At 55.7% G+C, this 68,130-nt stretch overlaps 7 protein-coding genes and 1 long non-coding RNA gene across 10 annotated transcripts in view; 4 read left to right on the forward strand and 4 right to left on the reverse strand.

Annotated features, from left to right (window-relative positions):
- The first annotated feature begins 9,644 nt into the window (after positions 1 to 9,644).
- Positions 9,645 to 13,723, forward strand: LOC117437595 (maestro heat-like repeat-containing protein family member 7). Its single transcript, XM_034072105.1, has 11 exons — positions 9,645 to 9,732; positions 10,488 to 10,558; positions 10,651 to 10,800; positions 10,937 to 11,088; positions 11,658 to 11,739; positions 12,513 to 12,689; positions 12,784 to 12,939; positions 13,034 to 13,135; positions 13,250 to 13,352; positions 13,439 to 13,498; positions 13,575 to 13,723. The coding sequence occupies exons 1-11, from the start codon at positions 9,720 to 9,722 to the stop codon at positions 13,721 to 13,723; spliced, it is 1,215 nt and encodes a 404-aa protein (XP_033927996.1). The 5' UTR covers positions 9,645 to 9,719.
- Positions 13,724 to 24,090: 10,367 nt separating this feature from the next.
- On the reverse strand, positions 24,091 to 30,726 carry LOC117437596 (uncharacterized). The gene is made up of 19 exons (XM_034072106.1): positions 30,582 to 30,726; positions 30,239 to 30,318; positions 29,863 to 29,988; positions 29,423 to 29,502; positions 29,220 to 29,340; positions 29,034 to 29,123; positions 28,726 to 28,833; positions 28,116 to 28,281; positions 27,480 to 27,550; positions 27,237 to 27,386; positions 26,949 to 27,100; positions 26,279 to 26,360; positions 26,067 to 26,168; positions 25,406 to 25,582; positions 25,156 to 25,311; positions 24,965 to 25,066; positions 24,747 to 24,849; positions 24,601 to 24,660; positions 24,091 to 24,524 (listed from the first exon to the last, which is right to left on the reverse strand). Exons 1-19 carry the CDS (start codon positions 30,697 to 30,699, stop codon positions 24,376 to 24,378), a joined length of 2,193 nt encoding a protein of 730 aa, XP_033927997.1. The 5' UTR covers positions 30,700 to 30,726; the 3' UTR covers positions 24,091 to 24,375.
- Positions 30,727 to 39,887: 9,161 nt separating this feature from the next.
- On the reverse strand, positions 39,888 to 47,287 carry LOC117437597 (zinc finger protein neuro-d4-like). The gene is given in 8 exon segments (XM_034072107.1): positions 39,888 to 39,958; positions 40,042 to 40,123; positions 43,001 to 43,113; positions 45,154 to 45,276; positions 45,531 to 45,581; positions 46,051 to 46,068; positions 46,071 to 46,181; positions 47,143 to 47,287. Coding segments are annotated over 8 exon segments (714 nt in total).
- Positions 47,192 to 52,217, forward strand: SNRPD2 (small nuclear ribonucleoprotein D2 polypeptide). Its single transcript, XM_034072145.1, has 3 exons — positions 47,192 to 47,287; positions 49,231 to 49,410; positions 51,337 to 52,217. Coding segments are annotated over exons 1-3 (357 nt in total). The 5' UTR covers positions 47,192 to 47,285; the 3' UTR covers positions 51,512 to 52,217.
- Positions 52,218 to 53,454: 1,237 nt separating this feature from the next.
- Positions 53,455 to 54,426, forward strand: LOC117437609 (uncharacterized). The gene is made up of 3 exons (XR_004550475.1): positions 53,455 to 53,525; positions 53,600 to 53,675; positions 54,371 to 54,426. It is a non-coding gene; the product is annotated as an uncharacterized lncRNA (long non-coding RNA).
- Positions 54,427 to 55,486: 1,060 nt separating this feature from the next.
- On the forward strand, positions 55,487 to 57,155 carry MEIOSIN (meiosis initiator). Its single transcript, XM_034072195.1, has 3 exons — positions 55,487 to 55,577; positions 56,221 to 56,310; positions 56,915 to 57,155. The coding sequence occupies exons 1-3, from the start codon at positions 55,543 to 55,545 to the stop codon at positions 57,096 to 57,098; spliced, it is 309 nt and encodes a 102-aa protein (XP_033928086.1). The 5' UTR covers positions 55,487 to 55,542; the 3' UTR covers positions 57,099 to 57,155.
- Positions 57,156 to 57,864: 709 nt separating this feature from the next.
- LOC117437651 (cytochrome c oxidase subunit 7A1, mitochondrial-like) lies at positions 57,865 to 59,644 on the reverse strand. Its single transcript, XM_034072189.1, has 4 exons — positions 59,558 to 59,644; positions 58,802 to 58,894; positions 58,181 to 58,265; positions 57,865 to 57,920 (listed from the first exon to the last, which is right to left on the reverse strand). The coding sequence occupies exons 1-4, from the start codon at positions 59,570 to 59,572 to the stop codon at positions 57,865 to 57,867; spliced, it is 249 nt and encodes an 82-aa protein (XP_033928080.1). The 5' UTR covers positions 59,573 to 59,644.
- Positions 59,645 to 61,857: 2,213 nt separating this feature from the next.
- The window catches only part of LOC117437652 (striatin-4), a 12,508-nt gene continuing 6,235 nt past the window's right edge, over positions 61,858 to 68,130 (reverse strand). For all 3 annotated transcript variants that reach the window (XM_034072191.1, XM_034072193.1, XM_034072192.1), the window contains exons 10-17: positions 67,955 to 68,121; positions 67,118 to 67,165; positions 66,604 to 66,725; positions 65,806 to 65,970; positions 64,439 to 64,579; positions 63,452 to 63,550; positions 63,248 to 63,334; positions 61,858 to 62,277 (exon numbers count right to left, since the gene is read on the reverse strand). In XM_034072191.1, the coding sequence (XP_033928082.1) occupies positions 62,108 to 62,277; positions 63,248 to 63,334; positions 63,452 to 63,550; positions 64,439 to 64,579; positions 65,806 to 65,970; positions 66,604 to 66,725; positions 67,118 to 67,165; positions 67,955 to 68,121 (999 nt within the window). In that variant the 3' untranslated portion in view covers positions 61,858 to 62,107. The remainder of the gene's footprint in view (positions 62,278 to 63,247; positions 63,335 to 63,451; positions 63,551 to 64,438; positions 64,580 to 65,805; positions 65,971 to 66,603; positions 66,726 to 67,117; positions 67,166 to 67,954; positions 68,122 to 68,130) is intronic.

Genomic DNA, 68,130 nt, shown 5'->3' on the forward strand with positions numbered 1-68,130 from the left:
AAAAAAAAAAAAATCTCTTTAAATCTTGCTGAAAATATAGCTAAAGCATTGAATGTAACTAACTGCTGTGTTTGTGGGGGAAATAACCGGGGAGAGAGATGGCCTTGGGAGGCAATGGAGAGTAATGTAAGTGACCCTGCAGTCTGGAAAAATCTAAAAGGGAACAAATGGACCAGGCCAACAATGGCAGATTGACTTTACAGAACTGAAAGGAAGGGGGGTATAGGCATTTGTTACTAAATTGAATAATAATCAAATGGTTTGCTGTCTTGGATTTAAAGGACTCTTTCTTTGCTTAATATTGGCCAAAGAAAACCAGAATTTATTGGCTTTTGAATAAGGAAAATCCTGACACAGTAAGAAAAACTCAACTAATTTGGACAGTATTACCTGAAGGGTTTAAAACCAGTCCACCAAGTTTTGATCCACCCACTCAGAGGGACTCTTACAATATGTGAATGACCTATTAATTGCTACAGGAACAAAGGAAGAATATGTCTCGTTAATGGTGGGATTGTTGCATTTTCTGGGACTGAATGATTATCAGGTATCCAGACAAAAGGCCAAACTAATTCAAACCTGAGTTTCCTACCTAGGATATGAAACAACAGGAGAACATAGAAGTTGCAACTGCTAGAAAAGAAGCCATTTATCAAACACCACGACCATCAGCCATCAAGGAGTACGTACCTGGGAATGACTGGATGATGCAGACATGGATACATGATTATGGTGTTCTGGTAAGACCACTATATGAACTGTTAAAAGAAACCTCTCTCTTTGGAATAAACTGATTCTGTAGAGGAGGGCTTTAAAACAGAGCTAATGAGAACTGCAGCTCTGTGACTTCTGGATGTGACTGAATCATTTTGGCTCTATTCCTATGAAGAGGGAATAGCTTTGGTCCTTGCTCAGAAACTAGGACCCTATAAGAAGACAGTGGTGCATTTTTCAAACCAGCTGGATGAAGCAAGCAAAGGATAGCCCAGATGCCTAAGAGCTGTGGCTGCAGTTGTCATGAACATTGAAGAGGCTTGCAAATTTACCTTGGGACAAAAGATTACTGTACTAGTGTCTCATGTTGTATTAGCAGTTCTGGAACAGAAAGAAGCCCACTGCTTATCTCCTTCATGGTTTTGTTTTGGTTTTTGTTTTTACCAAATTTGAAAGAAACCTGGAACATGCTGAACAAGAGCCTGGAACTGTCTAAAGACAAAAGGATAAATATTTGGAATGATTCTAAATATGCATTTGTGGTCCATGGACCCCAAATGGGACCCCATTACCTCAAACTGGACCCCAGCACCCACAACGGGACCCAGGTACCCCAAATGGGACCCCATTACCTCAAACCGGACCCCGGCACCCACAACGGGACCCAGGGACCCCAAATGGGACCCCATTACCTCAAACCGGACCCCAGCAACCACAACGGGACCCAGGGACCCCAAATGGGACCCCATTACCTCAAACCGGACGCCGGCACCCACAATGGAAGCCAGATACCCCAAATGGGACCCCATTACCTCAAACCGGACCCCGGCACCCACAATGGGACCCAGGGACCCCAAACGGGACCCCATTACCTCAAACCGGACCCCGGCACCCACAACGGGACCCAGGGACCCCAAATGGGACCCCATTACCTCAAACCGGACCCTGGCACCCACAATGGGACCCAGGTACCCCAAATGGGAGCCCATTAACTCAAACCGGACCCCAGCACCCACAACGGGACCCAGGTACCCCAAATGGGAGCCCATTACCTCAAACCCGACCCCAGCACCCACAATGGGGGTTCCCCCCACCCAACCGTGCCCAGGGGCGGGGCTTTACCTCAGGTAAAGCCCCGCCCACCCCTGAGGTAAAGCCACGCCCACCCCTGAGGTAAAGCCACGCCCACCCCTGAGGTAAAGCCCCGCCCCTCACCGCTCTCCCCGTGCGCATGCGCAGCATCTGCCCCGCGCGGAAAGCCGCGTGCTGATTGGCTGGGGAGGGAGCGGGGGGCGGGGCTCGGGGGCTCCTGACCCTCGGGGGGCTCTGGGCTGTGGGGCCGGGTCCCATCGGAGCCCTCGGAGCCTTGGGCCTTGTCGGTGGCTCCGGTACAGGGCCTCATAGGGGGGCCCATGGGGACATAGGGGCCCTATAGGGATAGAGGGGGCCCATTGGGACAAAGGGAGCCCATGGGGACATAGGGGTGCCCATGGGGATATAGGGGCTCTATAGGGATAGAGGGGGCCCATTGGGACAAAGGGAGCCCATGGGGACATAGGGGTGCCCATGGGGATATAGGGGGCCCCATGAGGCCAAAGGGGGGCCCATGCGGACTAAAGGGGGCCCATGGGGATATACGGGGTCCCATGGTCACATAGGGGTGCCCATGGGGATATAGGGGGGCCCATGGGGATATACGGGGTCCCATGGTCACATAGGGGTGCCCATGGGGACATAGGGGTGCCCATGGGGATATAGGGCGGCCAATGAGGCCAAAGGGGGGCCCATGGGGACTAAAGGGGGCCCATGGGGATATACGAGGTCCCATGGTCACATAGGGGTGCCCATGGGGATATAGGGGGGCCCATGGGGATATAGTGGTGTCTATGGGGACTAAAGGGGGCCCATGGGGACTAAGGGTGCCCATGGGGATATAGGGGGGCCCATGAGGACAAAGGGGGGTCCATGAGGCCAAAGGGGTCAAATGGGGATATACGGGGTCCCATGGTCACATAGGGGTGCCCATGGGGATATAGGGGGGCCCATGAGGCCAAAGGGGGGCCCATGGGGACTAAAGGGGGCCCATGGGGATATATGGGGTCCCATGGACACATAGGGGTGCCCATGGGGATATAGGGGGGCCCATGTTGATATAGGGGGGCCTATGGGGACATAGTGGTGTCTATGGGGACTAAAGGGGTCCCATGGGGACTAAAGGGGGCCCATGGGGATATAGGGGGGCCCATGAGGACAAAGGGGGGCCCATGGGGACATAGGGGTGCCCATGCGGACATAGGGTTGCCCATGGGTATATAGGGGGCCCATGAGGACAAAGGGGGGCCCATGGGGACATAGGGTTGCCCATGGGGATATAGGGGGGCCTATGGGGACATAGTGGTGTCTATGGGGACTAAAGGGGGCCCATGGAGACTAAAGGGGTCCCATTGGGATATAGGGGAGCCCGTGGTCACAGAGGGGCGCCCATGGGGACATAGGGGGGCCCATGGAGATATAGGGGGCACATGGGGATATAGGGTCCCATGGTCACATAGGGGGGCTCTTGGAGGTATAGGGGGCCCATGGGGATATAAGGGGGTCCATGGGGATATAGGGGGGCCTATGGGGACATAGGGAGGCCCATGGTCACATAGGGGGGCCCACGGGCACACAGGGGTTAGACCCCTGTGTCATTGAGGATGCTCTGCATGGATTGGGAAAGGCCAAGGGCACAGGAAGGGGGGGGGGTTAGTTGATTCCTGGTGAAATCCATTGGGTTTTAGCATTTGGTGCCCTATTTTCCACGGGAAATGGCATGGGTTTTGTTATGAAAGGTGATATCTCATTCCCTGCTCCCCTGTGTTCTGATGCGAGGAGGCAGGAAAGCAGGAATGTCCTCAGTTCTCAGTGATGGGGAGTTTGGTGGCTTTGGAATGGAAAATGATTGGGATGCCTGAAGGGAGCTGGTTTAGTTTCAGGTCCTTAGGACCTTAGGACAAAAGGGGTAAGGAAAACAATGGAAAAGCTGGACTTGGGAATGGGGAATATCCGGGACTCCTGCTGGCCAGGATGGGCACACTTAACACTAACTGGTAAGTAGAAGGATGGGATGTTGCTATGTCCGTAATATTAATGAAGTTGGGGAAAATAAAAGACCCTAAAACCACCATCCCAATCTTGTATCCATGCGGGAAACTCCCTGGAAAACAATGTCGTATTCCCAGTGCCCATATGTGGATGCCATGTATAACAATACAGGGACACACATGAGGAGGAGCTATCCCCCCGTGTCTCCCTTTGCTGCCATGAGGAATACCTGCTGTCACCTTGGAACTGTTGGGAAGGTTGGTCCTGGAGTTTCCTCCGGATCAATTCCAAGGGAACCGGGAACAAGGCTCTCCCTGCTGCATGGATGGACTCCACAGCCCATAAAGTAGGTATGCTTTTATCCAGCACTGAGGTGCATGGGGATAGCTCCAAAGGGTTGGTTTCCCTTTACATTGCTTCTCTGAAGGTATACATATGCATTAGGTTACTCAAGACACCTATACATATTTATTATCTACCCCCACTTCGTGTTATAATGAGCTAGAAGGTCATTCTAGAGTCTTCCTCTTGTGAGTAGGGGTCTCAAGATGAAGTAAATGAGTCCTCCTCTTCTTCAACCTTTCACCTTTTAATCTTCACACATGGCCTTAGGGTTTGGTTGGTGCCCAGTCTGCTTCTTCCCTGCTTAGCAATAGAACCAAACATCTGCTTTTGTCCCTTATCAATAGAACCAAACATCTGCTTTTGTCCCTTATCAATAGAACCAAACATCTGCTTTTGTCCCTTATCAATAGAACCAAACATCTGCTTTTGTCCCTTATCAATAGCACCAAACATCTGCTTTTGTCCCTTATCAATAGAACCAAACATCTGCTTTTGTCCCTTATCAATAGAACCAAGCATCTGCTTTTGTCCCTTATCAATAGAACCAAACACCTGCTTTTGTCCCTTATCAATAGAACCAAGCATCTGCTTTTGTACTTTTTAGCTTACTTTAGGCTGTAGGAAGAGAGCAATCAATGTCTGTGTTGGGAGTGTGTGGACTTCAGTGGCCCCACTAAACCCCATGGTTTCACTGCAGTCTCCTAAAGTAGCCTTAAAGGACAAGGGTTGTGTTGTAAATCTGCAATAACAGGATTTAGTTGTATGTTATATTTCTATTTTTATATATTTAGATAGATATCTATATTTATATATGTTATGTTTATTTAGTTATAATAATATATATTTATATATGTTATATTTATTTAGTTCTATGTAGTTCACATGAATGGGTTCTTCCACCCCATCCTTCTGTTTAGAGCCAGAGCCAGCTTGGGATGCTCCTTGCCTGCCCATCCTGCAGGGAGGTCCCACTCTCCTCAGTCTTTGCTTGGTATCACAATTATTACAGATAGGGCTGGTTTGAGCTCATCTGGGGGATTGCTGGGTCCAGCTGGGCCAAAGGGAAAGAGCACACTGGGAGGAAGACTGCTTCCTTCATCCTCAAGACCTCTGCCCGCACTCACTGCAGAGCAGTGCGCAGGCACCGAGAGGAGATTTAGGGTCATAGTTATCATTATTAGTTATTAATAGTTATAACAATATAATAATATTATAATTGTTATAATTGTTAATAGTTATAATTATTAGTTATAATGGTCCCTGCCTATAAGGAATTATGGTTATGGATGGGACCAATGCAATAGTGAACGTATAGAAACCTATAACAAATCCTAATCACTCACACCACTGGCTATGGTCATGCACCCAGCGCTGGTTGCTTTTGCTTTATTGACTTTGTCCCTCAATAAAACCTTGGTATCCTGTTTAGAGGAGGGAATTCCTATCTCACAGGTCCATGGTGGAAGTGAGTGAAAGCCCTGGCGAGCCTTAAAGCTGGGAATGGGGAGCTTTGGGTGAAACACTGAGGTCTCTGCCCTACTGAATGTTGTGTCAGGTAAAGAAATGAGGGATGGGTCAGTACAGAAATGAGGGATGGGTCAGTAAGGAAATGAGGGATGGATCAGTACAGAAATGAGGGATGGGTCAGTAAGGAAAAGAGGGATGGATCAGTACAGAAATGAGGGATGGGTCAGTAAGGAAATGAGGGATGGATCAGTACAGAAATGAGGGATGGGTCAGTACAGAAATGAGGGATGGGTCAGTACAGAAATGAGGGATGGATCAGTACAGAAATGGTCTCCAACTGGGCATGGAGCCATTGACCACAACTCTGTGTGTGCACCCATACATCCACTTCTTTATCCACCAAGTGCTCCACCTATCAAATTGATGTCTCTCCAGCTTAGAGACAAGGATGTCATGTGGGACAGTGTCAGACACTGCACAAGTCCAGGTAGATGCCATCAGCTGCTCTACCCCTGTCCATCAGTCCCATAGCCCCATCATAGAAGGCCACCAAAGTGGTGGGGCAGGATTTCCCCTTAGTGAAGCCCTGCTGGCTGTCACCAAGCACCTCGTTGTTTTCCATGTGTCCTAACAGAACCTTCCAGGAGAAGCTGCTCCAAGATGTTGCCAGGCACAGAGGTGAGCCTGACTGCTCTGTAATTCCCTGGGTTATCCATTTTCCCCTCTGGAAAATAGGGGTTATATTTCCCTTGTTCCAGTCGTTGGGAACTTCACCTGACTGCCATCATCTTTCAGATATGATGGCCAGTGGCTCAGCAACTTCATTCACCAGCTCCTTCAGGACCTGGGGATGGATTTCATCAGGTCCCATGGACTTGTGCATGTTCAGGTTCTTAAGATGGTCTTGAACCACTTAAATGATCTCAACCATCTAAACCATCTGAACCATGTAACCCTCTAAACTCTATAACCATCTAAACTATATAACCATATAAATCATCTAACCATCTAAACTATATAATCATCTATACCATAGAATCATATAGCCATCTAAACTGTATAATCATCTAAACCATATAACCATATAACCATCTGGTACCCAGAAGCCCACCCTGCCCCAGCCATCGCCATCCATCCCAGTAGCCCTAAGCCACCCTCAAACTACAGGGTACCCCAAAACCCAACCCACCCCAGCCATCTCCATCCCTTCCAACCCCCATGGTACCCCTAAACCACCCCAAAACCCACCTTGTACCCCAAAACCCAACCCACCCCGGGCATCTCCATCCCTCCCATCACTGCTGGTACCCCTAAATGCCCCCAAACCCCATCTTGATGGAGCCCCATACGGGTCCCCACACAGAGCATGTTGGGATGCAGGGATGCAGCTCGTGGCCCTGCAGCTCCAGTCTGGAACCCAGCCAGGTCACCATGGCAACGGGTCAGAACGGGGTCCCTTTGTGACGTCATTTGGGTCCCCCTATTTCAGTGCCTGTGTCAGGGGAGCAGCAGTGGAGCAGGGAAGAGCAGGAGGAAGGAGCTGTTGTGTTGCTTCCGAGCTCAAGCCCTGTTGCGTTTGATCCAAGCTTTCCCCTTGGTTATCCCGATCCCTTTCCGCATCCCGTGGGATGATGGAGACACCCCCAGGACCCCCCCGGCAGGCCTGGGAGAGCGATGAGGAATCCAATGGGAGCACCTCCTCACTGGAGGCCTGTGAGGAGTCCCCAGTTCTGCTATTGAAGCCTCGTGAGTGTTGGGCTGGGAGCAGGACGAGGGGTGATGGGATCAGGCTGGAACAGGGAAGTTCCAATGGGATGGAAGGAAGTTGTTCCCTATGGAAGGGCCGAGGCACTGGCACAGGGGGGATGCTCCATCCACAGCTGGGTTGGACACAGCCTTGGTGACAGCCAATGGATGCTCTCTGGGGCCTTCCCAACCCATTCCATGATTCCATGACCAGCAGCACGTTCCTTGGATGCTGCCCAAACGTCTCCTCTTCCTCCATCAGATGCCAGCTGGTTACCAGTGTACGAACTGGAGCAGGACAAGGTGGACCTCATCGAGGCCTTTGACAACACTGCAGCCGTGGTGAGCAATGCTGATGGGTGCTGGTGGATGCTGATGGATGCTGGTGGGTGCTGGTGGGTGCTGGTGGATGCTGGTGGGTGCTGGTGGATGCTGGTGGGTGCTGGTGGATGCTGGTGGATGCTGGTGGGTGCTGATGGATGCTGGTGGGTGCTGATGGATGCTGGTGGGTGCTGGTGGGTGCTGGTGGATGCTGATGGATGCTGATAGATGCTGATGGATGCTGATGGGTGCTGATGGGTGCTGGTGGGTGCTGGTGGGTGCTGGTGGATACTGATGGATGCTGATGGGTGCTGATGAGTGCTGGTGGGTGCTGCCTCCACCCTTAGCACCCCAGTACCCCTGTCCCCTCTCACCCTCCCTCTTTGTGCCTCCATCCCCACTGCTTTCCAGTCTGAGCAGGAGAAGGTTGAATTCCTTCGGAGCATTTGACTCCTGCTCTACACCGCCAGGCGCCGCGGCTTGAAACAGGGGCTGGATACCTTCTGCAAGAACAACCAGCTCGTGCAGACCATCCAGGTGAAGGGATGCTATGGGGATGCTATGGGGATGCTATGGGGATGCTATGGGGACGCTATGGGGATGCTATGGGGACGCTATGGGGATGCTATGGGGATGCTATGGGGATGCTGTGGGGCAAAGGCCTCCAGCCCCCAAGCCTGCTGGCCCCCCAGATCCCTTATGCCTATTGTGCCCTATAGGCAATACTCCAAGAGCAGCCTGTCACCGAGGTACACACGGATGTGTGGCATCTCGCCATGGAAGCCGTCGTGGAACTGAGGTACCACAAGTGTGCATCCTTCCTGGATGGACCACACTGCTCCCATCCCCAGCATCCAACCGGAGCCTTCTTCCCTTTGCAGCTCAGTGCAGCCAGGGCTTGAGGACCTGGGGACAAGCTTCGCAGAGATCTGTTGTATGAGCATCTTCTTCCTGCCTCCAGAAGAGGAGTTCTCGGAGGTGGAGACCTTCTACTATGAACATGTAAGGTGCTCCAGGAGCCTGCAGCTCCCTTTGGAACACTGGGGCTGTGGGATGCCCGCAGTTGGTACCCGAAGGGCTCTGCTCTTGTCCCTGCAGGCACTGGAAGCCATGGATGGCATGTTCAAGAGCCTGGTCGTCAACTCTGCAGACCCCGAGGCCGGCGAGGAGTTGAAGAGCATCCTGCAGGTCTGCCCTATGTGGGATACTCCTCATCCATAGGGACCGTGCCTTGGTCCTTGCGGCCAGAGCATCACCCGCAGCGAGGGGACCAAACCCTCATCGCCTGCATCCCAGGGATGCTCCAACGGGAGCTGCAATGGGAGCGGGATGGGTCCAGCCCCTGCTGCAGCCCCGGGGCTCACCCGAGGCTTCTCCCCCTTGCCCAGCTCCTGCTGTGCTTCAGCTGCAACCCCAGCAGCACTGTGAGGAACCGGGCCCTGGGCAAGATCAAGGCCCTGAGCCGGGTCCTGCGACTGCGCCACTACACGCTGAAGGTAAGGACGGGGCGGCAGCGACCCCTGCGGGGGGAGAGGGGAACTGCAGCGCGTCCGGTGCTCGGCCTGGTCCTGGTCCTGGTCCTGGTCCTGGTCCTGGTCCTGCTTCTGGTCCTGTTCCTGCTTCTGGTCCTGCTCTTCCTTCTCCTTTCTTCTTTCTTCCTTCATTCTTCACGTTCTTCTGGTCCTTCTCCTTCTTTCTCCTCCTCCTTCATCTTCATCTCCTCCTCCTCCTCTTTCCTTTCTCATTTTCCTTGTTTCTCCTTCACCTTCTCCTTTTCCTCCTTCCCTTCTCCCCTTTCTCTTTTCTCCTTCATCTCCTTCCCCTCCTCTTCCTCCTCCTCCTCCTCCCCTGCTCATGCTTTGCTTTCCTCCCCTTCCGCTCCCCCCCAGAAGCCGTTCCTGGCCCAGGGAAGCCACTTCAGCCGCCTGGACCCGGAGCAGCTCCTGGGCCAGCTCCTGGGCCAGTTCCTCCTGTTCCGCTTCAGCGAGGACGGGACCAGCACCACGGCCCTGGATGTGCTCCGGAACATCTACAAGTACCTGATGCATCACAGAGGTACCACAGGCAGCGAGCACATCCATGCTCCTGTGCCCCATCCATGCTCCTGTGCCACATCCATGCTCCTGTGCCCCATCCGTGCTCCTGTGCCCCATCCATGCTCCTGTGCCCCATCCGTGCTCCTGTGCCACATCTGTGCTCCTGTGCCCCATCCGTGCTCCTGTGCCCCATCCATGCTCCTGTGCCCCATCCATGCTCCTGTGCCACATCCATGCTCCTGTGCCCCATCCGTGCTCCTGTGCCCCATCCGTGCTCCTGTGCCCCATCCATGCTCCTGTGCCCCATTGACTTCACTGTGTCCCATTCATGCTCCTGTATCCCATTGATGCTCCTATATCCCATTGATGCTCCTGTATCCCATTGATACTTCTGTATCCCATTGACTTCACTGTGCCCCATCGATGCTCCTGTATCCCATTGATGCTCCTGTATCCCATTGACTCCCCTGTATCCCACTGATGCTCCTGTGTCTCATTGACTCTCCTGTACCCCATTGACTCTCCTGTATCCCACTGACTGCCCTGTACCCCACTGACTCCCCTGTATCCCACTGATGCTCTTGTTTACCATTGACTCCCCTGTATGCCATTGATTCCCCTGTACCCCATTGATGCTCCTCTATCCCACTGATGCTCCTCTATCCCACTGACTCCCCTGTACCCCACTGACTCCCCTGTATCCCATTGATGCTCCTCTATCCCATTGCTGCTCCTGTATGCCACTGACTCCCCCATATCCCCCTTCCTCTTCAGAACGGCGAAAGCAGAAGCAAGTGGAAGAGCGCAGATTGGAATTAGACGCAAGCCCCCGAGTACTCACTATGGTAACAGAGCTCCCCCATGGCTGGACCCTATGGAGGGCTGCTTCCCCCAGCAGGAACCATGCACCCCATGGCTCCCACCCTTCCTTCCATAGAAGTTTGCAGTGCTCCTGTTCCCACGGGAGCGGATGGAGATGGTCTGCGTGCTCATCGAGGCCATGAAGGACTCGAGCATCTTCGACAGGAGGGTGGCAGAGAACATCCTGGAGCTGGTCCTGCGTGACCCCGACTTCTGGCTGCTGGAGGTGGGTGCCCCATGGCTGCGTTCCCATCCCATCCGCTCCTTCCTCCTCCATCCCAAACCCGAGGGGGGCTCCTGGGTACCCAAAGCAGCAGAGAGGGATGGGGAAGGCGCTCCCAGCCCCATGCTCCTGCTTCCAGATACCCAGCGTGGTGAGGAGCATCCACGAATGCCTGCGGAACAGCAGCATAGAAGAGATGTGGAGGATGGATGAGCTCATCACCCTCATGGCCATCAAGTATCCCAGGGAATTGATAGTCACCATGGTCCTCAACGTGCCCTTGAGAGAGAGGTACCAGCCTGGAGGGCTTGGGCACCTGGGCCCTGCATCCCAATCCATGGCAATGGGGCTGGAATGGGGGGGGATCTTAAGGTGCTTGATGATGCTGAGGATCTGGTCCCTGCATCCCACCCCATGGCACTGGGGTTGGAACTGGATGATCTTAAGGCCCTTTATGATGCTTTGACATCCCTAAGGATTTGGTTCCTCCATCCCACCTCATGGTATTGGGGTTGGAATGGGGGGATTTTAAGGCCCTTTATGATGCTGAGGATCTGGTCCCTCTATCCCACTCCATGGGATTGGAATGGGATGATCTTAAAGCCCTTTATGATGCTGAGGATCTGGTCCCTCTATCCCAATCCATGGGATTGGAATGGGATAATCTTAAAGCCCTTTATGATGCTGAGGATCTGGTCCCTCTATCCCAATCCATGGGATTGGAATGGGATGATCTTAACGCCCTTTCTGCTGCTTTGACATCCCTAAGGATCTCCTCCCTCCATCCCCCCTATGTGGATCCCCCATGGAGCATCCCATGGGATTCCCACCCCACCCTGACTCCTCCATCTCCCTCCCAGCTCCGACCTGGTCATGTGGGACATGGTCCTGAGCATCTCCGAGCCCATAGAAACCCTGCAGGAGCTGCTGGGAATGATCCAGGTACCTGGGACACCTCCATCCTCGCCTTGGTTGTGAGCCCCCCCCCCCCATGGCTCCCTATGGATCCTGCCGGATTGGGGGGGGAGGGGTCCCAGCACCTTTGCCTTAGCCCAGGGCCTCCGATGCTGGGGGGGCCGAGGGCCCCCAGGGGGTGGTGACCGTGGCTACACTGATGGAAAAGCTCTTGAGGGTCTCAAAGGAATGCAGATTGGTGAGGGGGGCACGAATGGGGGCAGGGATGGGGGGCAGGGCCGTGGGGAGGGTATGGGGCAGGGTATGGGTATGGGGCTGGTCATGGGTATGGGGCTGGGTATGGGTATGGGCCAGGGTATGGGTATGGGGCTGGTCATGGGTATGGGGCTGGGTATGGGTATGGGGCAGGGTATGGGGCTGGTCATGGGTATGGGGCTGGTCATGGGTATGGGGCAGGGTATGGGGCTGGTCATGGGTATGAGGCAGGGTATGGGTATGGGGCTGGTCATGGGTATGGGGCTGGTCATGGGTATGGGGCTGGGTATGGGTATGGGTCAGGGTATGGGTATGGGGCTGGTCATGGGCATGGGGCAGGGCATGGCTATGGGGCAGGGCTGTGGTATGGGTATGGGGCAGGGCACAGCCATGGGGCAGGGCATGGGTCATGGGGAGCCCTGTTCTCAATGGGTCATGGGGCACCCTCTTGCCTATGGGGCAGGACCTGGCCATGGGGGCCCCTCTTGGCCACCAGAGCCTTGGGTTCCGACTGCCCCCCAAGTAGCTCCCATCTCTTCCTGCAGGCAAGGAAACTGCAGCAGCTCCTGCCCCACATCCTGGGCAGGCTCTGGGATGTCACAGAGAAGCTCCAGATAAAGGGCCTGCTCATCCTACAGAATGTGATGAAGCACCTCTCGAGGGAGGAGGCCAGCCCCATTGCTGTGGGGCTGGTGCAGGACCTGCGGCCCTTCTTTGATGCAGTAAGGGCTGCATGGGGTCCCCCTACCCCTTGGATGGCTCCGGGGCATCGCATCCCGTTGGGATCCATTTCCATATCCCACCTTTTTCCTGCAGGGATGCGAGCGGCTCCGGGCGCTCTCCATCCGCCTGGTCTGCTTCCTCCTGGAGATGATGCTTGGATGTGACTGGAGGAGGATACGGAGCAAGACTTGGGATCTGCTGCTCCCTGTCTTCTTCCATCTAAATGACAAAAGCCACAGCGTGGTCAAGGTAAGGACCCCCCCCCCCCCCCCCCATCCTGTATCCCACATTCCAGAGGGTGGGATCATTCCCAAGGGGCCATCTCCCATCCCATCTTTTGCAGGCTTCCCGGAAAGCTCTCCTTGCTGTGGCGACGCTCCTGGGATGGGAAGACCTCCAGCACCTATTGGAGACCAAGCAGATGTGGAGGGTTATGGAATGCTTGGTATGGACCCTGCATCCATCCCTATTCCCATTGGAACCTGTTGGACCGCTCTGCCCATCCCATATCGGGATGGGAATGGGGGGGCGTTCCCATAGCATCCCCTTCCCTCTGCAGGTGAAGCGGAGCAGGAAGAGGATGCAGGCATGCCTGCACCACAGCCTGCAGTACCTGCGGGATGCTCAGGTCCCCCTGCGAGAGGCAGCCGTCAGGTTCATTGGTGAGCCCCATCCCGGTCCCCATCCCGCTGCATCCCTGATGGATCCCAGTGGATGCTGATGGATCCCAATGGATCCCTGTGCACAGGATTGGCTGCGCGGCCCCTAAGAGGGGAAAGCTCCGGGACACTGGAGGAGATCTGCAGAGGTGAGGAGGGAGCAGGGGCTTGGGGGGGGGATGCTGGGGGCTATGGGAGGCTCATCCCTGTCTCTTTGGATCACAGCCCTGGAAATGCTGATGGAAGAGGCCGATCCCGAACTCCGTTCCCTGACGGCTCAGACCCTGCTCATCCTCCGGAGCACACCGGAGCAGCAGAACCTGGGATGCAGCCTGTGGGCGCTCTGGTGCTGGGAACGGCGCAGTTTTCCTTAGGGAAGAGAATGGCAGAGACAAACCTGGACCAAGGAGCTCCGGAGCCCGAAGGTTCCCATTCCCTGCTCTCCATCTCCATCAGCATCCAGGCAGCACGGACTCCAAACCTTATCCCGTTATCCCGCAAGGAAGATGCAAGGATTCCTTCTGGGATTCCGTGGATCAGGAAAGGGGATGCTGCTGTGGAAGGAAACGGTGTTCCCAAAGGAATTTGGTCCATTATTTACACACCATGTAACAGGATGGAATAATGAGGATTTACCAGATGTGCTCAGTATACTTGTCCATTACCCACGGTCACACAGAATAGAACAGATATTACAAAGATTTCTGTCATTGCTGTTTCTTGATGTTGTTGAGTTCTGGGGATTTGTGTATTTCTCTGGCAGTCAGTATGGTTCTGTTGATAGCTGTACACAGCTGGGCCTAACCTTTTTCTCCTGGATAGCTCTCTGATAACAGTGGAGGCCATCCCTCACATCAAGGTCTGGCATAGCATGTGTCTCCACCGCTCTACACCTGCTGGGTTGCAGCCAGCAGCGAAGCTCAAGGTTCTTCTTGGTGGCAGACACAGAGGCCAACCCAGTCTTGCCCTTGACTGTGGTAAGCAATCTCAGTTCTTGCACCTTGTTGTCAATGCAGAGTTTCACCTGCTTCACCCAGTAACAAGTCACTACTACAGCAAAGCACACACAGATTTACATTAGCAGAGTAACTATCCCAGAGTGCATCAGCATGTTGAAGATGCTGATGACAGCAAGGGACTAACCAAAGAAACTTCTTACCAGTGGATTTCTCCCACCCTCTTCATTTGTTCCACTACCTGCTTTGTAACAGTACCATTATCTTAAAATCTTTCTAGCTTTTGCCTTAGCATTTTCTAGCAGCTGTTGCAATTTTGCATTCTTTAACACCTCTTTTACAAGTGACAAATCCATACAATACAAGGTACTGGTTCTTGTTAGCAACTGGCTAGTAAATACAGGTGGTTTTATACACAAAGTCACAACCTCTAATAACAGCTACTTTACAAGCACACATATTCAAGCTGTTGCTTTTCAGTTGCCCCCAAGTGATGTTTTACAATCATTCGTTTTTCCTCTGTCTCATTCTGCTTGGGGTATTCACAGTCAGCTCCTGTAGCTGATGCATCAAGTTCTTCTACTCATCTGTCCAGCTCATGGCAAGGCTTGACAAACTTTGCAGGCAGTCGCCAAGGACCTCTAGGTAGGAGGACAGAAATATACCCCTTCCTCTGGGTTATCAGTTGTTGAGAAATAGACAGATTAAAGTGATTCCTTAAAGCAGAAGCATCTGATGCAAACAGAATGTGAACCAGCTGCAGAAACAGACTGCACAGTGTTAACAGTCAAAGGGGTTTGTTCCAGCATTACACTTACAGCTAAAACCACCGGCCTATCGGCAACTGCACTTTGGCATTAACCTTTTCTTGCTCGAAAGGTTAAACTGCTACCTGTTAAAACTGTTACATGAACCTGACAACGAAAAATACACAGAACACTGTCTGCCCTCATCACACACACACACAGACACACACATATATGGGATCCCACAAGCACACTGCACACAACTACAGTATTTGAAACACAAAATCCAGACAATCATTGCTCCAACTACACAGTCCCACATGCAGAGCATGGCACAAGGACCCTGTAAAGACTACCAGGAAACCAGCTCCGAGAAGCATCATCGCAGTGTGGGGTGGCAGGCTCAACCTTAGCGGGCGTCCCCGCAGAGGCTCTGCCTCCCTCACATCGCATGAGGCTTGGGCTTTTATACTGACCAAAATGCACACTCGTTCCGACACAGGTGGCCAGCCTATGTTGGAAGAAGTTGCCAGCAATACCTCTAAAGGTTTCCAAGGGTCGATAGAAACATGGACATACTTATATTGACCAACTTCTAGTACATGAGTATCACAGAGAGACTGTATCAAAGGAGTTGTATATGGGGTCCCAACTCCACGGTCTGACACATTCTGCCCGATACCCCTGATAAGAGCATACAAGAGACTTTCCCACTGCGGGTTTTGAACCAGCATATACACCACAAGGAAACCGTGCAATACATCTGCATCCCCCACCCATCTCACTTCTCCCTTTACAGCTACCCATTTATCATGAGGATATGGGGGATATAAATCAGGCTTCTTTTCCGGATGAATAGGCTCCAGGTCAAGAGCACCATCCAGGTCAGCATCAGCATTATCAGGTGTCTCAGGAGCAGCAACAGCAAACTGATGAACGTGCACAGTTCTCCAAATGACTAACAAACTTTTCACAGCATCATTGCCATTCGTGGCTGCATTCCACAGCTTAACTCCTGCCCCATTCCACAGCTTAACTCCTGCCCCATTCCACAGCTTAACTCCTGCCCCATTCCACAGCTTAACTCCTGCCCCATTCCACAGCTTAACTCCTGCCCCATTCCACAAGGATATCTCAAATCCGGTAGACTCATCAATCTCTGGGTAACGTGTCTTTGACCATTTCAACATTAACTTTAGGTCTGTCTCTTTAAGGGTTGCTCCCTTCACCTTAGGAAGGACTGAAAACATCCATAAATCAGGGGCTTCTTCCTTAGTAATTCTCTCCCAAGTCTCGAGATTAAAGCTTCACCGACTCCCACAATTCTTCCCCTATCTTACGCCATTGATCTTTGGAGAATAACTGTCCCGTATGTTCTAACAACCCCTTCGTGGCACCAAAGTAAAACATCCACAAGTTCCTGTCGGGGTATCGAGTACCTGTTTTCTTCGCTACGCTTCTATCGTAGCCTTTTCTATGGCTGATACAGCGAAACCCATCCCGAACCAGACCGCAGTCTGCCTGACTCACCGCTCAGCCGTGGCCACGTCATTTGAGCTCCTTTCCTGCCTCTATGGGCAGCCGGGATCTCCACCTTCTCTCGTCTCTCTCTCTCCTGGTATCACGTCGGGGTCACCAGAATGCCGCGGGCAGGTGGAGGGGAGAAAACACCAACACGATGTAGGTTCACAAAGCTCCGTTTATTGATTACAAGGCTGCTCTTAATATACTGTCTTACACGTGATCACGCATTACTTGATTGGCTGCTTGGCTTTGCCCACGAGGGATACACGCTCCCCTTTACCTGTCCTGATTGGGTTCACACCTTGGCTTCAGCTTAGCGTTACATCATGCTTCTGGCATCTTGTTATTGCATTCCTGTTTGCTGATCTTGACACTTCTTCTTCTTTTATCCTGGGGTCAGAAGTTCACTTTCTCACAGCTTGCTGTAGGCCTGTTCAAGCGCCCATGCTCGACCCCCAACATCTCCCCCTCTGTTTTCAAATAAAGCATTAGCATCTGCTGCACACGTTGCATAATACATTGTAACAAACAAGGTCCAAAAAACAAACTTAACAACATAATCATTATTGGTCTGCTAAACATCATGATTAAACTCCTTAACCAACTACTTGTTCCTAACGATTTTAACCAAGAGTCTATAGGATTTGTTTCTACAGTAAGTTTTTTCATTGTGAATAGATTCAGAATGATCAGAAAGATTCATACAACACATGCCCAGAAGCATTCTAATGCAAAGGGCATGTGAAGCAGCTGCAGACGTGAACTGTACAGTGTTAACAGTCAAGGAGTTACACTCCCCCTTTCTTTTTGATCAGACAAAAAGCCATTTATTGCAAAGCTTTAACTCCTTATATACTATTGCTTACACACACCTACAGCACTTTGTCATATCATGATTGGATACTTGTCTTGAAGACCCTTAGTGACTAACATATAATTGGTTAAGCACAGGTGTGAGAACTTGACCTCCAACACTTGCCAACAGTCCACAGTTCTCATCACTCAGTGAATTCCAGCTTCTTCTTATCTTGCTTACTTGAGCTTCCTCAGGCCTCCCATGGCCTTGCTGTATCCCTCAGAGTTATTCAGAGCTCATGTACCAAATATCCATTCTCCTGTGGGAACTGTCTCCACATGGGCTTTATGGGGTAATTATGGGGCTCTATGTGGTAATTATTCGGCAATATTGGGACACTATGAGGCAACAATGGGGCTCTATGGGGCATTAATGAAGTTCTATGGGGCGAGAATGGGGCTCTAAGGGGCAATTATGGGGTTCTATGAGGCAACAATTCTGTTCTATCGGGCAGTAATGGGGCACTATGAGGCAACAATGGGCTTTATGGGGTAATAATGGGGCTCTATGAGGCAACTATTGGGCAATAATGGAGCTCTGTGAGGCAACAATGGGGCTTTATGGGGTAATAATGGGGCTGTATGTGGTAATAATTTGGCAATAATGGGGTCTATGAGGCAACAATGGGGCTCTATGGGGTAATAATGGGGCTCTATGTGGTAATAATTGTTCAGTAATGTGGCTCTATGAGGCAACAATGGGGCAACAATGGGGCTCTATGGGGTAATAATGGGGCTCTATGAGTCAAAAGTTGGGCAATACTGGGGCTCTATGTGGTAAGAATTGGGCAATAATGGGGCTCTATGAGGCAAGAATGGGGCAACAATAGGGCTCTATGGGGTAATAATGGGGCTCTATGAGGCAAAAATGGGGCTTTATGGTGTAATACTGGGGCTCTATGTGGTAAGAATTGGGCAATAATAGGGGTCTATGAGGCAACAATGGAGCAACAATGGGGCTTTTATGGGGTAATAATGGGGCTCTATGTGGTAATTATTGGGGAAGAATGGGGCTCTATGAGGCAACACTATGGCAACAATGGGGCTCTATGGGGCAATAATGGGGCTCTATGTGATAATAATTGGGCAATAATGAGGCACTATGAGGCAACAATGGGGCAAGAATGGGGTAATAATGGGGCTCTATGAGGCAACAATGGGGCAACAATGGGGCTCTATGGGGTAATAATGGGGCTCTATGAGGCAACAGTTGGGCAATAATGGAGCTCTGTGAGGCAACAATGGGGCTTTATGGGGTAATTATGGGGCTCTATGTGGTAATAATTGGGCAATAATGGGACACTATGAGGCAACAATGGGGCTCTATGGGGCATTAATGAAGTTCTATGGGGCGAGAATGGGGCTCTAAGGGGTAATAACAGAGCTCTATGAGGCAACAATGGGGCTTTGTGTGGTAATAATGTGGCTCTATGTGGTAATAGTTGGGCAATAATAGAACACTATGAGGCAACAATGAGGCAACAATGGGGCTCTATGGGGTAATAATGGGGCTCTATGAGGTAATAATGGGGTCTATGAGGCAACAATGGGGCTCTATGAGGTAATACTGGGGCTCTATGAGGGAACAATGGGGCTTTTATGGGGTAATAATGGGCCTCTATGTGGTAATAAATGGGCAAAAGTGGGGCTCTATAAGGCAACAATGGGGCAACAACGGGGCTCTATGGGGTAATAATTGGGCTCTATGAGTCAACAGTTGGGCAATAATGGGGCTCTATGAAGCAAAAATGGGGCTTTATGGGGTAATTATGGGGCTCTATGTGGTAATAATTGGGCAATAATGGGGCTCTATGAGGCAACAATGGGGCTTTATGGGGTAATAATGGGGCACCATGAGGTAATAATTGGGCAATTATGAAGCTCTATGAGACAACAATGGGGCAACAATGGGGTCTATGGGGTAATAATCGGGCTCTATGAGGCAACAATGAGGCTTTATGGGGTAATAATGGGGCTCTATGTGGTAATTATTGGGCAAGAATGGGGCTTTATGAGCCAACAATGATGCAACAATAGGGCTCTATGGGGTAAGAATGGGCCTGTATGAGGCAACAATGGGGCTTTATGGGGCAATAATGGGGCTCTATGTGATAATAATTAGGCAATAATGAGGCACTATGAAACAACAATGGGGCAAGAATGGGGTAAAATGGGGCTCTATGAGGGAACAATGTGGCTTTATGGGGTAATAATGGGGCTCCTTGAGGTAATAATTGGGCAATTATGAAGCTCTATGAGACAACAATGGGGCAACAATGGGGTCTATGGAGTAATAATCGGGCTCTATGAGGCAACAATGGGGCTTTATGGGGCAATAATGGGGCTCTATGTGGTAATAATTGGGCAATAATGGAACACCTTGAGGCATCAATGGAGCAACAATGGGGCTTTATGGGGCAATAATGGGGCTCTATGTGGTAATTATTGGGCAAGAATAGGGCTCTATGAGGCAACAATTGGGCAACAATGGGGTCTATGGGGTAATAATGAGGCTCTATGAGGGAACAATGGGCCTTTATGGGGTAATAATGGGGCTCTATGAGGGAACAATGGGCCTTTATGGGGCAATAATGGGGCTCTATGTGGTAATAATTGGGCAATGACGGGGCACTTTGAGGCAACAATGGGGCAACAATGGGGCTCTATGTGGTAAGAATGGGGCTGTATGAGGAAACAATGAGGCTCTATGGGGTAATAATGGGGCTCTATGTTTTAATAATTAAGTAATAATTGGGTTCTATGAGGCAACCAGGGGGCTTTATGTTGTAATAATGGGGCTCTATGTGGTAATAGTTGGGCAATAATGGGGCTCTATGAGGCAACAATGGGGCTCTATGGGGCAATAATGGGGCTCTATGTGGTAATAATTGGGCAATAACGGGGCTCTATGAGGCAAGAATTGGGCCTTATGGCGTAATAATGGGGCTCTATGAGGGAACAATGGGGCTTTATGGGGTAATAATGGGGCTCTATGTGGTAATATTTGGGCAATAATGGGGCTCTATGAGGCAACAATGGGGCTTTATGGGGTAATAATGGGGCTCTATGTGGTAAGAATTGGGCAATAATGGGGCTCTATGATGTAACAATGTGCTCTATGGGGTAATAATGGGGCTCTATGTGGTAATAGTTGGGCAATAATGAGGCTCTTTGAGGCAACAATGGGGCTTTTTGGGGCAATAGTGGGGCTCTATATGGTAATAATTGGGCAATGACGGGGCTCTATGAGGCAACAGTTGGGCAATAATGGGGCTCTATGTGGTAATAATTGGGCAAGAATAGGGGTCTATGAGGCAACAATGTGGCAACAATGGGGCGTTTATGGGGTAATAATGGGGCTCTATGTCGTAATAATTGGGCAAGAATAGGGGTCTATGAGGCAACAATGTGGCAACAATGGGGCGTTTATGGGGTAATAATGGGGCTCTATGTCGTAATAATTGGGCAAGAATAGGGGTCTATGAGGCAACAATGTGGCAACAATGGGGCGTTTATGGGGCAATAATGGGGCTCTATGAGGCAACAATGGGGCTTTTATGGGGTAATAATGGGGCTCTATGAGGCAACAATGGGGCTTTATGGGGTAATAATAGGGCTCTATGTGGTAATCATTGGGCCATAATGAGGCACTATTGTTGGGGGTCGAGCATGGGCGCTTGAACAGGCCTACAGCAAGCTGTGAGAAAGTGAACTTCTGACCCCAGGTTAAAAGAAGAAGAAGTGTCAAGATCAGCAAACAGGAACGCAATAACAAGATGCCAGAAGCATGATGTAACGCTAAGCTGAAGCCAAGGTGTGAACCCAATCAGGACAGGTAAAGGGGAGCGTGTATCCCTCGTGGGCAAAGCGAAGCAGCCAATCAAGTAATGCGTGATCGCCTGTAAGACAGTATATTAAGAGCAGCCTTGTAATCAATAAACGGAGCTTTGTGAACCTACATCGTGTTGGTGTTTTCTCCCCTCCACCTGCCCGCGGCATTCTGGTGACCCCGACGTGATACCAGGAGAGAGAGAGACGAGAGAAGGTGGAGATCCCGGCTGCCCATAGAGGCAGGAAAGGAGCTCAAATGACGTGGCCACGGCTGAGCGGTGAGTCAGGCAGACTGCGGTCTGGTTCGGGATGGGTTTCGCTGTATCAGCGATAGAAAAGGCTACGATAGAAGCGTAGTGAAGAAAACAGGTACTCGATACCCCGACAGGAACTTGTGGATGTTTTACTTTGGTGCCACGAAGGGGTTGTTAGAAAATACGGGACAGTTATTCTCCAAAGATCAATGGCGTAAGATAGGGGAAGAACTGTGGGAGTCGGTGAAGCTTTAATCTCGAGACTTGGGAGAGAATTACTAAGGAAGAAGCCCCTGATTTATGGATGTTTTCAGTCCTTCCTAAGGTGAAGGGAGCAACCCTTAAAGAGACAGACCTAAAGTTAATGTGGAAATGGTCAAAGACACGTTACCCAGAGATTGATGAGTCTACTGGATTTGAGATATCCTTGTGGAATGGGGCAGGAGTTAAGCTGTGGAATGGGGCAGGAGTTAAGCTGTGGAATGGGGCAGGAGTTAAGCTGTGGAATGGGGCAGGAGTTAAGCTGTGGAATGCAGCCACGAAAGGCAATGATGCTGTGAAAAGTTTGTTAGTCATTTGGAGAACTGTGCACGTTCATCAGTTGCTGTTGCTGCTCCTGAGATGCCTGATAATGCTGATGCTGACCTGGATGGTGCTCTTGACCTGGAGCCTATTCATCTGGAAAAGAAGCCTGATTTCTATCCCCCATATCCTCATGATAAATGGGTAGCTGTAAAGGGAGAAGTGAGATGGGTGGGGGATGCAGATGTATTGCACGGTTTCCTTGTGGTGTATATGCTGGTTCAAAACCCGCAGTGGGAAAGTCTCTTGTATGCTCTTATCAGGGGTATCGGGCGGAATGTGTCAGACCGTGGAGTTGGGACCCCATCTACAACTCCTTTGATACAGTCTCTCTGTGATACTCATGTACTAGAAGTTGGTCAATATAAGTATGTCCATGTTTCTATCGACCCTTGGAAACCTTTAGAGGTATTGCTGGCAACTTCTTCCAACATAGGCTGGCCACCTGTGTCGGAACGAGTGTGCATTTTGGTCAGTATAAAAGCCCAAGCCTCATGCGATGTGAGGGAGGCAGAGCCTCTGCGGGGACGCCTGCTAAGGTTGAGCTGCCACCTCGCACTGCGATGATGCTTCTCGGAGCTGGTTTCCTGGTAGTCTTTACAGGGTCCTTGTGCCACGTCCTGTATGTGGGACTGTGTAGTTGGAGCAATGATTGTCTGCATTTTGTGTTTCAAATATTGTAGTTGTGTGCAGTGTGCTTGTGGGATCCCATATATGTGTGTGTGTGTGTCTGTGTGTGTGTGTGATGAGGGCAGACAGTGTTCTGTGTATTTTTTGTTGTCAGGTTCATGTAACAGTTTTATCAGGTAGCAGTTTAACCTTTCGGGCAAGAAAAGGTTAATGCAAAAGTGCAGTTGCCGATAGGCCGGTGGTTTTAGCTGTAAGTGTAATGCTGGAACAAACCCCTTTGACTGTTAACACTGTGCAGTCTGTTTCTGCAGCTGGTTCACATTCTGTTTGCATCAGATGCTTCTGCTTTAAGGAATCACTTTAATCTGTCTATTTCTCAACAACTGATAACCCAGAGGAAGGGGTATATTTCTGTCCTCCTACCTAGAGGTCCTTGGCGACTGCCTGCAAAGTTTGTCAAGCCTTGCCATGAGCTGGACAGATGAGTAGAAGAACTTGATGCATCAGCTACAGGAGCTGACTGTGAATACCCCAAGCAGAATGAGACAGAGGAAAAACGAAGGATTGTAAAACATCACTTGGGGGCAACTGAAAGTAACAGCTTGAATATGTGTGCTTGTAAAGTAGCTGTTATTAGAGGTTGTGATTTTGTGTATAAAACCACCTGTATTTACTAGCCAGTTGCTAAGAAGAAACTATACCTTGTATTGTATGGATTTGTCACTTGTGAAAGAGATGTTAGAGCATGCAGATTTGCAGTAGCTGCTAGAAAATGCTAAGGTTAAAGCTAGAAAGATTCTAATATGATGGTAGTGTTATAAAGCAGGTAATGGAACAAATTAAGAGGGTGGGAGAACTCCACTGTAAGAAATTGCTTTGGTTAGTCCCTTGCTGTCATCAGCATCTTCAACATGCTGCTGCACTCTGGGATAGTTACTCTGCTCATGTAAATCTGTGTGTACTTTGCTGTAGTAGTGACTTGTTACTGGATGAAGCAGGTGAAACTCTGCATTGACAACAAGGTGCAAGGACTGAGATTGCTTACCACAGTCAAGGGCAAGACTGGGTTGGCCTCTGTGTCTGCCACCAAGAAGAACCTTTAGCTTCGCTGCTGGCTGCAACCCAGCAGGTGTAGAGCGGTGGAGACACATGCTATGCCAGACCTTGATGTGAGGGATGGCCTCCGCTGTTATCAGAGAGCTATCCAGGAGAAAAAGGTTAGGCCCAGCTGTGTACAGCTATCAACAGAACCATACTGACTGCCAGAGAAATACACAAATCCCCAGAACTCAACAACATCAAGAAACAGCAATGACAGAAATCTTTGTAATATCTGTTCTATTCTGTGTGACCGTGGGTAATGGACAAGTATACTGAGCACATCTGGTAAATCCTCATTATTCCATCCTGTTACATGGTGTGTAAATAATGGACCAAACTCCTTTGGGAACACCGTTTCCTTCCGCAGCAGCGTCCCCTTTCCTGATCCACGGAAGCCCGGAAGGAATCCCTGCATCTTCCTTGCGGGATAACGGGATAAGGTTTGGAGTCCGTGCTGCCTGGATGCTGATGGAGATGGAGAGCAGGGAATGGGAACCTTCGGGCTCCGGAGCTCCTTGGTCCAGGTTTGTCTCTGCCATCCTCTTCCCTAAGGAAAACTGCGCCGTTCCCAGCACCAGAGCGCCCACAGGCTGCATCCCAGGCTCTGCTGCTCCGGTGTGCTCCGGAGGATGAGCAGGGTCTGAGCCGTCAGGGAACGGAGTTCGGGATCGGCCTCTTCCATCAGCACTTCCAGGGCTGTGATCCAAAGAGACAGGGATGAGCCTCCCATAGCCCCCAGCATCCCCCCCCCAAGCCCCTGCTCCCTCCTCACCTCTGCAGATCTCCTCCAGCGTCCCAGAGCTTTCCCCTCTTAGGGGCCGCGCAGCCAATCCTGTGCACAGGGATCCATTGGGATCCATCAGCATCCACTGGGATCCATCAGGGATGCAGCGGGATGGGGACCGGGATGGGGCTCACCAATGAACCTGACGGCTGCCTCTCGCAGGGGGACCTGAGCATCCCGCAGGTACTGCAGGCTGTGGTGCAGGCATGCCTGCATCCTCTTCCTGCTCCGCTTCACCTGCAGAGGGAAGGGGATGCTATGGGAACGCCCCCCCCATTCCCATCCCGATATGGGATGGGCAGAGCGGTCCAACAGGTTTCAATGGGAATAGGGATGGATGCAGGGTCCATACCAAGCATTCCATAACCCTCCACATCTGCTTGGTCTCCAATAGGTGCTGGAGGTCTTCCCATCCCAGGAGCGTCGCCACAGCAAAGAGAGCTTTCCGGGAAGCCTGCAAAGGATGGGATGGGACATGGGCCCTTGGGAATGATCCCACCCTCTGGAATGTGGGATACAGGATGGGGGGGGGGGGGTCCTTACCTTGACCACGCTGTGGCTTTTGTCATTTAGATGGAAGAAGACAGGGAGCAGCAGATCCCAAGTCTTGCTCCGTATCCTCCTCCAGTCACAACCAAGCATCATCTCCAGGAGGAAGCAGACCAAGCGGATGGAGAGCGCCCGGAGCCGCTCACATCCCTGCAGGAAAAAGGTGGGATATGGGGATGGATCCCAACGGGATGCGATGCCCCGGAGCCATCCAAGGGGTAGGGGGACCCCATGCAGCCCTTACTGCATCAAAGAAGGGCCGCAGGTCCTGCACCAGCCCCACGGCAATGGGGCTGGCCTCCTCCCTCGAGAGGTGCTTCATCACATTCTGTAGGATGAGCAGGCCTTTTATCTGGAGCTTCTCTGTGACATCCCAGAGCCTGCCCAGGATGTGGGGCAGGAGCTGCTGCAGTTTCCTTGCCTGCAGGAAGAGATGGGGGCTACTTGGGGGGCAGTCAGAACTCAAGGCTCTGGGGGCCAAGAGGGGCCCCCATGGTCAGGTCCTGCCCCATAGGCAAGAGGGTGCCCCATGACCCATTGAGAACAGGGCTCCCCATGACCCATGCACTGCCCCATGGCTGTGCCCTGCCCCATACCCATACCACAGCCCTGCCCCATAGCCATGCCCTGCCCCATACCCATACCCAGCCCCATACCCATGACCAGCCCCATACCCATGACCAGCCCCATACCCATACCCTGCCCCATACCCATACCCAGCCCCATACCCATGACCAGCCCCATACCCATACCCTGTCCCATACCCATGACCAGCCCCATACCCATGACCAGCCCCATACCCATACCCTGCCCCATACCCATGCCCTGCCCCATACCCATACCCTGCCCCATACCCTCCCCACGGCCCCGCCCCCCAGCCCTGCCCCCATTCGTGCCCCCCTCACCAATCTGCATTCCTTTGAGAGCCTCAAGAGCTTTTCCATCAGTGTAGCCACGGTCACCACCCCCTGGGGGCCCTCGGCCCCCCCAGCATCGGAGGCCCTGGGCTAAGGCAAAGGCAAAGGTGCTGGGACCCCCCCCGAATCCGGCAGGATCCATAGGGAGCCATGGGGGGGGGGGCTCACAACCAAGGCGAGGATGGAGGTGTCCCACGTACCTCGATCATTCCCAGGAGCTCCTGCAGGGTTTCTATGGGCTCAGAGATGCTCAGGACCATGTCCCACATGACCAGGTCGGAGCTGGGAGGGAGATGGGGGAGTCAGGGTGGGGTGGGAATCCCATGGGATGCTCCATGGGGGATCCCCATAGGGGGGATGGGGAGAGGAGATCCTTAGGGATGTCAAAGCAGCAGAAAGGGCGTTAAGATCATCCCATTCCAATCCCATGGATTGGGATAGAGGGACCAGATCCTCAGCATCATAAAGGGCTTTAAGATTATCCCATTCCAATCCCATGGATTGAGGTAGAGGGACCAGATCCTCAGCATCATAAAGGGCCTCAAGATCATCCCGTTCCAACCCCAGTGCCATGGGGTGGGATGCAGGGAACTGCTCCTTAGGGATGTCAAAGCATCATGGAAAGGGCCTTAAGATCCCCCCATTCCAACCCCAATACCATGAGGTGGGATGGAGGAACCAAATCCTTAGAGATGTCAAAGCATCATAAAGGGCCTTAAGATCATCCAGTTCCAACCCCAGTGCCATGGGGTGGGATGCAGGGACCAGATCCTCAGCATCATCAAGCACCTTAAGATCCCCCCCCATTCCAGCCCCATTGCCATGGATTGGGATGCAGGGCCCAGGTGCCCAAGCCCTCCAGGCTGGTACCTCTCTCTCAAGGGCACGTTGAGGACCATGGTGACAATCAATTCCCTGGGATACTTGATGGCCATGAGGGTGATGAGCTCATCCATCCTCCACATCTCTTCTATGCTGCTGTTCCTCAGGCATTCATGGATGCTCCTCACCACGCTGGGTATCTGGAAGCAGGAGCACGGGGCTGGGAGCTCCTTCCCCATCCCTCTCTGCTGCTTTGGGTACCCAGGAGCCCCCCTCGGGTTTGGGATGGAGGAGGAAGGAGCGGATGGGATGGGAACGCAGCCATGGGGCACCCACCTCCAGCAGCCAGAAGTCAGGGTCACGCAGGACCAGCTCCAGGATGTTCTCTGCCACCCTCTTGTCAAAGATGCTCGAGTCCTTCATGGCCTCAATGAGCACACAGACCATCTCCATCCGCTCCCGTGGGAACAGGAGCACTGCAAACTTCTATGGAAGGAAGGGTGGGAGCCATGGGGATGCATGGTTCCTGCTTGGGGAAGCAGCCCTCCATAGGGTCCAGCCATGGGGGAGCTCTGTTACCATAGTGAGTACTCGGGGGCTTGCGTCTAATTCCAATCTGCGCTCTTCCACTTGCTTCTGCTTTCGCCGTTCTGAAGAGGAAGGGGGATATGGGGGAGTCAGTGGGATACAGGAGCATCAATGGGATAGAGGAGCATCAATGGGATACAGGGGAGTCAGTGGGATAGAGGAGCATCAGTGGGGTACAGGGGAATCAATGGCATACAGGGGAGTCAATGGTACACAAGAGCATCAGTGGGATACAGGGGAGTCAGTGGGGTACGGGGCAGTCAGTGGGATACAGGAGAGTCAATGAGGTACAGGAGAGTCAATGAGGTACAGGAGAGTCAATGAGACACAGGAGCATCAGTGGGATACAGGGGAGTCAATGGGATACAGGAGCATCAATGGGATACAGGAGCATCGATGGGGCACAGTGAAGTCAATGGGATACAGAAGTATCAATGAGATACAGGAGCATCAATGGGATACAGGAGCACGAATGGGACACAGTGAAGTCAATGGGACACAGGAGCACGGATGTGGCACAGGAGCATGGATGGGGCACAGGAGCATGGATGGGACACAGGAGCATGGATGGGGCACAGGAGCATGGATGTGGCACAGGAGCACGGATGTGCTCGCTGCCTGTGGTACCTCTGTGATGCATCAGGTACTTGTAGATGTTCCGGAGCACATCCAGGGCCGTGTTGCTGGTCCCGTCCTCGCTGAACCGGAACAGGAGGAACTGGCCCAGGAGCTGGCCCAGGAGCTGCTCTGGGTCCAGGCGGCTGAAGTGGCTTCCCTGGGCCAGGAACGGCTTCTGGGGGGGAGCGGAAGGGGAGGAAAGCAAAGGATGAGCAGGGGAGGAGGAGGAGGTGGAAGAGGAGGGGAAGGAGATGAAGGAGAAAAGAGAAAGGGGAGAAGGGAAGGAGGAAAAGGAGAAGGTGAAGGAGAAACAAGGAAAATGAGAAAGGAAAGAGGAGGAGGAGGAGGAGATGAAGATGAAGGAGGAGGAGAAAGAAGGAGAAGGACCAGAAGAACGTGAAGAATGAAGGAAGAAAGAAGAAAGGAGAAGGAAGAGCAGGACCAGGACCAGGAGCAGGACCAGGACCAGCAGCAGGAACAGGACCAGGACCAGGACCAGGACCAGAAGCAGGAACAGGACCAGGAGCAGGAACAGGACCAGGAGCAGGACCAGGCCGAGCACCGGATGCGCTGCAGTTCCCCTCTCCCCCCGCAGGGGTCGCTGCCGCCCCGTCCTTACCTTCAGCGTGTAGTGGCGCAGTCGCAGGACCCGGCTCAGGGCCTTGATCCTGCCCAGGGCCCGGTTCCTCACAGTGCTGCTGGGGTTGCAGCTGAAGCACAGCAGGAGCTGGGCAAGGGGGAGAAGCCTCGGGTGAGCCCCGGGGCTGCAGCAGGGGCTGGACCCATCCCACTCCCATTGCAGCTCCCGTTGGAGCATCCCTGGGATGCAGGCGATGAGGGTTTGGTCCCCTCACTGAGGGTGATGCTCTGGCCGCAAGGACCAAGGCACGGTCCCTATGGATGAGGAGCATCCCACATAGGACAGACCTGCAGGATGCTCTTCAGCTCCTCGCCGGCCTCGGGGTCTGCAGAGTTGACAACCAGGCTCTTGAGCATGCCATCCATGGCTTCCAGTGCCTGCAGGAACAAGAGCAGAGCCCTTCGGGTACCAACTGCGGGCATCCCACAGCCCCAGTGTTCCAAAGGGAGCTGCGGGCTCCTGGAGCACCTTACATGTTCATAGTAGAAGGTCTCCACCTCCGAGAACTCCTCTTCTGGAGGCAGGAAGAAGATGCTCATACAACAGATCTCTGCGAAGCTTGTCCCCAGGTCCTCAAGCCCTGGCTGCACTGAGCTGCAAAGGGAAGAAGGCTCCGGTTGGATGCTGGGGATGGAAGCAGTGTGGTCCATCCAGGAAGGATGCGCACTTGTGGTACCTCAGTTCCACGACGGCTTCCATGGCGAGGTGCCACACATCCGTGTGTACCTCGGTGACAGGCTGCTCTTGGAGTATTGCCTATAGGGCACAATAGGCATAAGGGATATGGGGGGCCACCAGGCTTGGGGGCTGGAGGCCTTTGCCCCATAGCATCCCCATAGCATCCCCATAGCATCCCCACAGCATCCCCACAGCATCCCCATAGCATCCCCACAGCATCCCCATAGCATCCCCATAGCATCCCCATAGCATCCCCAATAGCATCCCCAATAGCATCCCCATAGCATCCCCATAGGATCCCTATAGCATCCCCATAGCATCCCCATAGCATCCCCATAGCATCCCCCTAGCGTCCGCATAGCATCCCCATAGCATCCCCATAGCATCCCTATAGCATCCCCATAGCTTCCCCATAGCATCCCCATAGCATCCCTTCACCTGGATGGTCTGCACGAGCTGGTTGTTCTTGCAGAAGGTATCCAGCCCCTGTTTCAAGCCGCGGCGCCTGGCGGTGTAGAGCAGGAGGCAAATGCTCCGAAGGAATTCAACCTTCTCCTGCTCAGACTGGAAAGCAGTGGGGATGGAGGCACAAAGAGGGAGGGTGAGAGGGGACAGGGGTACCGGGGTGCTAAGGGTGGAGGCAGCACCCACTAGCACTCATCAGCACCCATCAGCATCCATCAGCATCCATCAGTATCCACCAGCACTCATCAGCACCCACCAGCACCCATCAGCATCAATCAGCACCCACCAGCATCCATCAGCACCCACCAGCACCCACCAGCACCCACCAGCACCCATCAGCATTGCTCACCACGGCTGCAGTGTTGTCAAAGGCCTCGATGAGGTCCACCTTGTCCTGCTCCAGTTCATACACTGGTAACCAGCTGGCATCTGATGGAGGAAGAGAAGAGGTTTGGGCAGCATCCAAGGAACGTGCTGCTGGTCATGGAATCATGGAATGGGTTGGGAAGGCCCCAGAGAGCATCCATTGGCTGTCACCAAGGCTGTGTCCAACCCAGCTGTGGATGGAGCATCCCCCCTGTGCCAGCGCCTCAGCCCTTCCATAGGGAACAACTTCCTTCCATCCCAGTGGAACTTCCCCTGTTCCAGCCTGATCCCATCACCCCTCGTCCTGCTCCCAGCCCAACACTCACGAGGCTTCAATAGCAGAACTGGGGACTCCTCACAGGCCTCCAGTGAGGAGGTGCTCCCATTGGAATCCTCATCGCTCTCCCAGGCCTGCCGGGGGGCTCCTGGGGGTGTCTCCATCATCCCACGGGATGCAGAAAGGGATCGGGATAACCAAGGGGAAAGCTTGGATCAAACGCAACAGGGCTTGAGCTCGGAAGCAACAACAGCTCCTTCCTCCTGCTCTTCCCTGCTCCACTGCTGCTCCCCTGACACAGGCACTGAAATAGGGGGGACCCAAATGACGTCACAAAGAGCCCCCGTTCTAACCCGTTGCCATGGTGACCTGGCTGGGTTCCGGAATGGAGCTGCAGGGCCACGAGCTGCATCCCTGCATCCCAACATGCTCTGTGTGGGGACCCGTATGGGGCTCCATCAAGATGGGGTTTGGGGGCATTTAGGGGTACCAGCAGTGATGGGAGGGATGGAGATGCCCGGGGTGGGTTGGGTTTTGGGGTACAAGGTGGGTTTTGGGGTGGTTTAGGGGTACCATGGGGGTTGGAAGGGATGGAGATGGCTGGGGTGGGTTGGGTTTTGGGGTACCCTATAGTTTGAGGGTGGCTTAGGGCTACTGGGATGGATGGCGATGGCTGGGGCAGGGTGGGTTTCTGGGTACCAGATGGTTATATGGTTTAGATGATTATAGAGTTTAGATGGCTATATGATTCTATGGTATAGATGATTATATAGTTTAGATGGTTAGATGATTTATATGGTTATATAGTTTAGATGGTTATAGAGTTTAGAGGGTTACATGGTTCAGATGGTTTAGATGGTTGAGATCATTTAAGTGGTTCAAGACCATCTTAAGAACCTGAACATGCACAAGTCCATGGGACCTGATGAAATCCATCCCCAGCTCCTGAAGGAGCTGGTGAATGAAGTTGCTGAGCCACTGGCCATCATATCTGAAAGATGATGGCAGTCAGGTGAAGTTCCCAACGACTGGAGAAAGGGAAATATAACCCCTATTTTCCAGAGGGGAAAATGGATAACCCAGGGAATTACAGAGCAGTCAGTCTCACCTCTGTGCCTGGCAACATCTTGGAGCAGCTTCTCCTGGAAGGTTCTGTTAGGACACATGGAAAACAACCAGGTGCTTGGTGACAGCCAGCAGGGCTTCACTAAGGGGAAATCCTGCCCCACCACTTTGGTGGCCTTCTATGAGGGGGCTATGGGACTGATGGACAGGGGTAGAGCAGCTGATGGCATCTACCTGGACTTGTGCAGTGTCTGACACTGTCCCACACGACATCCTTGTCTCTAAGCTGGAGAGACATCAATTTGATAGGTGGAGCACTTGGTGGATAAAGAAGTGGATGTATGGCTGCATACAAAGTGTTGTGGTCAATGGCTCCATGCCCAGTTGGAGACCATTTCTGTACTGACCCATCCCTCATTTCTGTACTGACCCATCCCTCATTTCTGTACTGATCCATCCCTCATTTCTGTACTGATCCATCCCTCATTTCCTTACTGATCCATCCCTCATTTCTGTACTGACCCATCCCTCATTTCCTTACCTGACACACCATTCAGAGACCTCAGTGTTTCACCCAAAGCTCCCCATTCCCAGCTTTAAGGCTTGCCAGGGCTTTCACTCACTTCCACCATGGACCTGTGAGATAGGAATTCCCTCCTCTAAACAGGATAACAAGGTTTTATTGAGGGACAAAGTCAATAAAGCAAAAGCAACCAGCGCTGGGTGCATGACCATAGCCAGTGGTGTGAGTGATTAGGATTTGTTATAGGTTTCTATATGTTCACTATTGCATTGGTCCCATCCATAACCATAATTCCTTATAGGCAGAGAACATTATAACTAATAATTATAACTATAAACAATTATAACAATTATAATATTATTATATTGTTATATTGTTATAACTATTAATAACTAATAATGATAACTATGACCCTAAATCTCCTCTCGGTGCCTGCGCACTGCTCTGCAGTGAGTGCGGGCAGGGGTCCTGAGGATGAAGGAAGCAGTCTTCCTCCCAGTGTGCTCTTCCCCTTTGGCCCAGCTGGACCCAGCAATCCCCCAGATGAGCTCAAACCAGCCCTATCTGTAATAATTGTGATACCAAGCAAAGGCTGAGGAGAGTGGGACCTCCCTGCACAAGTTCCTGCAGGATGGGCAGGCAAGGAGCATCCCAAGCTGGCTCTGGCTCTAAACAGAAGGATGGGGTGGAAGAACCCATTCATGTGAACTACATAGAACTAAATAAATATAACATATATAAATATATATTATTATAACTAAATAAATATAACATATATAAATATAGATATCTATATAAATATATAAAAATAGAAATATAACATACAACTAAGTCCTGTTATTGCAGATTTACAACACAACCCTTGTCCTTTAAGGCTACTTTAGGAGACTGCAGTGAAACCATGGGGTTTAGTGGGGCCACTGAAGTCCACACACTCCCAACACAGACATTGATTGCTCTCTTCCTACAGCCTAAAGTAAGCTAAAAAGTACAAAAGCAGATGTTTGGTTCTATTGATAAGGGACAAAGGCAGATGTTTGGATCTATTGATAAGGGACAAAAGCAGATGTTTGGTTCTATTGATAAGGGACAAAAGCAGATGTTTGGCTCTATTGCTAAGCAGGGAAGAAGCAGACTGGGCACCAACCAAACCCTAAGGCCATGTGTGAAGATTAAAAGGTGAAAGGTTGAAGAAGAGGAAGACTCATTTACTTCATCTTGAGACCCCTACTCACAAGAGGAAGACTCTAGAATGACCTTCTAGCTCATTATAATACGAAGTGGGGGTAGATAATAAATATGTATAGGTGTCTTGACTAACCTAATGCATATGTATACCTTCAGAGAAGCAATGTAAAGGGAAAGCAACCCTTTGGAGCTATCCCCATGCACCTCAGTGCTGGATAAAAGCATACCTACTTTATGGGCTGTGGAGTCCATCCATGCAGCAGGGAGAGCCTTGTTCCCGTTTCCCTTGGCATTGATCCGGAGGAAACTCCAGGACCAACCTTCCCAACAGTTCCAAGGTGACAGCAGGTATTCCTCATGGCAGCAAAGGGAGACACGGGGGGATAGCTCCTCCTCATGTGTGTCCCTGTATTGTTATACATGGCATCCACATATGGGCACTGGGAATACGACATCGTTTTCCAGGGAGTTTCCCGCATGGATACAAGATTGGGATGGTGGTTTTAGGGTCTTTTATTTTCCCCAACTTCATTAATATTACGGACATAGCAACATCCCATCCTTCTACTTACCAGTTAGTGTTAAGTGTGCCCATCCTGGCCAGCAGGAGTCCTGGACATTCCCCATTCCCAAGTCCTGCTTTTCCACTGTTTTCCTTACCCCTTTTGTCCTAAGGTCCTAAGGACCTGAAACTAAACCAGCTCCCTTCAGGCATCCCAATCATTTCCCATTCCAAAGCCACCAAACTCCCCATCACTGAGAACTGAGGACATTCCTGCTTTCCTGCCTCCTCGCATCAGAACACAGGGGAGCAGGGAATGAGATATCACCTTTCATAACAAAACCCGTGCCATTTCCCGTGGAAAATAGGGCACCAAATGCTAAAACCCAATGGATTTCACCAGGAATCAACTAACCCCCCCCCCTTCCTGTGCCCTTTGCCTTTCCCAATCCATACAGAGCATCCTCAATGACACAGGGGTCTAACCCCTGTGTGCCCGTGGGCCCCCCTATGTGACCATGGGCCTCCCTATGTCCCCATAGGCCCCTCTATATCCCCATGGACCCCCCTATATCCCCATGGGCCCCCTATATCTCCATGAGCCCCCCTATGTCCCCGTGGGCCCCCTATATCCCCATGGGCCCCCCTATGTGACCACGGGCCCCCCTATATCCCAATGGGACCCCTTTAGTCTCCATGGGCCCCCTTTAGTCCCCATAGACACGACTATGTCCCCATAGGCTCCCCTATATCCCCATGGGCCCCCCTTTGTCCTCATGGGCCCCCCTATATCCCCATGGGCCCCCTTTAGTCCCCATAGACACCACTATGTCCCCATAGGCCCCCCTATATCCCCATGGGCCCCCCTATATCCCCATGGGCACCCCTATGTGACCATGGGACCCCATATATCCCCATGGGCCCCCTTTAATCCCCATGGGCCCCCTTTAATCCCCATGGGCCCCCCTTTGGCCTCATGGGCTCCCCTATATCCCCATGGGCCCCCCTATATCCCCATGGGCACCCCTATGTGACCATGGGACCCCGTATATCCCCATGGGCCCCCCTATATCCCCATGGGCACCCATATACCCCATGGGCACCCCTATATCACCATGGACACCCCTATGTCCCCATGGGCTCCCTTTGTCCCAATGGGCCCCCTCTATCCCTATAGGGCCCCTATGTCCCCATGGGCACCCCTATATCCCCATGGGCCCCCCTATGTCCCCATAGGCCCCCCTATATCCCCATGGGCCCCCCTATATCCCCATGGGCACCCCTATGTGACCATGGGACCCCGTATATACCCATGGGCCCCCTTTAGTCCCCATGGGCCCCCCTTTGACCTCATGGGCCCCCCTATATCCCCATGGGCCCCCTTTAGTTCCCATGGGCCCCCTTTAGTCCCCATAGACACCACTATGTCCCCATAGGCCCCCCTATATCCCCATGGACCCCCTTTAGTCCCCATGGGCCCCCCTTTGGCCTCATGGGCTCCCCTATATCCCCATGGGCCCCCCTATATCCCCATGGGCACCCCTATGTGACCATGGGACCCCGTATATACCCAGGGGCCCCCTTTAGTCCCCATGGGCCCCCCTTTGACCTCATGGGCCCCCCTATATCCCCATGGGCCCCCTTTAGTTCCCATGGGCCCCCTTTAGTCCCCATAGACACCACTATGTCCCCATAGGCCCCCCTATATCCCCATGGACCCCCTTTAGTCCCCATGGGCCCCCCTTTGACCTCATGGGCCCCCCTATATCCCCATGGGCCCCCTTTAGTCCCCATAGACACCACTATGTCCCCATAGGCCCCCCTATATCCCCATGGACCCCCTTTAGTCCCCATGGGCCCCCTTTAATACCCATGGGCCCCCCTTTGGCCTCATGGGCTCCCCTATGTCCCCATGGGCCCCCCTATGTGACCATGGGCTCTCCTATATCCCAATGGGACCCCTTTAGTCTCCATGGGCCCCCTTTAGTCCCCATAGACACCACTATGTCCTCATAGGCCCCCCTATATCCCCGTGGGCAACCCTATGTCCCCATGGGCCCCCCTATATCCCCATGGGCCCCCTTTAGTCCCCATAGGCACCCCTATGTCCCCATGGGCCTCCCTATATCCCCATAGGCACCCCTATGTGACTTTGGGACCCCGTATATCCCCATGGGCCCCCTTTAGTCCCCATGGGCCCCCCTATATCCCCATGGGCACCCCTATGTGACCATGGGACCCCGTATATCCCCATGGGGCCCCTTTAGTCCCCATGGACCCCCCTATATCCCCATGGGCACCCCTATGTTACCATGGGCACCCCTATATCCCATGGGCACCCCTATGTCCCCATGGGCTCCCTTTGTCCTAATGGGCCCCCTCTATCCCTATAGGGCCCCTATATCCCCATGGGCACCCCTATATCCCCATGGGCACCCCTATGTCCCCATGGGCTCCCTTTGTCCCAATGGGCCCCCTCTATCCCTATAGGGCCCCTATGTCCCCATGGGCCCCCCTATGAGGCCCTGTACCGGAGCCACCGACAAGGCCCAAGGCTCCGAGGGCTCCGATGGGACCCGGCCCCACAGCCCAGAGCCCCCCGAGGGTCCGGAGCCCCCGAGCCCCGCCCCCCGCTCCCTCCCAGCCAATCAGCACGCGGCTTTCCGCGCGGGGCAGGTGCTGCGCATGCGCACGGGGAGAGCGGTGAGGGGCGGGGCTTTACCTCAGGGGTGGGCGTGGCTTTACCTCAGGGGTGGGCGGGGCTTTACCTCAGGGGTGGGCGGGGCTTTACCTCAGGGTGGGCGGGGCTTTACCTCAGGGGTGGGCGTGGCTTTACCTCAGGGTGGGCGGGGCTTTACCTCAGGGGTGGGCGTGGCTTTACCTCAGGGGTGGGCGGGGCTTTACCTGAGGTAAAGCCCCGCCCCTTGGCAGGGCTGGGGGGGGGAACCCCCATTGTGGGTGCCGGGGTCCGGTTTGAGGTAATGGGGTCCCATTTGGGGTACCTGGGTCCCATTGTGGGTGCTGGGGTCCGGTTTGAGGTAATGGGGTCCCATTTCGGGTACCTGGTCCCATTGTGGGTATTGGGGACCGGTTTGAGGTAATGGGGTCCCATTTTGTGTCTTGGGGTCCGATTTTGGATGCAGGGGTCCGGTTTGAGGTAATGGGGTCCCATTTATGCTACCTGGATCCCATTGTGGGTGCTGGGGTCCGGTTTGAGGTAATGGGGTCCCATTTGGGGTACCTGGGTGCCATTCTGGGTGCTGGGGTCCGATTTGAGGTAATGGGGTCCCATTTGGGGTACCTGGGTGCCATTCTGGGTGCTGGGGTCCGGTTTGGGGTAATGGGGTCCCATTTGGGGTCCCTGGGTCCCGTTGTGGGTGCCGGGGTCCGGTTTGAGGTAATGGGGTCCCATTTGGGGTCCCTGGGTCCCGTTGTGGGTGCCGGGGTCCGGTTTGAGGTAATGGGGTCCCATTTGGGGTCCCTGGGTCCCGTTGTGGGTGCTGGGGTCCGATTTGAGGTAATGGGGTCCCATTTGGGGTCCCTGGGTCCCGTTGTGGGTGCCGGGGTCCGGTTTGAGGTAATGGGGTCCCATTTTGTGTCCCTGGGTCCCGTTGTGGGTGCCGGGGTCCGGTTTGAGGTAATGGGGTCCCATTTGGGGTCCCTGGGTCCCATTGTGGGTGTTGGGGTCCGGTTTGAGGTAATGGGGTCCCATTTGGGGTACCTGGGTCCCATTGTGGGTGCTTTGGTCCAGTTTGAGGTAATGGGGTCCCATTTGGGGTCCCTGGGTCCCATTCAGGGTGCTGGGGTCCGGTTTGAGATAATGGGGTCCCATATGGGGTACCTGAGTCCCATTGTGGGTGCTGGGGACCGGTTTGAGGTAATGGGGTCCCATTTGGGGTACCTGGGTCCCACTGTGGGTGCCGGGGTCCGGTTTGAGGTAATGGGGTCCCATTTGGGGTACCTGAGTCCCATTGTGGGTGCCGGGGTCCGGTTTGAGGTAATGGGGTCCCATTTGGGGTCCCTGGGTCCCGTTGTGGGTGCTGGGATCCGGTTTGGGGTAATGGGGTCCCGTTGTGGGTGCTGGGGTCCGGTTTGAGGTAATGGGGTCCCATTTGGGGTACCTGGGTCCCGTTGTGGGTGCCGGGGTCCGGTTTGAGGTAATGGGGTCCCATTTGGGGTCCCTGGGTCCCATTGTGGGTACCGGGGACGGGTTTGAGGTAATGGGGTCCCATTTGGGGTACCTGGTCCCATTGTTGGTGTTGGGGTCCGGTTTGAGGTAACGGGGTCCCATTTGGGGTAGCTGGGTCCCGTTGTGGGTGCTGGGGTCCGGTTTGAGGTAATGGGGTCCCATTTGGGGTACCTGGGTCCCGTTGTGGGTGCCGGGGTCCAGTTTGAGGTAATGGGGTCCCATTTGGGGTACCTGGGTCCCATTGTGGGTGCCGGGGTCCGGTTTGAGGTAATGGGGTCCCATTTGGGGTACCTGGGTCCCATTGTGGGTGCCGGGGTCCGGTTTGAGGTAATGGGTCCCGTTTGGGGTCCCTGGGTCCCGTTGTGGGTGCCGGGGTCCGGTTTGAGGTAATGGGGTCCCGTTTGGGGTCGCTGGGTCCCGTTGTGGGTGCTAGGATCTCATTTTTGGGGTATCCACCTCCCATTTTTGGGTCCTGGGGGCCCATCTCGTGTCTTGGGGTCCGATTTTGGATGCAGGGGTCCGGTTTGAGGTAATGGAGTCCTATTTGGGTGCAGGGGTCCCATTATTGGGGTCCCATTTCATGGTACGCTGGTCCCATTATTGGGGTGCAGGGCTCCCACTTTGGGGTACCCAGGTCCCATTTGGGTGCAGGGCTCCCATTATTGGGGTCGCATTTCGGGGTACGCAGGTCCCATTATTGGGGTGCAGGGGTCCCGTTATTGGGGTCCCATTTTGCGGTACGCAGGTCCCACTATTGGGGTGCAGGGTTCCCACTTTGGGGTACCCAGGTCCCATTATGGAGTCCTGTGTCCCCAATTTTGGTGTCCCATTTTGGGGTACGCAGGTCTCGTTATTGGGTTGCAGGCGTCCCATTATTGGGGTCCCATTTTGGGGTACGCAGGTCCCATTATTGGGGTGCAGGCGTTCCTCTTTGGGGTACGCAGGTCCCATTTGGTGCATGGGTCCCATTATTGGGGTCCCATTTCGGGGTACGCAGGTCCCATTATTGGGGTGCAGGGGTCCCATTATTGGGGTCCCATTTTGGGGTATGCAGGTCCCATTATTGGGGTGCAGGGGTCTCATTATTGGGGTCCCATTTCGGGGTACGCAGGTCCCATTATTGGGGTGCAGGGCTCCCATTACTGGGGTCCCATTTTGGGGTACGCAGGTCCCACTATTGGGGTGCAGGGGTCCCATTATTGGGGTCCCATTTTGGGGTATGCAGGTCCCATTATTGGGGTGCAGGGGTCCCATTACTGGGGTCCCATTTTGGGGTATGCAGGTCCCATTATTGGGGTGCAGGGGTCCCATTACTGGGGTCCCACTTTGGGGTACCCAGGTCCCATTATGGAGTCCTGTGTCCCCAATATTGGGGTCCCATTTTGGGGTACGCAGGTCCCATTATTGGGGTGCAGGGCTCCCATTACTGGGGTCCCATTTGGGTGCTTGGGGGGGTCAATAACGGGGGGGGGGTTCTCTCTGGCACAGTTTAATCACAGACACTCACAGCTCACACCAACAACACCACGATGGGGGGGGGGGGGCCACAACACCCCATAATCCCCATGGGGCACCCCCCTTTTCCCTTCCCCCCCCCTTGTTTTGCACCACCAACATCCGCCCCCCCCCCAAAACCCAACCCCAAGGGGGGGTCCCCAAAATCCCCCCCCCCATTATAAATAATGAACACCCGGGGGGGGGGGGGGGGGGGGGGGAAGCATCAATTTTCCCATCATGCAACGCGCACCCCACCCCCCACCCCCCCACCCCCACCATCCATCCCCCCCATTTCCATTATGGCTTTTGGCAGGATTTGGGGTGCGGGGGGGGGGGGGGGGTTTGGCCGGATTTGGGGTGCGGGGGGGGGGGTACATGGGGGTCCCCCCCCCTAAGTGAGGGTGATGAAGGCTGAGGCCTTGTCCTTGAGCTGCCGCAGGCAGAGGTGGCAGCTCCAGCTGCCTGCAGGGGGGGGCACACACAAAGAGGGGGGTCAATGGGGGGGTACCCCCAAAGTGCCCCCCCCCCCATTAACCTGCACTGACCTTCGGGGGGCTCGGCCATGGGGGGGCTCAGGCAGTACATGTGGTACCCCCGGTCGCAGTCATCACAGAACAGGAGCTGGTCCTGGGGGGGTTGGGGTGCAAGGGGGGGTGGGTTGATTTGGGGTGGTTTGGGGGTGGTTTTGGGGTGATTTGGGGGGGATTGGGGGTGGGTTTGGGGTTGGGTTGGTTTGATTGGGGGGGGTTGGGTGGTTTGGGGATGATTTGGGGTGGGTTTGGGGGTGATTTAGGAGTGGTTTGGGGGGGTTGGGGTGATTTGGGGGTGGTTTTGGGGTGATTTGGGGGGGATTGGGCTTGGGTTGGGGGTTGGGTTGGGTTGACTGGGGGGGGTTGGGTGGTTTTGGGATTGTTTTGGGTTGATTTGGGGTGGGTTTGGGGGTGGTTTTGGGGTGATTTGGAGGGGGTTGAGGGAGGCTTTGGGTTGATTTGGGGGGGATTGGGGGTGGGTTTGGGATGATTTGGGGTGGGTTTGGGGTGATTTAGGGGTGATTCGGGGTGGTTTTGAGGTGCAGGGGGCATTTCGGGCTGTTTTGGGGGGATTATGGGATGGGTTTGAGGCTGGCTTTGAGCTGGTTTGGGGTATTTGGGGGCTTGTTTTGGCTGCTTGGGGCTGTTTTGGGGCTGTTTCAGGGTGGGTTTTGGGGCTGGTTTAGGCTGGTTTGGGCTGTTTTAGGCTGTTTTGGACTGGTTTAGGCTGTGTTGGGCTGTTTTGGGGCCGGTTTATGCTGTTTTGGCCTGTTTTAGGCTGTTTGGGGCTGGTTTAGGCTGTTTTGGACTGGTTTAGGCTGTGTTGGGCTGTTTTAGGCTGTTTGGGGCTGGTTTGGGGTTGTTTGGGGCTGTTTTGGCCTGTTTTAGGCTGTTTTGGGCTGTTTTATGCTGTTTTAGGCTGTTTTGGCCTATTTTAGGCTATTTTAGGCTGTTTGGGGCTGTTTTAGGCTATTTTGGGCTGTTTTGGCCTGTTTTAGGCTGTTTGGGGCTGCTTAGGCTGTTTTGGCCTGTTTTAGGCTCTTGGGGGCTGGTTTAGGCTGTTTTGGCCTGTTTTAGGCTGTTTGGGGCTGTTTAGGCTGTTTTGGCCTGTTTTAGGCTCTTGGGGGCTGGTTTAGGCTGTCTGGGTCCAGTTTATTCTGTCTGGGTCCGGTTTAGGTGTCTGGGTCTGGTTTAGGTGTCTGGGTCCGGTTTAGGTGTCTGGGTCCGGTTATGTGTCTGGGTCGGGTTTATGCTGTCTGGGTCCGATTTATGCTGTCTGGGTCCGGTTTATGCTGTCTGGGTTGGGTTTATGCTGTCTGGGTCAAGTTTAGGTGTCTGGGTCGGGTTTATGCTGTCTGGGTCCGGTTTAGGTGTCTGGGTCCGGTTTAGGTGTCTGGGTTCGGTTTAGGTGTCTGGGTCCGGTTTAGGTGTCTGGGTCAGGTTTAGGTGTCTGGGTCCGGTTTAGGTGTCTGGGTCGGGTTTAGGTGTCTGGGTCCGGTTTAGGTGTCTGGGTCCGGTTTAGGTGTCTGGGTCCGGTTTAGGCTGTCTGGGTCCGGTTTAGGCTGTCTGGGTCCGGTTTAGGTGTCTGGGTCCAGTTTATGCTGCCTGGGTCCGGTTTAGGTGTCTGGGTCGGGTTTATGCTGTCTGGGTCCGGTTTAGGTGTCTGGGTCCGGTTTAGGTGTCTGGGTCCGGTTTAGGTGTCTGGGTCGGGTTTAGGTGTCTGGGTCCGGTTTAGGTGTCTGGGTCCGGTTTAGGTGTCTGGGTCGGGTTTAGGTGTCTGGGTCCGGTTTAGGCTGTCTGGGTCCGGTTTAGGTGTCTGGGTCCGGTTTAGGTGTCTGGGTCCGGTTTAGGTGTCTGGGTCTGGTTTAGGTGTCTGGGTCCGGTTTAGGTGTCTGGGTCCGGTTTAGGTGTCTGGGTCTGGTTTAGGTGTCTGGGTTCGGTTTAGGTGTCTGGGTCCGGTTTAAGGTGTCTGGGTCCGGTTTAGGTGTCTGGGTCCGGTTTAGGTGTCTGGGTCCAGTTTAGGTGTCTGGGTCCGGTTTAGGCTGTCTGGGTCTGGTTTACGTGTCTGGGTCTGGTTTATGCTGTCTGGGTCCGGTTTAGGTGTCTCGGTCCGGTTTAGGTGTCTAGGTCCGGTTTAAGGTGTCTGGGTCCGGTTTAGGTGTCTGGGTCCGGTTTAGGTGTCTGGGTCTGGTTTAGGTGTCTGGGTCTGGTTTATGCTGTCTGGGTCCGGTTTATGCTGTCTGGGTCAGGTTTAGGTGTCTGGGTCCAGTTTAGGTGTCTGGGTCCGGTTTAGGTGTCTGGGTCCGGTTTAGGCTGTCTGGGTCCGGTTTAGGTGTCTGGGTTCGGTTTAGGTGTCTGGGTCTGGTTTATGCTGTCTGGGTCCGGTTTATGCTGTCTGGGTCCGGTTTAGGTGTCTGGGTCAGGTTTAGGTCTCTGGGTCCGGTTTAGGTGTCTGGGTCCGGTTTAGGTGTCTGGGTCCGGTTTAGGTGTCTGGGTCTGGTTTAGGTGTCTGAGTCCGGTTTAGGTGTCTGGGTCTGGTTTAGGTGTCTAGGTCCGGTTTAGGTGTCTGGGTCCGGTTTAGGTGTCTGGGTGTGGTTTAGGCTCTCTGAGTCCGGTTTAGGTGTCTGGGTTCGGTTTAGGTGTCTGGGTCCGGTTTAGGTGTCTGGGTCCGGTTTAGGTGTCTGGGTCGGGTTTAAGGTGTCTGGGTCCGGTTTAGGTGTCTGGACCCGGTTTAGGTGTCTGGGTCCGGTTTAGGTGTCTGGGTCTGGTTTAGGTGTCTGGGTCCGGTTTAGGTGTCTGGGTCTGGTTTAGGTGTCTGGGTCCGGTTTAGGTGTCTGGGTCTGGTTTAGGTGTCTGGGTCCGGTTTAGGTGTCTGGGTCTGGTTTAGGTGTCTGGGTCCGGTTTAGGTGTGTGGGTCTGGTTTATGCTGTCTGGGTCTGGTTTAAGGTGTCTGGGTCTGGTTTAAGGTACGTACGTCGTTCTCGGCGGTGCCGCAGAGGCTGCAGGACTTGCACTCGATGCACTGCCAGCGGTAGGTGCGCACCGCGGCCGCCATGCTCACCGTGAACTGCAGGCAGGATGGGTGCCCTGCGGGAGCAAGGAGCAGGGGCCTATGGGGTCTATGGGGCTCAGGGGGAGTCTATGGGGTCTATGGGGTGCAGGGGGCCTATGGGGGTCTATGGGGTCTATGGGGTGCAGGGGGAGTCTATGTGGTCTATGGGGTGCAGGGGGCCTATGGGGTCTATGGGGTCTATGGGGTGCAGGGGGAGTCTATGTGGTCTATGGGGTGCAGGGGGCCTATGGGGTCTATGGGGCTCAGGGGGAGTCTATGGGGTGCAGGGGGAGTCTATGGGGTCTATGGGGTGCAGGGGGCCTATGGGGTCTATGGGGTGCAGGGGGAGTCTATGGGGTCTATGGGGTGCAGGGGGCCTATGGGGTCTATGGGGTGCAGGGGGAGTCTATGGGGTGTATGGGGCTCAGGGGGAGTCTATGGGGTCTATGGGGTGCAGGGGGAGTCTATGGGGTCTATGGGGCTCAGGGGGGTCTATGGGGTATTGGGGTGCAGTTGGGTTGCAGGGGGGTCAATGGGGTCTCTGGGGTGCAGAGGGCCTATGGGGTTTATGGGGTTCAGGGGGGTCTATGAGGTATTGGGGTGCAGTTGGGTTGCAGGGGGGTCAATGGGGTCTATGGAGTGCAGCGGGCCCTATGGGGTCTATAGGGTGCAGAGGGTGTCTATGGGGTATTGGGGTGCAGTTGGGTTGCAGGGGGGTCAATGGGGTCTATGGGGTGCAGAGGGCCCTATGGGGTCTATGAGGTGCAGAGGGGTCTATGGGGTATGGGGTGTAGTTGGATTGCAGGGGGGTCTATGGGGTGCAGGGGACTCTATGGGGTCTATGGGGTACAGAGGGCTCTATGGGATCTATGGGGTGCAGGGGGGATCTATGAGGTTTTGGGGTGCAGTTGGATTGCAAGGTGGTATATGGGGTGCAGGGAGCTCTATGGGGTATTGGTGTGCATTTGGGTTGCAGGGGGGTCTATGGGGTGCAGGTAGGGTCTATGGGGTTTTGGGGTGCAGTTGGGTTGCATGGGGGTCTATGGGGTGCAGGTGGGTCTATGGGGTTTTGAGGTGCAGTTGTGTTGCAGGGGGGTCTATGGGGTGCAGGTAGGGTCTATGGGGTTTTGGGGTGCAGTTGGCTTGCAGGGGGGTCTATGGGGTATTGGGGTGCAGTTGGGGTGCAGTGCTGTCTATGGGGTCTATGCAGTGCAGGGGCTCTATGGGGTCTATGGGGTGCCGTGTGCGTTTTGTGGTGCAGGAGGTGTCTATGGGGTCTATGGGTTGCAGGGGCATCTATGGGACCTATGGACTTTGTAGTGTTTATGGGGTGTCTATGGGGTCTATGATGTTTATGGTGTCTATGGACTCTATTGGTGTCTATGGGCTTTATGGGGTCCATGGGCTCTATGGTGTCCATGGGTGTCTATGGGCTTTATGGGCTCTATGGTGTCCATGGGCTCTATGGGGTCTCTGCGGTCCATGGTCTCTATAGGCTCTATAGTGTCTATCGGCTCTATGGGTTCCATGGTGTCTATGGGGTCTATGGGCTCCATGGTCTCTGTGGTGTCCATGAGTGTCTATGGGGTCTATGGGCTCCATGGGCTCCATGGTTTCTGTGGTGTCCATGAGTGTCTATGGGGTCTATGGGCTTTATGGGGTCCATGGGCTCTATAGGGTCTCTGGTGTGTACAGGTTCTATGTGCTCTATGGTGTCTGTGTACTCTGTGGGGTCCATGGGCTCTATGTGCTCTATGGGGTCCACGTGCTCTATAGGGTCCATGTGCTCTATGGGGTACATGTGCTCTATGGGGTCCATGTGCTCTATGTGCTCTATAGGGTCCATGTGCTCTATGGGGTCCATGTGCTCTATGTGCTCTATAGGGTCCATGTGCTCTACGGGGTCCATGTGCTCTATAGGGTCCATGTGCTCTATAGGGTCCATGTGCTCTATGGTGTCCATGTGCTCTATGGGGTCCATGTGCTCTATAGGGTCCATGTGCTCTATAGGGCCCATGTGCTCTATAGGGTCCATGTGCCCTATAGGGCCCATAGGGTGCAGTGCTGTCCCATACCTGCCCTGCCGCAGTCCGCACACGCGATCAGCTCCTCGGGACACGCCGGGGCCCGGCGGGACCCCCCCAGGCAGAAGCCACAGGGAGCGCCCGAAGGTGGGGGCGCGGGGGGGGGAGCGCCTGCTGGGGAGGGGGGGGGGAGTGAGGTCACCCAGGACCCCCCCCCCCCAGAGCCGCATATGGCAATGGGGGGCAATAGGGGGTGTATGGGGGGGGGGGAGTGGGGTCACCCAGGACCCCCCCCCCCAGAGTCCCATATGGCAATGGGGGGCAATAGGGGGTGTATGGGGGGGGGGGGAATGGGGTCACCCAGGACACCCCCCCCCCAGAGCCCCATATGGCAATGGGGGGCAATAGGGGGTGTATGGGGGGGGTACCTGTGCTCCGGCGCTGGTTTTCAGGGACCCAGTTCAACTCTTTGTAAAACTCTATTGGGGGGGGGAAGGAGGAAAAGGGGGTGACGCCCCCCCCTCCGCACCCGGGACCCCCCAAACCCCCCCCCAGCAACCCTGGGACCCCAAATTGGTCCCAACCCCCCCCCCCCTCCAATCCCCCCCCACTTCCTCCCCCAAAGGCAGGGCTGGGTCCCCCCCACATTTGGGACCGGGACCCCCCCCTTTGGGACCGGGAACCCCCCATTTGGGGCCGGGACCCCCCATTTGGGGCCGGGACCACCCCATTTGGGGCCGGGAACCCCCCATCTGGGGCCGGGACCACCCCATTTGGGACCGGGACCACCCCATTTGGGACCGGGACCCCCCCCCATTTGGGGCCGGGACCCCCCCACTTTGGGGCCGGGACCCCCCCCATTTGGGACCGGGACCCCCCATCTGGGGCCGGGACCCCCCCCATTTGGGACCGGGACCCCCCCATTTGGGGCCGGGACCCCCCACTCACGCTTATGGTGGTTCCTGCGGGGGGCGCCGGGCGCTCTCCCAGCTCCTCGCCCTCCTCCTCGGCCAGGTGCGTGTGTGTGTAGTGGTAGCTGAGCCCCGGGCGGTTCTTGTAGCGCTTCCCGCAGACTTGGGGGGGGACGTGGGGTCAGACCCCTCCTATCGTCCCTATATCGACTCCTATTGCCCCCTATGACATCCTATCGCCCCTATATTGCCTCCTATCGTCCCTATATTGCCTCCTATTGCCCCCTATGACATCCTATCGCCCCTATATCACCTCCTATCTCCCCTATATCGCCTCCTATTGCCCCTATATCACCTCCTATCGTCTCAATATCGCCTCCTATCGCCCCTATATCGCCTCCTATCTCCCCTATATCGCCCCCTATTGCCCCCTATGACATTCTATCGCCCCTATATCACCTCCTATCGTCTCAATATCACCTCCTACCGCCCCTATATCGCCTCCTATCGCCCCTATATTGCCTCCTATTGCCCCTGTGACATCCTATTGCCCCTATATCGCCTCCAATCACCCCTATATCGCCTCCTATCGCCCCTATATCGCCTCCTATCGCCCCCTATGACATCCTATCGCCCAATTAGTTACATTAAGGGGATGAGAACCTGCTCTCCAGCACTTGCTCCCAGTTCACTCTTGTGTCTTAGCTCATCCCAGTTTCCTCTCCTCTTGCTCGCACTGTGACTGCTGCGTCTTTACCCACAGCTTTCTTCATCCCACTGGAATTCATCACCAGGATACGTTTGTTTCCCTGTATTTTTCTGTCCGAGAGTTGAATCATGTTATATATGTTATGTAAATATAACATATATAAATATATGTTATAACTAAATATAACATATATAAATATAAATATATTATAACTAAATATGACATATAACATAAATATATATTTATTATTAGAACTAAATAAATATAACACATAAATCTAACATATTAGAACTAAATAAATATAACGTGTAAATATAGATATCTATAAATATATATATTATAGAACCATCCCCCCCCCCGCTGCGCCTCTTGGTAGAGCCCCCTTAAGGGTAAGCCCCGCCCCTCTCGGGCTCAGCCAACCAGGGTCCGTTGCGTCCCGCTTGGCCACGCCCCTCCTGTGGGCGGGCCCATTGGGCCGCTCCCCGGGGGGGGGATGGTTCCGGTTCCTGTCGGTCCTGACCCGGAAGTGACTCGTGAGGGCGGTGAGCAGGAGCGGAGCCACCATGTGAGAATGGGAACGGGATCACGGGATAACGAGAACGGGATCACGGGAACGGGATCGGGATAACGGGAACAGGATCACGGGATAACGGGAACGCGATAACGGGATCGGGATCACGGGAACGGGATCACGGGATCGATAGTGGGAATTGGGATGGGAAGGGGACCGGTAAAGGGAACAGCACCGGTAGCAGGGACGGGAATGGGAACAGGAGCCGGGATGGGAAGAGGGCGATGGGGACGTCCCCATCCTGGTGTCGTGGCCGCCTCGTTCCCCGTCTGAGCCCCCTCAATTCCCTGTCCCCACTGCCCTCCCTCTGCCCCCATTCCCTCTATTCCCTGCATTCCCCCCATTGCTCCCGTTCCTCCTATCACTCTCATTCCCACCATTGCCTCTATCCCCCCTATTTCCCCATCACCCCCATTCCCATCACCGTCATTCCCCTCATCCCCCCCATTGCCCCCATTTCCCCCATTGCTCCCATTCCTCCCATTGCATCCATTCCTTCCATTCCCCCCAACCTCCTCATCACCCCCATCCCCCCATCTCCCCCTTTCTCCCATTCCCCCCATTCCCTCATCACTTCCATTCCCCCATCACCTTCATTCCCTCTATTCCCTGCATTTCCCTCATCACCCCCATCCCCCCCATTCCCCCATCCCCTCCCTCCCCCCATCCCCCCCATTGCCCCCATCCCTCCATTCCCCCATTGCCCCCATTTCCCCTATTGCTCCCATTCCTTCCATTCCCTCCATCCCCCCATATCCCCATTCCATCCATTCCCCCATCACTCCCATCCCCCCATCACCTTCATTCCCTGTATTGCCTGCATTTCCCTCATTACCCCCATCCCCCCCTTCCCCCCATCCCCCCTATTCCCCCTATTCCCCCATCATCTTCATTCCCTCTATTCCCTGCATTTCCCTCATTGCTCCCATTCCCCCATCACCCCCATTCCTCCCATTCCTTCCATCCCTCCCATGCCCCCCTCCCCCCCATTCCCACATTCCCCATTCCCCCACCACCCCCATTCTCCCCATTCCCCCCATCCTCCCCATCACCCCTCTTCCCCCCATTCCCCCATTCCCCTATCACCCCCATCCTCTCCATTCCCCCATTGTTCCCATTACTCTCTCCCATTGCCCCATGGCCCCCATTCCCTCATTCCCCCCATTCCCCCATCCTCCCCATTCCCCCATCCCCCATCACCCCCATCCCCTCCATTCCCTCATTGCCCCCATTCCCCCCCTTGCTCCCATTACTTCCATTCCTTCCATTACCCCCATCCCCCTCATTGCTCGCATTCCCCCCATCCCCCCCTTCCCCCCCATTCCCCCCATCACCCCCATTCCCCCATCTCCCCCTTTCTCCCATTCCCCCCATTCCCCCATCACTTCCATCCCCCCATCACCTTCATTCCCTCTATTCCCTGCATTTCCCTCATTACCCCCATTCCCCCATTCCCTCCCTCCCCCCATCCCCCCCATCCCTCCATTCCCCCATTGCCCCCATTTCCCCCATTGCTCCCATTCCTCCCATTCCTTCCATTCCCCCCATCCCCCCATATCCCCATTGCCCCCATTCCCCCATCACTCCCATCCCATCATCTTCATTCCCTCTATTCCCTGCATTTCCCTCATTGCTCCCATTCCCCCATCACCCCCATCACCCCCATTCCTTCCATCCCCCCCATGCCCCCCTCCCCCCCATTCCCATATTCCCCATTCCCCCACCACCCCCATTCTCCCCATTCCCCCCATCCTCCCCATCACCCCTCTTCCCCCATTCCCCCTATTCCCCTATCACCCCCATCCTCTCCATTCCCCCATTGTTCCCATTCCCCCATTACCCCCATCTCCCCATCCCCCCCATTTCCCCATCCCCCCCTCCCCCCATCCCCCCCCCATCACCCCCTCCCCCCATCCCCCCCATGCCCCCCCCCCCAGGAGCCTGCTGAACAAGCCCAAGAGTGAGATGACCCCCGAGGAGCTGCAGAAGCGCGAGGAGGAGGAGTTCACCACGGGGCCTCTCTCGGTGCTCACACAGTCAGTCAAGAACAACACTCAGGTGCTCATCAACTGCCGCAACAACAAGAAGCTGCTGGGGCGAGTCAAGGCCTTCGACAGGTGTGGGGGGGGGAACCCCCAAAGTCATCCCTGACCCCCTCAAAGGGATCCCTGAACCCCCCCCCAAAACTGATCCCTGAGCACCCCCAACTCCAGAGCACCCCCAAAGGGATCCCTGAGCACCCCAAAGGGATCCCTGAGCCCCCCCTCAAACTGATGATCACCCTGAGCACCCCCAAAGTGATCCCTGAGCACCCCCAAAGTGATCCATGACCCCCCCAGCTCCTGCTGCTCGCATCCCCAATGCACCCCCAAAGTGATCCCTGAGCACCCCAAAACTGATCCCTGAGCACCCCCAACTCCAGAGCACCCCCAAAGTCATCCCTGACCCCCCCCCAAACTGATCCATGACCGCCCCCTGAAGTCATCCCTGACCCCCCCCAAAACTGATCCCTGAGCACCCCCAAAGTCATCCCTGACCCCCCCCAAAGGGATCCCTGAGCCCCCAAAGTGATCCATGACCCCCCCCAGCTCCTGCTGCTCGCATCCCCAATGCACCCCCAAAGTGATCCCTGAGCACCCCCAAACTGATCCCTGAGCCCCCCCAGCTCCAGAGCACCCCCAAACTGATCCCTGAGCACCCCCCCAGATGGATCCCTGACCCCCCAAGGTCATCCCTGAGCACCCCCAAAGTCATCCCTGACCCCCCAAAGTCATCCCTGAACCCCCAGCCAAAACTGATCCCTGAGCACCCCCAACTCCAGAGCACCCCCAAACGGATCCCTGAGCACCCCCCAAACGGATCCCTGAGCACCCCCCAAAGGGATCCCTGAGCCCCCAAAAGGATCCCTGAGCCCCACAAAACTGATCCCTGACCCCCCCCAAAGGGATCCCTGAACCCCCCCAGTGAACCCTGAGCACCCCCAAAGTGATCCCTGACCCCCCCGCAAACGGATCCCTGAGCACCCCCAGCTCCAGAGCACCCCCAAAAGGATCCCTGACCCCCCCAATGGGATCCCTGAGCACCCCAAAGGGATCCCTGAGCCCCCCCTCAAACCGATGATCACCCTGAGCACCCCCAATGGGATCCCTGAGCACCCCCAGCTCCAGAGCACCCCCAAAGGGATCCCTGACCCCCCCCCAGCTCCTGCTGCCCGCGTCCACAATGCACCCCCAAAGTCATCCCTGACCACCCCCCAGGTCCAGAGCACCCCCAAAGGGATCCCTGAACCTCTCCCAAAGTGATCCCTGAGCACCCCCAAAGTCATCCCTGACCCCCCAAAGGGATCCCTGAGCCCCCCCCCCAGCTCCTGCTGCTCGCATCCCCAGAGCACCCCCAAAGTGATCCCTGACCCCCTCCCTCCCCCCCAGTTCCCTTTGGGGTCCTCATTGTCACTTTGAGCACTCCTGAGGTCCCCACTGTCCCATTGGGGTTCCCATTGTCCCATTGATCTCCCTATAACCAAACCATCCTATTGGGACCCAAACACCCCCTTACCCCCTGCGTTCCCTTTGGGATCCCCATTACCCCATTAGGGTCCCCATTGTCCCTTTGAGCCCCTATAACTCATCCTACTGAGACCCAAAGCCTCCCCTTTACCCCCTGTGTTCCCTTTGGGGTCCCCATTATCCCATTAGGTTCCCCATTGTCACTTAGGGTTTCCCATTGTGCCTTTGAGATCCCCATTGTCCCACTGGGGTCCCCATTGTCCCATTGGAATTCCTATTGTCCCATTGGTGTCCCCATTGTCTCATTGTGGTCCCCATTGTCCCATTGGAATTCCTGTTGTCCCATTGGGGTCCCCCATGACCCATCCCATTGGGACCCCCCTCCCCCTTCACCCCCCTGTGTCCCCCTTTGTGACCCCCCCATATCCTTGGCTCCAGTGCCCATTATCCCCATCTCCCCTTGTGTTCCCTTTGGAACCATGGATTGGGAATGGGGGGGGGGGGACAGATCCCAATCCCTGCCCTTCCCCCCCCCAGGCACTGCAATATGGTCCTGGAGAACGTGAAGGAAATGTGGACCGAGATTCCCAAAAGTGGGAAGGGGAAGAAGAAATCCAAGCCCGTGAACAAGGATCGCTACATATCCAAGATGTTCCTGCGCGGAGACTCCGTCATCGTGGTCCTGCGCAACCCCCTCATAGCCGGGAAGTAGGGATGGGCATGGAGGAATCCTCATGGATCGGCTGGGATCCCTCGGGATTGGATGGACCCCCCCCCCCCCCCCCCGTCAGATTGCAAGGAACCGGATAGGATTCAATGGAATCCACGTTGGGATGGGATGAACCCCTATGGATTCCTTGGGATCCCCTTTGGGATGGGATGAATCCCACTGGATTCCTTGGGATCCCCCTTGGAATGGGATGAACCCCATTGGATTCCTTGGGATCCCCTTTGGAATGGGTTGAACCCCACTGGATCCCTTAGGATCCCCCTTGGGATGGGATGAACCCCTCTGGATTCCTTGGGATCCCCTTTGGGATGGGGTGAACCCCTCTGGATTCCTTGGAATTGGATGAATCCCTCTGGATTCCTTGGGATCCCCTTTGGAATAGGATAAACCCCTCTGGATTCCTTGGGATCCCCTTTAGAATGGGATGAACCCCTCCAGATTCCTTAGGATCCCCTTTGGGATGGGCTGAACCCTTCTGGATTCCTTGGGATTCCATTGGGATGGGATGAACCCCTTTGGATTCCTTGGAAACCCCATTGGAATGGGTTGAACTCCCCTGGATTCATTGGGATCCCCTTGGAATGGGTTGAACCCCTCTGGATTCCATGGTACCCCCCCTTGTGCCCCCCCAGGGGGTATTGGGGAGCTCCTGTGTGTGCGCATGGGCAATAAAGCCGGTTCCTCCCTCCCCGCTGTCCCCTTTGGTTGCGCCCCCCCCCATTACCCTCAGTGGTACTGGCCGGGGGGGGGGGGTGTATATGTGTGTGTTTCCCGCGCCTTTTGATTGGCTCCGCCCCTTCTGAGGAGTCGTCCAATCAGAGGCGGCGGCCCCGCCCTGAGCCGCTCTGGCCACGCCCCCCGGGCTCAGTTTGGCGCCAGCTTGAGGTGGGAGAGGGAGAAACCACGGAGCCGAGGGGGGCGGGGGGGGCCGAGACCGCCCCAGAGGGACTGAGACCCCCCCCATAGCCCCTATGGGGCTGAGACCCCCCCACATAGCCCCAATGGGGCTGAGACCCCCACCCATAGCCCCAATGGGGCTGAGATCCCACCCCCATAGCACCCAATGGGGCTGAGACCCTCCCCCCATAGCACCCGGAGCCCCAATGGGGCTGAGACCCCCCCCCCATAGCCCCAGTGGGGCTGAGACCCCCCCATAGCACCCGGGACGCCAATGGGACTGAGGACACCCCTCATAGCACCCGGGACCCCAATGGAGCTTGAGACCCCCCCCATAGCACCCGGGACCCCCCCAATAGGGCTGAGACCCCCCCAATGGAGCTCGGGACCCCCCCATAGCACCCGGGAGCCCCGCAATGGGGCCTGACCTCCCCCCGCCCCCAAAGGACGTGGGACCCCCCCAGTAGGGCCCGGACCCTCCCAATGGGCCTGAGACCCCCCCCAAGTAAGGGTTGGACCCTTCCGGAGCCATTTAACCCCCCCCCCCCCCGTTCTTGTTCCCCCCCCGCAGATGTCGCCCCCGGGCTCGAGGTCGCCGGGCAGGAGCCGGTGGGGGGGGGGGGGGTGGGCATCAGTGTCCCCCTTTGGTGTCTGTGCCCCCCCCCCCCCACTGTGTCTCCTATTGGTATCGTCCCGTGTGTGCTCCCCCCCCCCGTGTTCCCTTTGGTATCGTCCTATGTGTGCTCCCCCCCCACTGTGTCTCCTATTGGTATCGTCCCGTTTGTGCCCCCCCCGTGTCCCCTTTGGTATCGTCCCGTGTGTGACACCCCCCCGTGTCCCCTTTGGTATCACCCCATGTCTCCCCTCCACCACCGTGTGCCCCCCCCAATTGCCCCTTTTGGTATCGCCCCCCTCCGTGTGTTCCCCCCCACATTGTCCCTGTTTGGTATCGCCCCCCCCCCCCAGTGTACCCCCTTTGTTGCCCCCCCATGTCCATGGTCCCCCCCATAGAGCCCCCCCCCGGGACTGGCGCTCGCTGCTCCCGGAGCTGGTCCGGATGGTTCCATGGCCCCGCGGCATGGGGGGACCCCACAGCGAGGTACGGGGGGGGGATGGGGGGGGGGGTGGGGGGGGCAGCGCCCCAATAACAACCCCTGGACCCCCCCCCCCCAGGAGCAGGTGCTGGAGAATGTGCTGGGATACATCCGGTACCTGCGGAGCAGCGTGAGCAGAGCGCGGGGGGGGGCAGGTAATGGGGACCCCCCCTCAATTGGGGACCCCCCCCTCAAATGGGGACCCCCCCCCTCAATTGAGCCCTTCCATTCAACTGGGGACCCCCCCTCTCAATTGGGGACACCCCATTAATTGGGGGACTCCCTATTCGATTAGAGACCCCCCTCAATTGAGCCCCCCCATATTCTATTGGGGACCCCCCCTATTCAACTGTGCCCCCCCAAATTCAAATGGGGACCCCCCCTATTTGATTGAGCCCCTTCTATTCAATTGGGGACCCCCCCTATTCAATTGAGCCCCCCCGTATTCAACTGGGGACCCCCATCAATTGAGCCCCCTGGATTCAATTGGGGACCCCCCCTATTCAATTGTGTCCCCCCATATTCAATGGGGACCCCCCTCAATTGAGCCCCTTCTATTTAATGGGGACCCCCTATTGAACTGTGCCCTCCCCCATATTCAATGGGGACCCCCCCTATTCAATTGAGCCCCCCCATATTCAAATGGGGCCCCCCCTATTCAATTGTGCCCCCCCATATTCAATGGGGACCCCCCTCAATTGAGCCCCTTCTATTTAATTGGGGACCCTCTCTCACCTGGGGTCCCTCCCAAAATTGGGGCCCCCCCATCAACTGGGGACCCCCCTCAATTGAGGCCCCCCCCGTATACAACTGCGGACCCCCCCCAATTGGGGCTCTCTGTGCCCCCCAGCCCCCCCCATTAGAGACCCTGTGGACGTGGGACCAAGTGCTGGGGCCACACCAAGGTAGGTGACAATGGGGGGGGGGGGGGGGGGGCACAAAAAGAAGGGGGGTCACCCCTAAAGTGCTGCCCCCCCCCCCCCCAGCCCCCCCCATCAGAAGCTGGTGCCCTATGAGGAGGAGGAGGAGGGGGAGGGGCCTCGGGGGGGCCCCAGCCCCCCCCTGTGCCCCCCCCTGCCCTACTGGGAGGAGCTCGGCAGGGAGGAGGGGGTGTCCCTGTGTCCTCCCCCCCGCCAGGGGGCGCTGTTGGCATCGCCGCCCCCCCCGGCCCCCCCCGGGGATGTGATCAGAGGTGGGTTGGGGGGGGGGGGGGCACATGACAATGGGGGGGGGGCACACACGTGACAATGGGGGGGGGCACAGGACAATGGGGGGGGGCACAAAGGACAATGGGGGGGGGCACACACGTGACAATGGGGGGGGGGGGTCCCCTCGGCCCTGCTCAATTCCAGCCCCCCCCCCAGATCTGTTCCCAGATGCATTCATTGGAGCCCAGGTGAGGAGGGGACCCCCTGTGCCTGCAGAGAGTGTAACCCCCCCCCCACCCCATATCCCATATCCCATATCCCATAATATTCCATATCCCATAATATTCCATACCCCCATATCCCATATATCCCATATCCCATACCCCATACCCCATACCCCCTATCCCATACCCCATATCCCATACCCCATATCCCATACCCCATACCCCATATCCCATACCCCATATCCCATATCCCATATCCCATAATATTCCATATCCCATAATATCCCATACCCCCATATCCCATATATCCCATACCCCATACCCCATACCCCATACCCCATATCCCATATCCCATACCCCATATCCCATACCCCATATCCCATATCCCATACCCCATATCCCATATCCCATACCCCATATCCCATATATCCCATATATCCCATATCCCATATCCCATATCCCATACCCCATATCCCATATCCCATACCCCATATCCCATATCCCATAACACCCCCTCCCACATCCCCCCCCCACTGTCCCCACAGGAGGCAGATGCCGGTGCCCCCCCCGTGCCCCCCCCTCGGGGGCGGGGCCAGGGTCAGGGCGGGGCCGCCCCCCCCCCGAAGAGGAAATGTGTCAATGGGTTCATCATGTTCTGTCACCTCAACAGGAGACCCTACCTCAGGTGGCATTATGGGATGGATGGGGTAGGGGGTGTATGGGGTATGGGATATGGGGTATGGGGTGTATGGGGTATGGGATATGGGGTATGGGATATGGGGGATATGGGATATGGGGTATGGGGTATATGGGATATGGGGTATGGGATATGGGGGATATGGGATATGGGGTATGGGGTATATGGGATATGGGGTATGGGATATGGGGGATATGGGATATGGGGTATGGGGTATATGGGATATGGGGTACAGGATATGGGATATATGGGGTATGGGGTATGGGACATGGGGTATATGGCATATATGGGATATGGGATATGGGGTATATGGGATATATGGGATATGGGGTATAGGATATGGGGTATGGGGGATATGGGATATGGGGTATGGGGTATATGGGATATATGGGATATGGGGTATGGGGTATAGGATATGAGGTATGGGGTATGGGATATTATGGGATATGAGGTATGGGATATTGGGTATGGGATATTATGGGATATGGGGTATGGGTTATGGGGTATTGTGGGATATAGGATAAAGGGGTATTATGGGATATTGGGTATGGGATATGGGATATTATGGGATATTATGGGATATGGGTTATTATGGGATACGGGAGCTGGCCTTGGTGTTGCTCGGGACCAGTGCTCACCCGGGCCTGGCGTCCACTGCGGCCACGCGGGAGCTGGCACAGCTCTGGCAGAGCCTCAGCCCCGACGAGCGCCGCCCGTACTGGTATGTACTGGTCCATACTGGGCTATAGGGGTCTATACGGGTCTATACAGGTCTGCAGGGGTCTATACTGGTCGAGTCTACAGGGGTGTATATGGGCCCTAAGAGCCAGCATGGGTCTATACGCGTCCATACAAGTCCATATTGGTTTAAAGGGTCTATATTGTTCCATAAGGGTCTCCATGGATCCATACAGGTCTATATATCCTTATCGGTCCCTACAGGTCTGTAGTGGTATATACTGGTCCATATGTGTCTATACGGGTGTATACAGGTCCATGGGAGTCCATAGGGCTCTATAGGGGTCCATAGCGGTCCATGGACTCTATAGGGGTCCATAGGGCTCTATAGGGGTCCATGGGCTCTAAAGGGGTCCATAGGGCTCTATAGGGGTACATGGGCTCTATAGGGGTTCATGGGCTCTATAGGGGTGCACAGGGGTGCATAGGGGTGCATAGGGCTCCATAGAGCTCTATAGGGCTCCATAGGGGTGCATAGGGCTCCATAGGTCTCCATAGGGGTCCATAGGGCTCCATAGGGCTCCATAGGGGTCCATAGGTCTCCATAGGGCTCCATAGGGTCCCTATGTTCTGCCCCATCCCCGCAGTGCTCGCGCCCGGCGCTTCAGCCTCCAGCAGGGCCGTGTGGTGCGGCCGGACAGGGACCAGGACCGGGACTGGGATCGGGACCGGGGGGGGGAGAGCAACAGGGACCGGGACCCCCCCCCTGCCCCCCTGCACCTGCTGCTGGCGGCCAGAGCCAGAGCGGGGGGGGCACTGCTGGCACCGTGAGACCCTAGAGCCGAGACCCCATCCACATCCACATCCTCATCCACATCCACATCCCTGTTCCTATCCCTGTTCCCATCCTCATCCCTGTTCCTATCTCTGTCCCTGTCCTCATCCCTGTTTCCATCTCCATTCCCATCCTCATCCCCATCCCTGTTCCTGTTCCTCATCCCTGTTCCTATCCCTGTTCCCATACCTGTTCCCATCTCCATCCCCATCCCTGTTCCCATCCCTGTCCTCATCCTCATCCCTGTCCTTATCCCTGTCTCATCCCTATCTGTATCCTCATCCCCATCCTGTCCCCATCCTGGTCCCCATCCCCATCCCATCCCTGTCCCCTTATTCCTCATGTCCTCATCCCTGAGGTCCACATCCCCATCCCCATCCCATTCCCATCCCCATCCCTGTCCCCATCCCATCTCCGTCCCTGTCCTCATTCCCATCCCATTCCTGCCACTCTTATCCCGAAGCTATTTATTACCCTGGGGGGGGGCACGACCCAAACTTGGGGGACCCCAAGGGGGGCAGTGGCTGTTCCAGTGGAGCAATAAATCCCTTGGGTTCCTATGGGCCCCCCTTGGCCCCCCCCATGTCCCCAAATACCCCCCCCCCACGTCCCCCTTTGCCCCCCCCATGTCCCCAAATGCCCCCCCCCATGTCCCCCTTTGCCCCCCCCATGTCCCCAACCAGTCCCACACCTTCACTGGAGCCATTTATTACTTGGGGGGGGGGTCCATGGGGGGGTCCATGGGGGGGTCCGGACCCCCCCTCAGGGCTTCTTGGCCCTGGAGGCCTGACCCAGACACCACAGCGAGTAACAGGTACCTGTGGGGGGGGGGACAGAGGGGGGGTCATGGACACCCCCATAGACTCAAGTGCCCCCCATATGTGACCCATTATGGACCCACAGGTGTCTGTGCCCCCCCCCCCCCCCCCCCCGCATGGACCCTCCCCCCCCGGTCCTTATACCCCCCCCATGGTCCTTATACCCCCATGGTCCTTACCCCCCCCCATGATACTTGTACCCCCCCATGGTCCTTATACCCCCCCCAGGTCCTTGTACCCCCCCCTTGCCCCCCCCGTACCCCCAGTACAGATGAGTGTGGTCAGGCGGTAAAGGGCTGAGTCCATGGCCCCCCCCTTGAGATAGACGGGGAGCCCATTGTCCTCCTGGGGGGGGGAAGGGGACATCAGGGCACTGACACCCCCCTAAGGGACCCCCCCATAGTGGGACCCCCCCCAAGTGACCCCTACTAAAGGGACCCCCTTAATGGGACCCCCCAATGGGATCCCCCCCATAGTGCGACCCCCCCCCCCAAGTGACCCCCCCCAAAAGGGACCCCCTTAATGGAACCCCCCCAATGGGATCCTCCCCAGAGACACCCCCATAGTGGGACCCCCCCCAAGTGACCCCCCCAAAAGGGACCCCCTTAATAGAACCCCCCCAGTGGGATCCCCCCAGAGACACCCCTATACTGGGAAGCCCCCAAGTGACCCCCCCCCCAAAGGAACCCCCTTAATGGAACCCCCCCAATGGGATCCCCCCAAGTGACCCCCCCCCCAAAAGGAACCTCCCTCAAAGTGGGACCCCCCCCAAAGTGACCCCACAAAGGGAGCCCTTAATGGGATCCCCCCCAATGGGACCCCGCAATTGATCCCCCCATGGGACCCCCCCAATTGCCCCCCCCCAATGGGCCCCCCCCCACCTGGAACAGCTTCTGGTGCTCCCGGACCCGGTTATGGAGGTTCCGGGGGGGGGCAGCAGGACCCAGAGACCGCAGCAGCCTCAGGGGGGGGGCCTTGGGGCACGGGGGGGTGAGGGGGGCTCTGACCCCCCCATCTGCACCCCCATAACGAGCCCCCCATTACCCCCCCCGTGTCTCCTATAGACCCCCCCATGGGGTTTGCCCCCCATGACCCCCCCATCTGCACCCCCATAATGAGCCCCCCATACCCTCCCCCCCCATAGGGAGTCTCCTCCCCCATCTGCCCCCCCCATAACCCCTCCATAGGGTGTCCCCTCCTATAGTGCCCCCCATGTCTCCTATAGGCCCCCATGAGGTGCCCCCCCCCATGTCTGCTATAGACACCCCCATGGGGTTTGCCCCCCATGACCCCCCCATGACGAGCTCCCCATACCCTCCCCCCCCCATAGGCACCCCATAGGGAGTCCCCTCCCCCATCTGCCCCCCATAGGGTGTCCCCCCCTATACCCCCCCATGTCTCCTATAGCCCCCCCATAGGGTGTCCCCCCCTATACCCCCCATGTCTCCTGTAGCCCCCCCATAGGGTGTCCCCCCCATACCCCCCCCATGTCTCCTATAGGCCCCCCCATAGTGTGTCCCCCCCCATACCCCCCCATGTCTCCTATAGCCCCCCCATAGGTGCCCCCCCCCATGTCTCCTATAGCCCCCCCATAGGGTGTCCCCCCCTATAGGCCCCCATAGGTGCCCCCCCCATACCCGCAGCAGCCTCATGCTGAGCTCGCTCGTCCTCTGCCACCACAAAGGGCACAAGGGGGGGCACGAGGGGGGGGGAGAGGGACAACCCTGGTGCCACCCCCCCAATGACGTGTGTCCGGTGCCACCCCCCGTGTGCCCCCCCCCTTTGAGCCATATAAGGGGTTGGGGGCACAATGGGGTCAATGGGGGGGTTGGGGGGGCACAAAGGGGTCAATGGGGGGGATTAGGGGTTGGGGGGCACAATGGGGTCAATGGGGAGGATTAGGGGTTGGGGGGGCACAAAGGGGGCAATGGGGGGGGCACAAAGGGGGCAATGGGTGGGATTAGGGGTTAGGGGGCACAAAGGAGGCAATGGGGGGGATTAGGGTTTGGGGGGCACAAAGGGGGGGATTAGGGGCTGGGGGGCACAAAGGGGGCAATGGGGGGGGATTAGGGGTTGGGGGGCACAATGGGGTCAATGGGGGGGCACAATGGGGTCAATGGGGAGGATTAGGGGTTGGGGGGGCACAAAGGGGGCAATGGGGGGGGCACAAAGGGGGCAATGGGGGGGATTATGGGTTGGGGGGGCACAAAGGGGGTAATGGGGGGGATTATGGGTTGGGGGGGCACAAAGGGGGCAATGGGGGGGTTGGGGGGCACAATGGGGTCAGTGGGGGGGAATAGGGGTTGGGGGGGCACAAAGGGGGCAATGGGGGGATTAGGGTTGGGGGGGCACAAAGGGGGTAATGGGATTAGGGGTTGGGGGGCACAAAGGGGGTAATGGGGGGGGATTAGGGGACAATAGGGGGGTATTTAAGGACAAGGGGGGGGGGTTAGGACCTGGTTGACCCCTTCCCCCCCCCCCCCAGCATCACCACTGGGCTCTTCCAAAGGGTTTTATTGGAGCCATGACCCCCCCAGATCCCCCCCCCAATAAATATACATTATAAAGAACCAGCATCAAAAGGGACCAATGGGGGGGGGGGGGGGGGGGGGGGAGGGGCTTGGACTATCACACAGTGATAAGGCAGCAGTGATGACCCCCGGGGGGGGCAATGGGGGGGGGGGGGGTTAGGGCTGTACATATATACAAGGGGGGGGGTTAAGGGGGATCCCCCCCCAAAGGCCTTCAGAATGGAACTGCCCATTGGGGGGGTAAAGTCCATAATTGCCCCTTTGGGGGGGGATATGGCTCATAATTGCCCCCCCCCCCCGGGGATGTAGTGCCCCCCCCATGGGGTAGATAGAGGCCATAACTGCCCCCAGGGGGATGTAGTGCCCCCCATGGGGTAGAGAGAGGCCATAATTGCCCTCATTGCCCCCAGGGGGATGTAGTGCCCCCCCAGGGGGTAGAGTGAGGCTGTAATTGCCCCCCTGGGGGGGACATAGAGCCCTTAAGTACCCCTGGGGGTATGGAGAGCCCCCCCCAGGGATGAGATGGGGGCAAACAGAGGCATTAACTGCCGCCAGGGGGTGGAGAGGGCCCATAATTGCCCCAAAGGGGCAGACAGAGCCAGCATATGCCCCTGGAGGGGTGTATAGGAGCCATAATTACCCCCAGAGGGGCATCTAGGGGCCATAATTGCCCTCAGAGGGGTAGACAGAGCCTATAATTGCCCCCAGAAGAGTATATAGAGCCCACAATTGCCCATGGGGGGGCATCTAGAGCCTATAATTGCCCTCAGAGGGGCATCTAGAGCCTGTAATTGCCCTCAGAGGGGTAGATAGACCCCATAATTGTGCATGGAGGGGCATCCAGAGCCCACAGTTGCCCTCAGAGGGGTAAACAGAGCCCATTAGTGCCCTTGGGGGGGGCACATAGAGCCAATAATTACCCTCAAAGGGGCATCTAGAGCCCATAATTGCCCATGGGGGGTACTTAGAACCCATAATTACCATCAGAGGGGCATCTAGAGCACATAATTACCCCCAGAGGAGTACATAGAGCCCATAATTGCCCATGGCGGGGCACCTAGATCCCATAATTACCCTCAGAGGGGTATCTAGAGCCCATGATTGCCCATGGGGGGGTACTTAGAGCCCATAATTACCCTCAGAGGGGCACCTAGAGCCCATAACTGCCCTCAGAGGGGCATCTAAAGCCCATAATTACCCCCAGAGGAGTACATAGAGCCCATAATTACCATCATAGGGGCATCTAGAGCCTATAATTACCCCCAGAGGGGCATCTAGTGCCCATAATTACCCTCAGAGGGGCATCTAGAGCCCATTATTACCCTCAAAGGGGCATCCAGAGCCCATAATTACCCCTCAGAGGGGCATCTAAAGCCCATAATTACCCCCAGAGGAGTACATAGAGCCCATAACTGTCCTCAGAGGGGCATCTAAAGCCCATAATTACCATCAGAGGGGTACCTAGATCACATAATCACCCTCAGAGGGGCACCTAGAGCCCATAATTACCCCCAGAGGGGTATCTAGAGCCCATAATTACCCTCAGAGGGGCACCTGGAGCCCATAATCACCCCCCGAGGGGCAGCAGATCCCCCCCCCCATACCCCTCAGTGTGGTTGTTGTTGTTGGGGTGTTGTTTCCATGCCCCCCCCGGTGTCACCCGAACACCTTGGCGATGGCATCGGCTCCGGCGCTGGCACAGAGGCTCTGGCAGGGGTGAAAGGTCACGGCATGAACGGCCTCCTGGTGCTTGCGGCAATGGGCACGGAGCTCCTGCAGGCACCGGGGCTGGGGCAGGTGCCACAGGCGCAGGGAGCAGTCGTGGCCTGGGGGGGCAATGGGGGGTTAGGGGGGGAATGGGGGGGTACAATGAGGGGGTTGGGGGGGTAATGGGGGGGTTACAGGGGGTAATGGGGGGGCACAAAGGGGGTAATGGGGGGGCACAAAGGGGGGCTTGGGGGGGCAATGGGGGTAATGGGGGGGCAAAAAGAGGGGGTTAGGGGGGGCAACGGGGGGGATTGGGGGGGCAATGGGGGGGTTAGGGGGGACAAAGGGGGGGTTAGGGGGGGCAATGGGGGGGCAAAAAGGGGGGGTTAGGGGGGTAATGGGGGGGCACAAAGGGGAGCTTGGGGGGCGCAAAGGGAGGGGTTAGGGGGGGCAATGGGGGGTTGGGGGGGAAATGGGGGGCACAAAGGGGGGGGTGGGGGCCTAATGGGGGGCACAAGGGGGGCTTGGGAGGGCAATGGGGGGGTACAAAGGGGGGGTTGGGGGGGTAATGGGGGGCACAAAGGGGGGGTTAGGGGGGCAATGGGGGGGCAAAAAGGGGGTGTTGGGGGGCAATGGGGGGGCAAAAAGGGGGGGTTGGGGGGGCAATAGGGGCAATGGGGGGGTACAATGAGGGGGTTGGGGGGCTAATGGGGGGGTTACAGGGGGTAATGGGGGGGCACAAAGGGGGACTTAGGGGGGGCAACGGGGGGGTTAGGGGGGTAATGGGGGGGTACAAAGGGGGGCTTGGGGGGGGCAAAGGGGGGGGTTGGTGGGACAAAGGGGGGGGTTGGGGGGGCAATGGGGGGGGTTAGGGGGGGTTCGGGGGGACAAAGGGGGGGTTGGGGGCAATGGGGGGGCACAAAGGGGGGCTTAGGGGGGGGCACCGGGAGGGTTAGGGGGGGTAACGGGGGGGCACAAAGGGGGGGTCGGGGGGGGGGGCAAAGGAAGGGGTTGGGGGGGCAATGGGGGGGTACAAAGGGGGGGTTGGGGGGGAAATGGGGGGGACACAATGGGGACACAGCCGCTTACTTCCAGACATGAGGAAGACTCCATTGGGATCAACCGCCAGGCAGGTGACAGCATCCAAATGGGCCACCATGGAGTGAACCACTTTACCTGGGGGTACAACGGGAGGTGATGGAGGTGACAAACCCCCCTGACCCCCCCCTCGACCCCCCCTGACCCCCCCCTGACCCCCCCCAGAGGGGTGTCCCCACATCTCGGTCCCCAAACCTGTCCTGTGGTCCAGGAAGCGGATGCTGCGGTCGTCACTGGCTGTGATGGAGACGGGCTGGGAGGGGTGACTGACAACCTGGTTCACCTGGCAACCGCCTGTAGGGGAAGGGACATGGTGCAGGTGACAACGGGGGACACACAACATGGATACACACGGACAGGGATACACATGGACATGGATACATATGGACACGGATACACACGGATACACACAGACATGGATACATACGGACACACATGGACATGGATACACACGGACACGGATACACACGGACACACGGACACGGATAAACACGGATACACATGGACATGGATACACACGGACACACGGACACGGATAAACACGGATACACATGGACATGGATACACACGGACACACGGATAAGGATACACACGGACAAGGATACACACAGATACACATGGACAGAGATACACACGGACACGGATACACACGGACATGGATACACACGGACACACATGGACACAGATACACACGGATACACATGGACACAGATACATACAGACACACATGGACACGGATACACACGGACACATACACACAGACACAGATACACACAGACACAGATACACACAGACACAGATACACATGGACACATGGACACGGATACACACGGACACAGATACACACAGACACAGATACACATGGACACATGGACACAGATACACACAGACACAGATACACACAGACACAGATACACATGGACACATGGACACGGATACACACGGACACAGATACACACAGACACAGATACACACGGACACAGATACACACGGACACAGATACACACGGACACGGATACACACGGACACGGATACACACGGACACGGATACACACGGACACAGATACACACAGACACAGATACACACGGACACATGGACACACGGACACACAGATACACACAGATACACACAGACACAGATACACACGGACACGGATACACACGGACACAACCATCACTCACCACCTCCCTGCCGGGGGTCCAGCACCAGCACCGGCTGAGCCATCTCCACATCATAGAGCACAATGGCACCGGTGCGGAACGCAACCACCGCACGGCCTGGCTCCATGGCCGAGAAGGTGACCGAGGTGGGGACACCGTGTTCTGCAGGGGGAGAACGGGACAATGGGGGGTAATGGGGGGCACAATGGGGGGGACAATGGGGGGATAATAGGGGAACAATGGGGGGATAATGGGGGTACAATGGGGGGGATAATGTGGGGATGATAGAAGGGACAATGGGGGGACAATGGGGGACAAACGAGATAACAACAGGGGGATGAGGGTGACGAAGGGTCCAATGAGGGGACAATGGGGGTGACAATGAGGGTGACAACAGGGGGAGAATGGGGGGACAATGGGGGGGTAATGGGGGGATAATGGGGGGACAATGGGGGGGATAATGTGGGGATGATAGAAGGGATGATGGAGGGACAATGGGGGACAAACGAGATAACAACAGGGGGATGAGGGTGACGAAGGGTCCAATGAGGGGACAATGGGGATTGACAATGAGGGTGACAACGGGGAGAATGGGGGGACAATGGGGGGGAAAATGGGAGTGACAACACAGGGACAATGGGGGACAATGAGGGGAAAATGGGGGGACAATATGAGTGAAAACAAGGGGGAGAATGGGAGTGACAACAGAGGGACAATAGGGGACAATACACGTAACAATAGGGGTGACAATGAGGGAACAATGGGGTGACAATGGGGTGACAATGAGGGTGACAATGAGGGTGACAATCGGGTGACAAAGAGAGTTACACTGAGGGTGACAATGGGGTGACAATGGGATGACAATGAGTGACAATGGGGTGACAATGGGGTTACAATAGGGTTGACAATAGGTGACAATGGGGTGACAATGGGTGACAATGAGGGTGACAATGGGTTACAATGGGGGTGACAATGGGGTTACAATGGGTGACAATAGGTGACAATGGGGTGACAATGGGTGACAATGAGGGTGACAATGGAGAGTTACACTGAGGGTGACAATAGGGTGACAATGGGTGACAATGGGGTGACAATGGGTGACAATGGGTGACAATGGTGTGACAATGGGTGACAATGGGGTGACAATGGGTGACAATGGGTGACAATGAGGCTGACAATGGTGTGACAATGGGTTACAATGGGTGACAATGGGTTACAATGAGGGTGACAATGGGGTGACAATGGGTGACAATGGGGTGACAATGGGTGACAATGGGGTGACAATGAGGGTGACAATGGGTGACAATGGGGCGACAGTGGGTTACAATGGGTTACAATGAGGATGACAATGGGGTTGACAATGTGTGACAATGGGGACACACACTGACCGCTCTGGGGCTCATAGGTGAGCAGGTTCTCCCCTCGCCGTGGGTCCCAGACGCGGACGGTGCCGTCGGCAGAGCACGAGGCCAGACGGTCACCGGCCCCATTGAAGACCAGGCCCCACACAGCATCATGGTGTCCCTCCAGGACAGCACTGAGCACCTGGGGGTCTGGGGGCAGTGGGGCTGAGTGACACAGACTGACCCCGGTGCCCCCCAACTGCCCCAAAAGTCCCCAAACTGCCCCCCAACTGCCCCCAGTGCCCCCAAACTGATCCCAGGGTCCCCAAACTGCCCTGAGTGAACCCAAACTGCCCCCAAACTGATCCCAGTGACCCCAAACTGATCCCAGTGACCCCAAAATGCCCCAAATGTCCCCAAACTGCCCCCAGTGCCCCCATGTCCCCAGTGCCCCCATGTCCCCCAGTTCCCCCATGTCCCCCAGTGCCCCATGTCCCCAGTGCCCCCATGTCCCCAGTGCCCCCATGTCCCCAGTGCCCCCATGTCCCCCAGTGCCCCCATGACCCCAGTGCCCCCATGTCCCCCAGTGCCCCCATGTCCCCCAGTGCCCCCATAGCTCCCAGTGCCCCCATGTCCTCCAGTGCCCCCATGTCCCCCAGTGCTCCCATGTCCCCCAGTGCCCCCATGTCCCCCAGTGCTCCCATGTCCCCCAGTGCCCCCATGTCCCCCCATGTCCCCCAGTGCCCCCATAGCTCCCAGTACCCCCACAGCTCCCAGTGCCCCCATAGCTCCCAGTGCCCCCATAGCTCCCAGTACCCATCCCAGTTCCATCCCTGCCCCCACCGTAGCCATCATATGGGTCCCGCTGGAGCTCAGGCAGGCGCCAGCATCGGATGCAGGCATCGAGGCCACCAGTGCAGCACAGCCCTGGGTCACAGCCCATGGCCACGGCCAGCACCGGACCCCTGGGGGGACAGGGGGAGGGGTCAGGGGTGACAACAGTGGGGTGAGGGGGGAGCAGGGGGTGATGGGGATCAAGGGGTGACAACAATGGGGTGATGGGAGCAGGGGGTGACAACAGTGGGGTGATGGGGAACAGGGGGTGATAGTGACAATGGGGTGACAACAATGGGGTGACAACAATGGAGTGACAGGGACCAGGGGGTGACAACAATGGGGTGATGGGGAACAGGGGGTGATAGTGACAATGGGGTGACAACAATGGGGTGACAACAATGGGGTGACAGGGACCAGGGGTTGACAACAATGGGGTGATGGGGATCAGGGGGTGACAGTGACAATGGGGTGACAGGGCCCAAACAATGGGGTGAGCCCAGATCCCCCTATTGCCCCCTACCTGTGCCCTCGGAATGCATATACAGGCTCCACGTCCACAGCTGCTGACCTGTGCGGGTGACACCAGAGGTGACAACAGGGACAAAACCCTGTCCCTGTCCCCAGAACCCCCTGAGTGCCCCCAAACACCCCCTAGAGGCCCCAAACCCACTTAAGTGCCCCCAAACCCCCCTGAGTACCCCAAACCTGCTCCAAGTGTCCCCAAACCCACTTAAGTGTCCCCAAACCTGCTCCAAGTGTCCCTAAACACACTTAAGTGTCCCCAAACAAGCTCTAAGTGTCCCCAAACCCACTTAAGTGTCTCTAAACTGACTTAAGTGTCCCCAAACCAGCTCCAAGTGTCCCCAAACCCACTCAAGTGTCCCTAAACACACTTAAGTGTCCCCAAACAAGCTCTAAGTGTCCCCAAACCCACTTAAGTGTCTCTAAACTGACTTAAGTGTTCTCCAACCCACTTAAGTGTCCCCAAACCCACTCAAGCGTCCCCAAACCCACGTAAGTGTCCCCAAAACCCCTTAAGTGCCCCCAAACCCCCTTAAAGTGTCCCTAAACTGACTTAAGCATCCCCAAACCCACTTAAGTGTCCTCAAACCCACTTAAGTGTCCCCAAAGCAGCTCTAAGTGTCCCTAAACTGACTTAAGCGCCCCCAAACCCACTTAAGTGTCCCAAAACACACTTAAGTGTTCTCCAACCCACTTAAGCATCCCCAAACCAGCTCTAAGTGTCCTCCAACCCACTTAAGTGTCCCTAAACTGACTTAAGCATCCCCAAACCCACTTAAGTCCCCCCCACCCCCACTTAAGTCCCCCCAAACCCCCCCCCGGTGCCCCCCCCCACCTTCGCGCTGCCGGCGCTCGCCGCAGGTCCCATAGCCGGACGGTGCCGTCCTCAGAGGCCGTGAGCAGGGCAGGGGCTATGGGGTGAAAGGTCACGCCCCGAACCGCGTCCAGGTGACCCCGCAGAGCAAGGAGGGGGCTCCAGCACCTGCCCCCTGGGGGCGGAGCCTGGGGGCG

Source organism: Melopsittacus undulatus, chromosome 24, assembly GCF_012275295.1.
Source record: "Melopsittacus undulatus isolate bMelUnd1 chromosome 24, bMelUnd1.mat.Z, whole genome shotgun sequence".
NCBI lineage: Eukaryota > Metazoa > Chordata > Aves > Psittaciformes > Psittaculidae > Melopsittacus > Melopsittacus undulatus.

What these genes read in the sequence shown, in the direction of transcription:
- LOC117437595 (XM_034072105.1), top strand. An exon ending in TGCGGCCCTTCTTTGATGCA is followed by an intron (nt 12,690 to 12,783) that starts GTAAGGGCTGCA and finishes TTTTTCCTGCAG; the next exon opens with GGATGCGAGCGGCTCCGGGC. An exon ending in GGCAGCCGTCAGGTTCATTG is followed by an intron (nt 13,353 to 13,438) that starts GTGAGCCCCATC and finishes CCCTGTGCACAG; the next exon opens with GATTGGCTGCGCGGCCCCTA.
- LOC117437596 (XM_034072106.1), bottom strand. Translation starts at nt 30,699, where the DNA reads ATGATGGAGACACCCCCAGGAGCCCCCCGGCAGGCCTGGGAGAGCGAT. An exon ending in AGACCTTCTACTATGAACAT is followed by an intron (nt 29,124 to 29,219) that starts GTAAGGTGCTCC and finishes TTGTTCCTGCAG; the next exon opens with GCACTGGAAGCCATGGATGG. An exon ending in GGAGGGTTATGGAATGCTTG is followed by an intron (nt 24,850 to 24,964) that starts GTATGGACCCTG and finishes TTCCCTCTGCAG; the next exon opens with GTGAAGCGGAGCAGGAAGAG.
- SNRPD2 (XM_034072145.1), top strand. An exon ending in CGAGTCAAGGCCTTCGACAG is followed by an intron (nt 49,411 to 51,336) that starts GTGTGGGGGGGG and finishes TCCCCCCCCCAG; the next exon opens with GCACTGCAATATGGTCCTGG.
- MEIOSIN (XM_034072195.1), top strand. Translation starts at nt 55,543, where the DNA reads ATGTTCTGTCACCTCAACAGGAGACCCTACCTCAG. An exon ending in AACAGGAGACCCTACCTCAG is followed by an intron (nt 55,578 to 56,220) that starts GTGGCATTATGG and finishes GCTCGGGACCAG; the next exon opens with TGCTCACCCGGGCCTGGCGT. An exon ending in GACGAGCGCCGCCCGTACTG is followed by an intron (nt 56,311 to 56,914) that starts GTATGTACTGGT and finishes CCATCCCCGCAG; the next exon opens with TGCTCGCGCCCGGCGCTTCA.
- LOC117437651 (XM_034072189.1), bottom strand. An exon ending in AGCACCAGAAGCTGTTCCAG is followed by an intron (nt 58,266 to 58,801) that starts GTGGGGGGGGGC and finishes TCCCCCCCCCAG; the next exon opens with GAGGACAATGGGCTCCCCGT. An exon ending in CACACTCATCTGTACTGGGG is followed by an intron (nt 57,921 to 58,180) that starts GTACGGGGGGGG and finishes CCCCCCCCACAG; the next exon opens with GTACCTGTTACTCGCTGTGG.